The 72,089-nt window shown below is 40.8% G+C and overlaps 4 protein-coding genes across 6 annotated transcripts in view; 1 reads left to right on the forward strand and 3 right to left on the reverse strand.

Moving 5' to 3' along the window:
• Window positions 1-490, forward strand: part of dnajc1 (DnaJ (Hsp40) homolog, subfamily C, member 1) — a 13,404-nt gene extending 12,914 nt beyond the window's left edge. Inside the window, exon 13 of the mRNA XM_080778454.1 lies at window positions 1-490. This exon is cut by the window's left edge and continues 1,592 nt beyond it. The gene's annotated coding sequence lies outside the window, so the exon portion shown is untranslated.
• Window positions 491-10,375: 9,885 nt separating this feature from the next.
• Window positions 10,376-16,655, reverse strand: LOC308325801 (M1-specific T cell receptor alpha chain-like). The gene is made up of 5 exons (XM_080778496.1): window positions 16,597-16,655; window positions 12,762-12,953; window positions 12,113-12,148; window positions 11,181-11,288; window positions 10,376-11,059 (listed from the first exon to the last, which is right to left on the reverse strand). Exons 1-4 carry the CDS (start codon window positions 16,634-16,636, stop codon window positions 11,182-11,184), a joined length of 375 nt encoding a protein of 124 aa, XP_080634622.1. The 5' UTR covers window positions 16,637-16,655; the 3' UTR covers window positions 10,376-11,059; window position 11,181.
• An 8,391-nt stretch (window positions 16,656-25,046) lies between these two features.
• Window positions 25,047-58,086, reverse strand: smg7 (SMG7 nonsense mediated mRNA decay factor). 3 transcript variants are annotated; one of them, XM_080777899.1, is made up of 25 exons: window positions 57,968-58,086; window positions 54,743-54,774; window positions 52,272-52,389; window positions 51,464-51,596; window positions 50,846-51,017; window positions 49,631-49,702; window positions 49,076-49,226; window positions 48,652-48,787; window positions 48,286-48,448; window positions 47,045-47,204; window positions 45,658-45,725; window positions 44,220-44,280; window positions 43,202-43,321; window positions 42,269-42,522; window positions 41,875-42,083; window positions 41,220-41,361; window positions 40,124-40,551; window positions 39,152-39,318; window positions 37,352-37,511; window positions 34,117-34,248; window positions 32,104-32,187; window positions 30,901-31,054; window positions 30,268-30,438; window positions 28,085-28,233; window positions 25,047-27,400 (listed from the first exon to the last, which is right to left on the reverse strand). In XM_080777899.1, the coding sequence occupies exons 1-25, from the start codon at window positions 57,991-57,993 to the stop codon at window positions 27,287-27,289; spliced, it is 3,576 nt and encodes a 1,191-aa protein (XP_080634025.1). In that variant the 5' UTR covers window positions 57,994-58,086; the 3' UTR covers window positions 25,047-27,286. The 3 variants fall into 3 exon arrangements, with proteins under 3 accessions (XP_080634025.1, XP_080634024.1, XP_080634026.1); XM_080777898.1 differs by having other exon boundaries at window positions 28,085-28,239; XM_080777900.1 differs by lacking the exon at window positions 34,117-34,248 and having other exon boundaries at window positions 28,085-28,239.
• Window positions 58,087-59,752: 1,666 nt separating this feature from the next.
• The window catches only part of LOC308325719 (CYFIP-related Rac1 interactor B-like), a 15,248-nt gene continuing 2,911 nt past the window's right edge, over window positions 59,753-72,089 (reverse strand). The window contains exons 2-11 of the mRNA XM_080778368.1: window positions 67,542-67,618; window positions 66,528-66,649; window positions 65,994-66,099; window positions 65,492-65,628; window positions 64,647-64,724; window positions 63,125-63,241; window positions 62,766-62,845; window positions 61,780-61,906; window positions 61,060-61,130; window positions 59,753-60,687 (exon numbers count right to left, since the gene is read on the reverse strand). Coding sequence (XP_080634494.1) covers window positions 60,618-60,687; window positions 61,060-61,130; window positions 61,780-61,906; window positions 62,766-62,845; window positions 63,125-63,241; window positions 64,647-64,724; window positions 65,492-65,628; window positions 65,994-66,099; window positions 66,528-66,649; window positions 67,542-67,617 — 984 coding nt within the window. The 5' untranslated portion in view covers window position 67,618 and the 3' untranslated portion in view covers window positions 59,753-60,617. The remainder of the gene's footprint in view (window positions 60,688-61,059; window positions 61,131-61,779; window positions 61,907-62,765; window positions 62,846-63,124; window positions 63,242-64,646; window positions 64,725-65,491; window positions 65,629-65,993; window positions 66,100-66,527; window positions 66,650-67,541; window positions 67,619-72,089) is intronic.

The following is a 72,089-nucleotide window of genomic DNA, read 5'->3' on the forward strand; positions in this document are numbered from 1 at the left end:
ACATTGTGAAAAATACATTCTAACACTGAGAGGGACAAGACTAATATCCACGCAGTGATATTAGTATCGCTATGCGAGGCTAGTGCATATACCTGATTAATTTGACCACCAGTGGGCCCCCGCCCCACAGGTTGGGAATCGCTGACATACAGGCTCATCTTTTACTGGTCATAGTCTCAAGCCTCTACAGAATACAGACTGAATTCTGCAAGGAGCAAATATTCAGTATATTACGTGTTAAAAAAGCCTCTGATTGAGTTGAACTTTTTATTTTTTATTGAACTTGTTTGTTACACATTCTGTTGTGTTTGGAGTGTTTGATGTCAGTTTGGGTCAAAATGTGGGCTTTCTCAAATCCCACAATGTGCTTTTTCTGACCGTTAGAACTCTGTTTTATGAGTTGAATCCACTGTGTTTTCAACATCTGGTTGACAATCTGTCGGTCACTCATTTAATAATAAAATGAAAACAAATAAAGTATTTAATTTATCTCCCCGTTCTTGTGTATTTATTGAAAGTCCAAAATATGTAATGTAAAACTGGGGAGCCCCCACCCTTATAAGCATTTGTAATTGTAGGAGTTGAGGCATGAATTTTAGTTTCTCAGATAAATTGTGAAAATAACAGATCTATAAGCTCACAACGGCTCGCAGCACCGTTTTCGTATATTATCTGACAGGGCCATGTTTGACCACTTTTTACATTTTGTTATTTGGATGCAGCAATGGTATTTTTCTTTGCTTTAGGTATTAAAAAGGTCTTTAAAAATTGTCACTTCACTGTCATCTGGGGGTTTAGAGCTAAATGTAAAACAGACCAAGGGTTGTTTATAATGAGAGAGCCGGCATTTACTAAGAGGACAATTTATGTTTAAACAAAGGAAAGGATAAGTCAAGTTGTGGAATAAATGTGATAATGAATTAAAATAATGTAGAGAGGTAGAGTGGAGTAAAGGATCCCCTGTATAAAAAGTGCCTCAGCTGTATTTGTCTACAGAACCACAAGGTAGCGACAGCGACCCATTTGATTTCAGCACATTCCTGGCATCCTTGGACCTTCAGCGTAATGCTACACTATCAGTGTGAAGAAGTTTGTGATTTAACAATCAACAAGCTCCTCCTTCAAATGGATCCAGTCAGTGAGCTCCATTCAAGTAGAACAGTGACACTAGTCTAGTTAGACTTGTTCTCACTCACCTACCAGTACAACTAGGATGTTTCTGCTCATTTCACTGATGATGGCTGCTATGTGCTTTGGTATGAAACTACTGATTTATTTTACTGCATCTCATCTCAACAGTCACAATATGCTCACAATATGACAGTAAAAATAGTTCAAGGTTTGTTTATCCATACTTTGTTAATTGTTATTCTACAGAATGCTGTGCACAGAAAGACAGTGTGCTTCAACTTGGAGGAGATGTGACAGCTGCTAAAGGAGAGGCTGTAACACTCCGCTGTGAATATAACTCCAGTTCTAAAAATGTGTATCTCTACTGGTACAAGCAGGATGCAAATGGCAGCCCGAAATTCGTATTGAGCCGCTTTTCCTTTTCTTTTTCTAATGGATCAGGAGTCACAGCACCTGGATTTGAGAATAGATTCGTCTGCAATCTGGACTCCAGCAAAAGATCAGTTCCTCTCAGGATTCAGAAAGTGCAGCTGTCAGATTCTGCTGTGTACTACTGTGCTCTGGTGCCCACAGTGACAGGAAACACAGACACACTGTACAAAAACGTAAGTTGACATAGGCCTACCACCAAGTGAGTGCACTGCTGGAAGCAAATATATTAAAAAAAATTAAAAACGATGGTGAAAAAAACGATGGTGAAAAAAACGATGGTGGAATAAAACGAACGTGAAAAAACCGATGGTGGAAAAAACGAACATGAAAAAAACCGATGGCGTTTTTTTTTATGCAGGGTTTTTTTTAAAGGGACACTTCACCCTTTTTGCAAAAAGATATGTGTTAATGACGTTTAGAAGCTTTAGATCACTTTCCTGGCGGTATTTATGTGTGTAATATGTGGTTTTAGATATTTTAGATTGTAGCAGTGAGCCTCTTGTCTCTGATGTCATGGACACTGGTCTCACTACCTTCCTGGACTACAATTCCCATAATTTTTTCGTGCACTGCTCCTCCTTGTGGATAGGGGGGAGAGCTGTCTTACTGAGACAACATGTAGTCCAGGAAGGAAGTGAGCCCAGTGTCCATGACATCAGAGACAACAGGCTCACTGCTACAATCTAAAATATCTAAAACCACATATTACACACATAAATACCCCCAGGAAAGTGATCTAAAGCTTCTAAACGGCATTAACATATATTTTTTGTGTCCCTTTAAGCTGTTGTAGATATATATGGACCGTACATTTATTACCTGCCCAAAGCCTTTTTACCAGTTTGTATCCATACATGGCCTATATTTGGGCAGGGTCGTACCATTTGTAATGACCCTTATGTCTGGAAAAACCACCGACATGTACCGCGCTGTCCTCACTGTATGTCACTGCAACTGTAATAGAGATATTTTGTGGAAACTAGAATAATATCTTTTTCTCATCTATCATCCATCTGTCTATGTACAGATGGAGCCCTACCAGAGTCCTCACAGACTTTGAAATAGGAATGTGTTCCGGGAGGAGCTACCTGCAACACGCACCACTGGCTGCTACTTCCACCTCTGTCAGGAGGTTGGGTTAGCAGGTTAGTGATGGTTTTTTTTAAGCGGTTAAGTGCTTTTTTTTTTTTAACCGTTTTTTTTAAGCAGGTTTTTTTAAAGCATTTTTTAAGCGTTTTTTTTTATCATTATCATCATTCATCATCATTCATCTTTTTATTTATCAATTTATAAATTGCATCCATATATTTTCATCCATGTATTTCCACAGCTTGGAGCGAGCCGTCTTCACTTTTCGAAATTCCGGGGCGAGCCGTCTTCAATTTTAACAGGGGCGAGTTGGCAAAGGGGCGAGATGACCTGTTACCGTTGCGAAACATTCCTTAAAACTCCCACTAGAGGGCAACCTTATAATGTAGAAATTTTAGTAGACATTCATTGCTGTACTGTAATTTAAAACTAATGGCATGAAGAGAACAACTCTCACAGACTGAATGTTGTTGGCTCGATCTGTCCATTTAAACCTTGTTGTAGAGATGGAACATTGGCTGTGGATGATTCTTATAGCTTTTGTTTATAAAGGAAGCTGTGATGAATATATCTCTCCATTGTCTGATTCAGTCCTGGCTTTGGAAGGAGACAGCGTTACTCTCTCCTGTAAATACTCTGACATAGAAACAAGACTCTTCTGGTATCGACAGCACCCCAGATCGTCTCCACGGCTTCTAATGGCGGCTTTCTCTGAAAATTCATCACGTCTCTCCGTAAATAATGATGAAGACATGAAAAGATTTCACCTGAAGATCTCCTCTGCAGCACTGACAGACTCTGCTTTGTACTTCTGTGCACTGCCCACAGTGACAGGAAACACACGCACACTGTACAAAAACGTGAGGAGAGCTTTATGAAAGCACCAGTGGAGTTTGAAGAGGAGGAACCTTGAACATCTTTAGTTGACACTTTGTCCTTATTGTTTCATCCAATTATGTTTTCATTCTACTATTTACTGTTTCTCGTGTTTATCTGTATGGGTAAGTCAAGTTATTCGTTTTTTTTTTTTTAAGTAAACTTTCAACTATAGATACTTAATCTGACAAGTTCATTAAAGTCGTTTCATTATATCCATGAAAATAAGTTAAATCTCCCACACTTTTTATTAACAGATGTGCATTGCCAAGATCTCACTCTGGTCAAAACTGAAGAGTTCACTTTAAAGGACAGCAATGTCACACTGTCCTACAACATCTCCAAGCCTGTTGCTGGTTCGGATACTTTCAACTGGTACCGTCAGTATACTGGACAATCACCAGAATTCCTCATGTTCATAACAGGATCGAGTCTTATTAACAAAGCAGATGCTTTGCGTTCAGACACAAGGTTCTCTACTAAACTGTCTGATGGAAACAAACGTGTGGATCTGGAGATCTCCTCTGCTGCACTGACAGACTCTGCCCTGTACTACTGTGCTGTGAGGACCACAGTGATGAGGATCTCACACACACTGTACAAAAACCTGCACACTAAGCTCAGCTGACATACCAATGAATGCATGTCTTCTGGATATCTTTTCCTAAACATTTCCACCAGAGGGAAGCATTATCAAGCAGACATTGAACATTGAAGCACTGTTCTTGATCATTGTGCCATTACAAACTATACTGTCATGACGAGAACAGCTCTCACACTGAATGTTGATCATCACTTAGTTTCTCTGTTATTTTAAACCTCGTTGTAAAGATGGAACATTATTGGCTCTGCATGATTATGTGTTTTCTTAATAAAGGAAGATGTGAGGAATCCATTACTCGAGTAAGGAGACAAGACTTACATGAGACCTGTTCATGCATGGAAACCCCAGTCTGACTCCCAGAGTCACAATAGGGTCACAGCCTTGATAGCTTTTACTCCCACAACAGCCAACCCCCAACATAGCCTCAAGACTTGAGCCAGTTCAACAAATGGGATGGATTTGTATGAGATAGTAACATTGTAAAACAAACAGCACCACAGGGGTGTGACAGATGAGATAATCTCAGGGTGTAATTTAGAGGAGAGACTCTTTAAAAAGGGGTATTGTATAATGTTTACATCTAAAGTGACTTTTTGACGTGCCTATAGAGCTGCCATTGAGCCCCATGTTAAATGTCTCAAATTTGAAAGCCTTATATTTAGGCAAACATGTCTAGTAGGACTAGTAGTAGTATGTAGCATATTATGCTTAGTTATATAAGAGTATATTTGGACCAGTACTGCTGTCAGAAGTAGGCGTTATGGTGAAAGGAGTTTGCATTGAAAACATAAAGAACCCAATAGACTTAAAGTTATGCTTAATATATTATTATTGAAGAAAACAAAAGTAAAATAAACAATTCAGATATAAAACAAAGTAAATTCAACCCAAAAGTTGCAGTCAGAGTCAATTGTTCAATTGTCCAAAGTCATTTCAAGGTCAGAGGGGTAATGTGAGGCAGTTTCTGAGAGTGTATGGAGTAGTTAGGGGGCGGGAGTGTGTGTTTGAGTGAATCAGAGATCCTACCGTTCAGGTAGGACAGAAAACAGGTTGTCGTTCTGGGACTTAACTCGCCATCGTGTTCATCATCATCATTCATGGGGTTTCATGAACTAAAGGGAAAAACCTGGCCTGAACACAAAAAGGCCAAATTAAATATCTTATCAAAATAATAATCAAAGTAGCTGATCTACAACAGCATACAAATCAAACAAGCATTTACAAATGTCAAATCAAATAATCTTTTAAGTTTCAAACTTCAAATGAAAATAACCACAAAACAGTTCAAACACTTCAAACATTTCAAACAATAAACTCACCAATTCAGTTCAAGTTCTACAGCTAATCCAGCTCATCAGTTCGGTTCATCAGTGTGTATTTGGAGGTCCAAAACCAATCATCAGTATCGGTGTTAATATATTGTATTGTAATGAAGAGTAAAAATGGTAAAATGTTTGTAGAAGAAGGGATAGGCTACAGACCTGCCACAGCCAGTGATGGGTGTGGTGATGATTGCTGATTGAAACTGGTGTGACTGAGTGAGTGAGTGAGTGATCGGTGTGATGAGCTGTGAACTGATGCAGATGGTACAGTGACCATACAAATGCATGCGTACTGATGCAGATGGTATCGTGACCATACAAACAGGTACAAATACAGACATACAATTATAAACCTTGGTTACAAGTAGCATGCCAAAGTTTGTTCTATTGCCATAGAGAATGCATTTTTATTTTTTATTTTATTTAACCTTTATTTAACCAGTAAAATCACATTGAGACTGTGTCTCTTTTACAAGTGGGAACTGGCCAAGAGGCAGAACAAGTCACCTGTCCTACCTTTTTTAGTAGCAGGGCAAAATACACCATATACACAATCTCCACGATCTGAGCCAATATAATAAATATATAGGCATGAACATGGGCTAGTATACATATCCAAACATGTGCAAGTGTTGGATTGTACATCAAAGATGATCCTTTTGAAAGTTCTCAAGGGAACTTTCAAAGCCAATTTTAGTCTGGACTGTAGATCAGGGATACTCAAATAGATTTACCTGTGGGCCACATTACAAAAATGGCAAGGGGCCAGGGGCCAGTAGATAAAATTACGACATTAATGGTACTTGATAACTTCTCTCTTTCAATTGCTTTATTTTCGCAAAATGTATCAAAGTACAATGTGCATGCACACAATATGTAAATAAATAAATGTGTTACATTTTCTTGCATAAACACAAAGAGCTGTTTCCATAACTGCACAAATTATTGCACATAACATGAGTAGCTGTTATAATAACATAATAATAACATAACATGAGTAGCTCTTTGCCTGCCTGCCTGCCTGCCTGCCTGCCTGTCTGTCTGTCTGTCTGTCCATGAGTAGTTTTTTGTCTGTCTGTCAATGAGTAGCTGTCTTACTGTCTGCCTGTCTATGAGTAGCTGTCTGCCTGCCTGTCTATGAGTAGCTGTCTGTCTGCCTGCCTGCCTGTCCAATTGTCCATGAGTAGCTGTCTGTCTGCCTGTCCATGAGTAGCTGTCTGTCTGCCTGTCTATGAGTAGCTGTCTGCCTGCCTGCCTAATTGTCCATGAGTAGCTGTCTGTCTGCCTGTCTATGAGTAGCTGTCTGCCTTCCTGCCTGTCCAATTGTCCATGAGTAGCTGTCTGTCTGTCTATGAGTAGCTGTCTGCCTGCCTGCCCAATTGTCTATGAGTAGCTGTCTGTCTGTCTATGAGTAGCTGTCTGCCTTCCTGCCTGTCCAATTGTCCATGAGTAGCTGTCTGTCTGTCTATGAGTAGCTGTCTGCCTTCCTGCCTGTCCAATTGTCCATGAGTAGCTGTCTGCCTGCCTGTCCAATTCTCCATGAGTAGCTGTCTGTCTGCCTGTCTATGAGTAGCTGTCTGACTGCCTGCCTGTCCAATTCTCCATGAGTAGCTGTCTGTCTGTCTGCCTGTCTATGAGTAGCTGTCTGCCTGCCTGCCAGCCAGCAAGTTGGTTAACAGAAAATAAATTGTTATGGCTGAGTAAAATAAAATACAATAAACACAATTTGCCTGAAAATAGATTACCCATCTATGACCTTTTTCATGAAAAAAAATGAGTAGTGATATGGCTGACTGAGTAAAATAAAACAATCTACCTGAAAATAGATAGCTATAAGTGAAGAGCGATTTCCGCAATTTCCGCAATTTCCATTTCCACCATTTCCGCAATTTCCGCAATTTCTAATTCCACCATTTCCGCAATTTCCATTTCCATTTCCAACTATTAATGGCTTTGGGGAGCCTGGGTTCAAACTGGCAACCTGCGGTTACCATCCAGCTACTCTACCCCTGAGCCACAGCTGCCGCTGACCTATGCTTTAAGTCCAAATCTGAACTAACCCTTTAACACCCTACTAGGCTACTACATCATACAAGAGTGTCGCATAAAAGTATAGTGAAAATACAGTAGCCATCCTACAAGCTCACACAAATCTACAGCATTTATGTTTTAAAAAGAATAATACAAACCAAATGGTTTTGGACACAGGCCTACAAGTTTGTATTGTTATATAACTATGTCTTAAATAAAGATCACAATATATATTGTGTGTTTAAAATACAGTGCTCCATGTTTTTGGTCTAGTTTCTCACACTTCCGCACAGAGAACTTGTGACACCACTTCTATTCTGCACCTTGCAACACACACACACACACACACACACACACACACACACACACACACACACACACACACACACACACACACACACAAACACACACACACACACACACACACACATCCTGTTCGAGATGGAAAGATTCGACATGGAAACATCAGCGGTCTTCGTCTGTGACGCAGGCAGCCTTGTCGTCGAGTTCTTTCAACCAGAAACCACATCCTATGGAAATCATACATTCAACCCTGTTCCACGTGACCTACATGCTAACACACACACACACAGCAGCTACTACACTTGTAAATTATGTATCTCTTCATGACAATGAGCCATGCCGTGACATTTATGACAATAAAGCCGATGAAAGATTGCAAGAGGTATAAATGATGCTGTTAAATCCTGACTATTTTTCAATCGTGTCTTCTTGACATAATCCCGAATATATGTTCGTCTTCGGTACTGGTTTAGAATGATAATAAATTATGTATTTTTTCTTTGTTTTGACAAAATAACAATCCTTATAAAATATTTAGCTCATACTGTATATACTGTATACATAGATACACCCCAACACCATCGACCCATATAGCACTCAGATGAGGTGTGTAACAGGTGTGTGTCCATGACATGTCAGTGGATTCATGTCAGTCAGATGTTCATCTGTGTGGTTTAGACTTTGTTCCATTCACACATCACTGCTGTTCAATACAAACCTGACACACATACTCGTATACTGTAAAAACCATGCAGTGGCTCCCAAAACAGTGAAAATAGCAGATCTACAAGCTCACAGCACATCGCTTCGAAGTGTTGTGGCCTTGTATAGCCAGCTTATAGATCGGCTATTCTCCCTACTTATTGTTTTCTAATTTTGGAAAGAAATTGCTTATTTTGAGTACGCTTTTTGAAAATGTTTTGAAATGAATTAAAAACAAACTGTAGGAAACCAAAACTGAAGGGACCCATAAAGATGTGTCTGCCCCACTGTCCTGACCCAGTGCTGTAAGACCACTGCACCTCAAACTGGGGTCCATGGACCCCCAGGCATCGTTGAGGTCCTCCATTTGAAAACTCGCATACTTTTGTACGTTAAATATATTTTAATACCAATATTTTGAATTCCAGACTTTTACTTGTGGAGTATTTCTGCATTGCAGTATTCTCCTCTGACTACCTTTTACTGTTGTTTTTTACTGTCAAAATTGCTGTTTATGATTAATGCCACGTGCATTTCTAGTATGATAAACAATTAATTCCATCATTCATATAAGCATTAGATCACTTTTCATCCATCTCAATCGGTCTCACTCACACATCGACCAGTTCCCATTTTCTGAATCTGGTCCTCTGAACTGGTCCATTGTCACTGCTGCACAACAGCCCCATTTACATCTCTCAAGCCGAGTACAATTCAAACACATGATTAGACATAATACATTATGGTTATAAAAGTGATACAAGGTATTCCTCATGCTTCTGGAAACACTGGAGGCAATGCAAAAATTGTTTAACTTTTTTTATATTTCAATTATATTTTCTTATGTCATGTGGTCTACCTGAACTGCCTTGGTGATCGTTGGTAGATCACGATCTACCTTTTGGGCACCCCTGGTCTATACTATAGAGTGGTTAAGTACATTTTTTACTGGTGACACCGTGGTTCCAGTACCTGTGGTGGTAGACGTCTGGCTCTATGTAGAGGTCGTCCCACAGGAGGCTGTTCCACACCACAGATCTCACAACTCCGATCCTGTTTCTGATCTCTAAACAGGAGTGGTTCCTCCGAGGCCTCCTGGTCCTGACATTAATAGGCTGACGTACTGTTCTGGAAGGTCCCAAAATTGATGACCCCCAGAAAGCGGGTGGGGGGTCTGGAAAATTTGAACCCCATCATTTTCTCATAGTAAACTCTATAGAACCAATTAGATCTGCAAAAAAATATTGAATATCACCAAGACCATTATAGTTTGCTGTTTATTTGAAGGCTGCACTCCACATACAGTATAGCATAAGCTTTACAAACATGCAATGCTGCTTTGAAAAGGAAGCAAAGACTCCATTTACAACAATGCATGTTACAATAACACAACAGATCGTGGTTAATGACTTGAAATTTGTACAAAAAAATATAAGAAGTTACTGGCCTACTGAAAAAACATTCAGGTGACAAATTATGTTTACAGACAGCTCGTGGTTACTATGGAAACTCCGGACCTGTTGTTCAGTGATGTTTGGTGTTCTTAGGTTGGGTTTGGGGACCACCAGGGGTCCCAATGGAATCTTACCGGTCTGTAACTCTGAGAGTGTACAACGGGAACCAAATGGACCCTTACAAGTCTGTAACTCTGAGAGTGTGCAACGGGAACCAAATGGACCCTTACAGGTCTGTAACTCTGAGAGTGTACAAATGGAACCAAAATGTAGCCGTACAGGTAACTCTGAGTGTACAAATGGAACCTTGGTTCCATTTGTAGATGGTCAGAGTTAAATTAACTCTTAAATTCACAGAATCACATTTGTTACCATAGGAATAACACTGAAAACACACTGCATGTAAGACCATTGGAAACATCGGAGGAACAACAAGAACTCATCATCTGCTGTCTGTAAAGATCTACTGTAAATACATCCATGATTATACATGATCATACATGATATACACATCAATCATTATTCCATTATTAACATATTCACCTCAGTCCCATAAATATTTTTGTGATGTGGACAAAAATACCTTATTATATATCTCTGCTAAACAAAAGTGAGCAGTTGGGTGTAGGATAAAAAAAATGCTGGTAAAATGCTGGCCTACAATTAAGTTTAGTAAAATATTGTTCTAATACATTGTTTCACGGACCAATTTGTATGGGTCACGGATCAACCCATTATTTGATTTTAAATAATAAAATAAAAAATTATATTAATACTTGTATAGATTTTAAAATAAACAAATCAAATAAATGTAGTGAAAATGGCCGATCTACAAGCTTGCAACTTGCGCTTGTAGATCGGCTATTTTCACTAGTTTTTGGTCTCGACCTGAAAAGTTGGTTAACCAAAAAAACCTGATGGCTTATTCCCACACCGAATGATGAATATAATATTAGACTCTAATATGATATTCATTGATGTGGGAATAAGCCATTGTGTTTTGTTTTATATTGTGGGTTACTTGGAAGGATTGGATCATCTCGCCAACCAGATAGATCTGGTTTCATGCTTGCACTATGAAGAGCCGAAGATGAATTTGTGGTGCTGCTGTTCACCTGAAAAATACAACACATTCATACTGTTAATACACTGGTCTGTCTGTCTGTATGTCCGTCAGTGTGCGTGCGTGCGTGCGTGTGTGCGTGCGTGCGTGTGTGCGTGCGTGCATGCACTCACTCTAGCTCATCCACACTCTCAGAGTCATGAGTCCATTGAAGATGATGGTCTTGATGAAGAGCAGTCTCAGCCACAGCACAGTCACAGACAGGAATCTTATCTTCGCGTCTGAAAACAGCAAATTATGCGTATGATATTAAATGGAATTGGAACAACAGATGTTCAGGAGGCGGAGAAACACACATTGACCCTGCCCTTCAGGCCACTCTCCACCCTCCACGCCAATCTACCTGTCCCCATTTATACCTGCCCAGTACCACCCAAAATCCTTCATGTTTCGCTGCCTCCCTGCGTCGCACACTAGCCGCCTTCCTACAGGCTTCTCACATCCCACCCCCACCCCCTTCATCTCCGTAGTAGCTCCAACTCCCCTCAAAGGAGCTTATCTGCATTAGGAATACTGCATTCACTTTGCCAAAGTGGAACAAACGATTAAAACAAAACTCTCTCTCCTCCTCAGGTTCCTGCAGGTTATAGTCCATGCGCACCGTAAGACGAACGCCTTACGACGAACGCCATACGACGAGCGCCATACGACCTCCTCCCCAAAGACTCCAGGGTTGGCGACCCCCACTGGAACCTACACACCATCCTTCATTCATCCCTCCATTTCCTTACTGTCATAAATTCTTAAACCTCCCCAATGGTGTGTTTTCTCCAACTAGTGAAATACATATACAGGTATGTCTGTGTAGATTATGTGTACACATTTCAGGTAGGTTACACATTTCACCCAATCAGGAAAGATAATTTATCCAGGATAAATACAGTAAGTGAAATTGGAAGTGATGAATTAGTAGACAAAATTGGAATTGGAACAGAGAATTTCTGTCCAATCGACATTGCACAGACATTGTTGCCTGTCCTGTAAATGTATTTTCTGTTTATTAAAGAGCTAGAGGGAGATACATTACATACATTACATTACATACCTCCTTCGTCGTCACCACATTTCTTCCGCACAGGTACTAAATGAGAACGTGAGAAATAAATCATTAGGAATTGTTGCTTGGAAATGTGTTCTGTTGACAATATGGACATATGGACTGAATGTAATCTAATTAAATAATCAGTGGTGGACAATATAGGGCCCTATCTTGCACAACTCTTATCCCTTATCCCTTATCCCTAAAAACATTTGAAAATAGTTCAACTACCCGATCTACATCAACACGTTGTGAGTTTGTAGATCGGCTATTTGAACTATTTTAAAAGGTTTTTTAAATTTGTAAAAAATGGCAAATTTAGGGGTAAGTACTCAACCCTAGTATTTGATTCCAAGATAGGCCTATAGATACTCCAAATACTCAAATATTAAGGCATCCAAAACATTGGTTCTCAAAGTGGGGTATGTCCAGAGTTTGTGCATCTGCTATTTTTGAAAATATTTGAACATTTTCAAAAAAGAAAGAATATATATTGGATTTCTTTTCTTTTCTGGGAGTCCCTGGCACAAAACATTTTCAGATGGGGTCTATACGTGCCAAATACATAATACATTTGGGGGCCCTTGACTTGAAAAGGTTTCTACTGGAATAAAATAAGTGTATAGTTATCTTCATTTGCATAATAGATTATCACCTGTCACTGGGCATCTTCCCAGAATCACTCGGCTGTATTCAGGATCACCAGATTCTCTGACGGCCTCAACTGTCTGCTTGAACCCGTCAATTTCGTCGGTGGCGTTGTGCTGGGTGAAGCCAGTGGCCAGGCATGCTGCAGTCTCATCGTCGTTGCTTTTCAGCTCGTAGAATGCCGGATCTTCCACATCCTCTGAAATAACACAAGATAAATACTCATAAATCATCATAAGATTCTTTAACATTAACATTAACTGAAACAGTTTTTCAAATTTGGAAAAACGATTTGGTTGATCTATGTATTATGCTCACAGCACAGCATGTAGAGATGCATTGTGAGCTTACAGATCGGCTATTGTTGCTATGACAAGTTAATTATATAGGGTATAAGTAGTTAAGTAGCATAAGTAGCATTTCAGGAATATTATTTTCTTTACTCGTATATAGCACAGATTCATGAACATAAAATAAAATGATTCTTACTGGATTTTATGAAAAGTTTGATTCCTCTACCAAAGATCAAATTCCATGTTGAATACTTCACACAATGCATATGCCAAGATCAAAAACTACAACAAATATTAATATTTAATATGTTATAGTATTGTAGTACTACACCAACAAAAACTATAACATTACTACTATTTTACTTGTTATAATATAATTTACGATAACCTAAATCAGTGGTTTTCAAACATTTTCATTTTCGGACCGCCCCATCTGAAATATTTTGTGCCAGGGTCCCCCGCATGGAGAAGAGAAAATTATTCAAACATTTTCCCAATTTTATCAAGATTAGAAAAAGAATAAAGCTGGGATAAAATATACAAGAACCACACTATTGCTGGGATAAAATATACAACAACCACACTATTGTCTTAATAGACAAATCAACTCACTGGGTTGAATATTGAGTGTTATTCCTGTTGCAAAGATGAGTTTGTATCCGTCATTCACACAGCACTAACTACCTTCACAAAAACATCCACATTGCTCCAAAGCTTCTTTTGAATAAATGCTGCATGAAGACATTATATTGCTAACATTTAAACATAAATTATTTAATTTGGTTTCTTTGAATATCGTTGCCGTCAGGCAGAAACCTCTCCATATTTTGGTAAATGAATGCCTTATTTACTATAGCTTGACAACTACTTACTTGAGCTACAACTACAACTAATCTCAAAACGCGGCACGAAGCGTCACGTTTTGAGCTTGTTGATTTGCTAATTTTGCTATTTTTGAATTTGAATTAAAAGTAACAGTCAAATGGACAGATGATTTTGTTGGATGCCGTGTTAGTCACAAAGTACGAACCAAGATCACACAAACCTCTGACTAGGCCTGTACTGTAATCTACACAATGGTAATCTATAGCCTGCTACACCATAATCTACACAACACAAATCTATATATAACAATAATCTATGCAACGATAATTTACCCAACCATAATATATACGATAATTCACACAGCAACAATCCAATAATATTCACCACAATAGCCATAATCTACACTAGGGGTTCTCAACCCCCCGGTGTATGCATTATGGACCCCTGTAACTCCGAGAGTATACCAAAGAAACCAAATGGACCCATATGGGTTAAATTGGTTCCATTTGTACACTCAGAGTTATACCATCCATTTAGCAGGGGACCCCCTGGTACCCCCTCAAGGACCCCACTCTTGTCCAACACCTCAGAACTCTTCATTATAAGCAGACCAACCACATATAAGCACATCCCTCTTCAGTGCAATTTACACTGGACTGAATGGAATCTACCTGATCTACTACACGACTATACTAAATTACTAATCACACTCTGAAAGCTGAGATCAGTATCTGTTCAATGGATACTAATACACCACATTGAGTTCCAACCATTTCAATTCATACTGCAGAGAAAAACATCACCACAACCTTTAATCCAGATCGATCAGTCAGTCAGTCAGTCAGTCAGTCAATCAGTGAGAGTCATAGCAATTGTAACAATCGTATCAGCATGGCAATTTGTAGCCATTACTGTCAGTAATTCACATTATGTTCTATAATGTACAGTATGTGTTTATAATAGGCTACTATAAAGACAATTGATGGACAAAATTAACAGAATAGTACTGGAAATGTATTATTCCTGAAATAAATCTTACTTGATGTAACTGTGAGCATTATGCCGGTCCCAAAGATGATTTTGTTTCCAGAGTGAGTCACACATCCAGAACCTTGTTTACATTAACCTCCTGACTGATTAATCTCCTACAAACTTGTAGATTGGATATTTTGGGGAATACATTGTTGCAATGGACCAAGTACAGGCTCCTGGGGGACCACGGTCAACTAAGTACAGTATATTGATTGTAAGTTCTTAACTCTTAATCCCAACAACCACATCCAAAAACATGTAAATAATGTATAAACTGAATTAAAAAGATGATCAAAAAAAGTCAACTAACTGAACTTTGTGACGATGTTATTAGTTATTTTTGTAAGCTTATGTTTTATCATCATTAAGGTTGTATTTTGTAATTTAGCTTGTTTTTTTGGATATTGGTTGGCATCTGTGTGTGCATGAACCTGTAGGATGCATAATTCTGTCAATATGAATGTGAATTTCCTGTATGTAGTTGTGTACCCAGATAAAGCTACATGATCTTGATTATTCGGTATGCATCACCATGTGTTTTTGTCCTTCATTGAAACATAAAAAACCTCAACACAGTATTATATTTTTTATTCTATCAGTTTTTTGGGTCAATATTACAATAAATGTCTTCAATAAGTTGAATGTTTCTACTTACGGGTATTAATAATCAGTTTGTTCCGGAATAAAATAACAAATAACAATTATTAAAGTTGCATTTTGGTTCAGTGTCATAATGCAATTTGAATGAACCGGTTGACCAGCATCCCTAGGGCTCTATATTTGGTGCACTCCTTGTGCACCAAATATATAGAGGGAATTCCCTCTATCTCTTCGCAGAAAATAGCCAATCTACAAGCTCACAATGTGTCACAAAAAGCAGAATATGCTCCTTTTCCCAACTAAAATATCTGATATAAGCTCACAATTTGACGTATTGTGAGCTTGTAGAGCGGCTATCTTTTGCCAAATATTCTCCCTCATAATAGGAAAGCTAAGGTTCAAGTGGTTAAACATGTTCATAAGAGAAAAAATTAAAATAAAACAAATGAACTTACTGGTCTCAATGATCAGTTTAATTCCTCGACCAAATATAATCTTCTTGTTAGAAGTCACACAGTGGGAACTGTCCTCACAAAAACTGATCACAACATGGTTTTAACACGACAGCTGATTGCAGTCTGTATGTTTCTGTAATTGTATTACAGTTGACAGTCATGTTTTTTTAATGAATGGCATTCATAGATTTGAATTGTTTTGTTATTATTTATAATGCTGGAGGTTTTCTTACAGTAGTATGGTTGTGCTTTGTCATCTTGCTGTAAATGATGTAAATGGGTGAGACCTGTATGGTCTTTGCACTACTTTGCTTTTGTTTATGAATGAGAAATTACAAATACATTTAGCAACAACATTATATATTATGCAACGAAATATCTTTTGATATTGTGATGACAAGTCAATGGATACTTACTGTCTAAAATGTTTAGTTTTGTTCCTTCTGCAAAAACATATTGTGCTGTGATGTAGAACCCTTGTAGCCTATGTCCAAAACAGTTCCTTGTATATTAGTTTAAATGTTTTTGTGAATATAGTCGATATACAGACAATCTAACAGACTATTTGAAGACAAATGGGTTTGTTTGTCTACATTCAACACATGTGACAGAATCGGACATGATATCATGTACTTACTGGCTTCTACATGTAAGCGTGTACCTCTGCCAAAGAACATCTTTGTGGATCCAATACCGCCAGTCACACTGTGCGAACACACACTACAAAAACTATGGAATGTTTCCAATTTGAGTGTCGCAAAAGTGAAAAGTGTCTTTCATTTCAACCACCCATACAGGTACAAATTATTAAAAAATAAATAGAACCCAAAATAATAGCAGGTAATAAATTACATGAGTAGATGTTTAAAAATAATGTTTTCCCAATGTTTTGTTTCTATTCTAGTATTAGCAATGTGTCACTGCTGTACAATTGTGCTATTGTAATCATTTTAATGACCTGATTTCATAATTTAACTCGACATATACACTGTCTGTTCAAAATATAAATAAATATAAATTCTGAAAAATATTTAGAATCTAAACCTCAATTTCTAACAAAAATCTTACTTGATCCACAAGTAGCTTTGTTCCCTCTCCAAATATGATCTTCTGGGTTCCAAGATTCACACAACACAATGCAACTCTTTCATTTCATTTAATATTTAAATTTTACATTTTACAATGCTTTAATCAGCTGTTTGTTCGTGTTCTGTTTTTTTGTTTACAATTTGTTGAATTTTTCATAATTCTATTGTAATTGATTTGTTTGACATCCTCCGTGTTCATTTGTAAGGGTCCATTTGTAGGCCTACTGTAAACTCTGTTACAAAATGACAAATTAACATTGAGGAGTGTATTGTGTTACAATGTAAACATGCAGTAATCTGTAAACTCACATTGTGTAGTAGTGTATAATTATAACTTACTAGGGTAGACGTGTAACCTGGTTCCTGCACCAAACACCAGCTTGTCATCAGAGTTCACACAATGTTAATCCACATGACATAAACCCTACTTCAAAAACTCATAACTACATCAACAGACTCCAATAACTCATTCATGACATAACCTAACAGTATATTAATAGCCCATAACTACACAATTAATGAACATACTGGAATAAATGATGTAATTGAAAACAGCTAAACAATGTTCTGTCAATCATGTTTGTTCGAACAGATTTCATGACTGTCCACTGCTGTTCAATATTGCTTTTCAATGCTTTGTATTAATTGTAAGGGCCTAATTTCGTAATTTAACTTGTTTCTAACAAGTGAAATTAGGAGTCCAGGAGTCCAGGGACCCTAGCCAGGTTCCTCTAGTCTAGGGCTTCCAAATGGACCCTTACACAGGTCTCTGAGAGTATTCAAATGTAACCAAACGGACCCTTATTATGGGTCCATTTGAATACTGATAAGAGTTATAGGGGTCATTGGAATTTAAAAGTAGAACTACGTCCTAGACCTTATGAAGACATAAACAACAGATCAGTTCAGTGTTCCAGTCATCTGCTTCATCACAGTTCAACAAAACAAAGACTCAAGTCAGAAACAGGTTGACAAACACCGTTTCCATGTCATTAGGCATAAAGCTCTTTCACTTCCTATATAATAGGAGCGACAATAATAAATAAGATAACATTAACATTCAACATGGCTATATGTTCAAAAGATTATTGATTATGATGTTCCTACCTTGAAATGAAATGTTTGCAGGTATCTAATGTTGGCTCCTTTATGTTCCATAGTGATCAGTGATGAATGACGTACACCTGCTAACCTACTGTACATTCAGTTTCACCTGCACAATACTGCCACCTATGTATGAAACACAGAAGTGTTTGTTGTTTGCATCACTTGGTCTGATTTCAGACTTTAGTAATTGAGACTGTAGGTTACAGATTAAATGGGCCCACTGTGCAATGCAAACTAATAGGCCAGTGCGCTCCGGTGCGGTCTTTAATTCCGAACGCGCCCTATAAAACAAAACCGTTAATATAATCGAATAATTTTATAGTTTCACTAATAAAAGCTGTGCAGTAAATTCATCACTTAAGTTTGTACAACAATAAAATTGTTAATTTATGGTCAATCATACTGCAGTGATATAACAACTCAATTATAAGACCAATAAAATACCAAAGCAAAAATACACCATATGAAATACCAAAACAAGTTACAATTAATTCGATCCCAAAGTAAATCAAATTAAACTCCAAAACAAACAAACATTTACCTCACTCCGCTAAGGCGCTAATCGAGGGATTTAAGGGCTGGATAGAAAGCCACCTTCAACTTCTACCAAACAATCCTGGGATAACCGGTACTTGGCAGTAGGCACAGCAAAACAGGCACTGTGAACAATATAAACGCCTTCACATTTTATACTGAAGCTACAAAACGTTTCAACAATATCAAATCAACTGGGTAAACAGTTGCAAACAAACAAATATACCATGTGGCTCTGCTGCTTCAAACATGCTGTGTGTGTTTGTGTGTGTGTGTAGTTAGCAGGCCACATCTAAGTACTGTCTGTGCAGTGAGCCAGTGACAGGAAGTTTCAAAGTAAAGTAAACCAAATGTAAACAAATTCACTTCAAACTAGATTAGTATAGTTGAAGTTAAAATACCAAGTGTCATGGACACTTACACTATGAAAACCTGCAAAACCTGTCAGTCAGTCCGTCCGTCTGTCTGTCCGTCACGCCTTGTGACATGCTCCATATATGGCCGTCAGTCTGTCACGACACTGACCTCATCAAACCCTGGATAGCCATACATGGAGAAGACTGGATCATCACCTAGATCTGCATATGGAGCCGGCCAGCAAAGCTATCCTGTTTAGCTATCTTTTTTTCCTCATCAGTGCTGCACCCTTACGTCTGTGTCTTGGCTAAAAACCACAACTGTGTGAAGTGAGGGGTGCTCTTATTATCATACATCATCTCATTCCGGCCAATCACAATTTGCATCCTCACATTTGTCTTCAATATTTGTGTTTACACAAACACTCAAAACTGGGCATTCATTGTCAATGGAATTCAATGTTCGTGTTTGCAAAAACACTCAAAACTGGAGGGCTGGCCATTCATTGCAATGGAATTCAATGTTTGTGTTTAGGGAGCGTATCCAAGTTCCCTCAGCCTTACAGTACTAGTTTTCTGTATGGGGACTACGGATGGAAACTAGCATTCTTGCTAAATCCGGTGTATTTACACAGCATTGTATGTGTGGTCTTCATCTGTTCATTCATATGCACTGTCCCCAAATAAACAAACAAATGAAAGTAAAGTCCTTCATAACAGCTATTTTATATAGAATGTTAATACAAAAGAGCCACAACACCATTAGAATGTTTTGATAGTGATGAGTGATCACCTCACCTCCTTGATATTTATTGAAGTAGAAGAGAAACATTGTCATGGACATTATACAGTAAATCAATTCATGACAGACTACATTGTGTGAGTAATGTAGAGTGCGTAGGTTTTTGTACAGTGTGTGAGTGTTTCCTGTCACTGTGGGCCTGACAGCACAGTAGTACAGAGCAGAGTCTGCCAGTTCAGCAGAGGAGATCTCCAGATCCACATGTGTTTTAGCTTCAGACAGTTTAGTAGAGAACCTCGGTTGAATCTGTGATGTTGTGTTGGTCTCTGATCCTGCTATGACCACAAGGAATTCTGGTGATTTTCCATTATATTGGCGAAACCAGTAGAAGTAATCTGCACCATAAACAGTACCAGACCTGGAGATATTGTAGGACATTGTGACGGTGCTGTCTTCTAAACTGAACTCTTCAGTCTTGACTCGGATTAGATCTTGACAATGAACATCTGTAAATGGAATTGACTTATTCATGATAATGATAGTCAGTTAGCTTAAACAACTATAATGAAATCAGTTGAATCATGTTTGATTCGTATCTATAAATATTAATGTTACTACTTACCCGGCATAGAGATAAACATGAGAAACAGTAAATAGAATGAAAGCATGTTGGATGAAACAAGGACAAAGTGTCAACTAAAGACGTTCAAGCTTCCTCTTCTTCATGTACACTGCTTTACACTGCACTCTATTCAACCTCTTACAGTATGTTTCTGCTGTTGGTTCCTCCTCTTCAAACACCACTGGTGCTTTCTGTGGTGTGTGTGTGTGTGTGTGTGTGTGTGTGTGTGTGTGTGTGTGTGTGTGTGTGTGTGTGTGTGTGTGTGTGTGTGTGTGTGTGTGTGTGTGTGTGCGTGCGTGCGTGCGTGCGTGCGTGCGTGCGTGCGTGCGTGCGTGCGTGCGTGCGTGCGTGTGTGTGTGTGTGTGTGTGTGTGTGTGTGTGTGTGTGTGCGTGCGTGCGTGCGTGCGTGCGTGCGTGCGTGTGTGTGTGTGTGTGCTTGCGTGTGTGCACGTGCAAGATAGTGTGTCCTGTCACTGTGGTCTGTGGACCTCACAGCACAGTAGTACAGAGCAGAGTCTGTCAGTGCACTAAGTGCAAGATCTCCAGATCCTCAAGTTTGTTTCCATAAATAAAAGCCACGAGAATCATCCACAGCCAATGTTCCATCTCTACAACAAGGTTTAAATCAACAGAGAAACTATAAGTGATGATCAAATTCAGTCTGAGAGTTGTTCTCTTCATCCCAGTATTTTGACAAGGATCAAGCATAGTGCTTTAACATACTATTTCTATTTTTGCCCTTGATGTTTTAAGAAATGGCTTCCAGCACTAGCAGTGCCCTGGTATGTCAGCTTAGAAAGGTTTTTGTACAGGGTGTGTGTGTTTCCTGTCACTGTGGGCTGCAGGGCACAGTAGTACAGACCAGAGTCTGCCAGTGCAGCAGAGGAGATCTCCAGATCCACACGTGTTTTCTCTTTATTGAAGCTAATGTTCAATCTAAGATCTTCAGGCTGTGCTCTCATGACTAAATGCTCAGTGTTGGGGGCAGAAAGTAGGAGGAATCGAGGTGTTGACCCGGGGCACTGACGGTACCACTGGAGGGTGTACGGAAACCTGGAATATGTACAAGAAAGGATAACTCGGGATCCATCCACACTTTGAACTGAGGTTGTTGTGGGCTGGATGTCCAGTGTCCTGTTTGAATTGACACCTGGAAAAGATTTAAAAAAGACACATTATTTGTAAAAATAAAAATAAAATAAAAAAGTGTTCTCTACGTGATGTTCTTTGATTTTACAGACTCACCCGTTAGAGCAGAAAGGAACAACATCAGCACGAGGAACATGGTGCTGTTAGCCCAATATGATTATAGGCTCTCAGTTTGACTATGCAGATGGTGACACTGGTTGATGATAACATCCTCCTTTCATATTGTGTTGAACTCCTCCTCTTATGTTGCTGTCAAAATTGCATGCACTATGAACATATTGAACAACAAAACAAATAAATTGAAAGAACTATCAAAAAGTATTAATCTATATCATTATGATATTATTATGGAGGTTAAAATGTTCATGTTCAGCTGGACAGTAATTACAGAGACTTTATGAATAAAAAGGAACATTAATGACATCAGGATGAGAATAGGGGATGAGAATAGCTCATACTATATTATCTTGAATTAACCATCATGTTTGCTCTCTGATGACAAACAATCATACACCTGGTGACATTTTTTATTCATTTTTGGGGTCCAAAAACAACCTTAGGAAGTCTACAGACTTTACGATCGGAGTTTGTGACAATGCAATGCCAAGTAGAGAAGAGGTTATACCCATTGGTTTGGATAACAAACTTTCCGATGGATAAAAATAAAAAAACATTTTTGTGCAGGGTTTCCTCTTTTATCAAAAAGAGTGCACTAATAAGGCTACTAAAAGACCTCACCGCCATGACTCTTTCTCGTGTGGATTGGCTAAGGTGTGACCCGTCACCCGGGGTACTGCATGGTGTGCCCACTGCCTGTGAAACTACTTCTCTAGATTGAGTGATGCCCGTGGGCATAAAACCAGAGGGAGCTCATCTGGCTCAAACATTCTATTATGCTGCCACCAGCCCGCCACCACACAGTGGAATGCATTACCAAAAGATATTGATGCTACCCATTCTAACAATCTATAACCTAAAAGAATGGCTGACCTCAAAATACAATTGATTTTAGTTTTCTCAAGCGGCTCCTGAGCGACTGAAACCAGTTCTCTTCATCTCTACATTCAGTTTATAATGACATGATGATCATAAAGTGCATCATTGTACTATAATTAGCATCTTTGGTGATTTGGTGAAGTTTAATTCAGTGATGGTTTTAAGAAAACCCTTCCAGCAGTGCACTGGTATGTCAGCTTATGTTTTTGTACAGTGTGTGTGTATGGTTCCTGTCACTGTGTGGGCCTCAGAGCACAGTAGTACACAGCAGAGTCAGACAGCTGCAATTTCTGAATCCTCAGAGGAACCGATCTTTTGGTGGAATCCAGATTGGAGTTGAATCTTTCCTTGAACTGGTCTGCTATTTTTCCTGATTCATTATAAAAACTTAAAGAAAAGCGAATTAATACGAATTCAGGGCTGCCTTTTGCCTCCTGCTTGTACCAAAATAGATATGCAAGACTAGAGTAGCTATATTCACAGCCGAGTGTCACAGCCTCTCCTTCAGCAGCTGTCACATCTCCTCCAGGTTTCTGTGCACCGCATTCTGTAGAATGACAACAAATGAATCAATATACTTTTTTTGTTGTAGTTTTGTCTTTTATATTGTTCTGTCTGTTGAGATCTATTGATATTCAGTAGAATAGACCAGTAGTTTCATACCAAAGCACATAGCAGTCATCATTAGTGAAATGAGCAGAAACATCCTAGTTGTACTGGTACTGTAGGTGTTGTACTGGTACTGTAGATCCTAGTTGTACTGGTACTGTAGGTGACTGTGAAGTGTGAACTACATAGTGTCACTGTTCTACTTGAGTGTAGCTCACAGACTGGATCCATTTGAAGGAGGAGCTTGTTGATTACCGGTAAGCTAAATCACAAACCTCACTCTGTTAAACACTAAGAACATTTACTTTATGTGTGTGAAGAAGTTTGAAAGCATTTGACACAATGTATTGACATTGAGTTAAGATTACGATGATAGAATAATAATGAGAGCATGTCAATGCAACACTCAATGTGTTGTTAAAACACAAACAAAATGTCTTAAGAGCAAAAGACAGTTTTCAAATTGACGTGAAAGTATTTTAAGTATTGGGAATGGGACACTCTTTATATTTATTTTGGATGTGCAGCAACTAACATATTTTGAATAAAAGTGATACAAGAAGAGATTGATGAAATCATTTATTAGTCAGAAATATAAACATGGTGGTACAGTAAGATATTAAAACTAAGGGGTGAGGTGGAGTATGTGTGAAGAGGTGAGTGCTAGGACATGAGAGGGACTGAAGAGATGAGTGTTAAGCCCAAACCACACCAGTAGCCTACTCCCGTTTTAATGTCATCCACAAACTGAAACAGTTTGAGAATCACTGTAAGTCTAAATGGAACCAGAATCTTCACTGTAAAATCCTCAGAGCATTTTTAACAGTGCACAAATGGAACCCTTACAGGTTTTGCACACTTTCAGATTTACGGGTAACTTCCCGGCCCTGCAACTGTGTACATCATCCTCATGACATGCACTGATTGATGATTAAAAGTGTTCCATGATCCACATACTCAAAACGTAACCCTGATTTGTATCCAACCTGTGAAAAGAGTAAAAGACACATTACATGAACAAAATATTTAAACAATAATAATATCAGTCCTGCACATGTAATGGCTATTTATCACCCAATTAATCCAGGATATTTAATGAATACTCACCTCATTATAAAGCATTGTATTCAGGGTGGTAACAAATGTAATCCACAACTGTTGTATGAACGAGGAATCATTTGGTGACCTCTAGTGGTGCCCATAATAAATGCACCTTCCAGTCTGTGTAAACTCTACAGTCTACACACACTGTTGTAATGAGAGTACACCTATCGGTGTCCTGAGAACAAATCCTAGTTATCCTACTCTGCATCACCCTGCTTGAAGTTTGTAATTATGGTCACTTACAGGCCAGGGTACATATATGGGCCCTTCCTACTGTAATGTATCCAGCTCTATATCCAGTATATTGCTGTTCTATGGTCCCAGTAATATTACTTGTAGGAACTCAAAGGGGTTTTCTCCACATCCATCCATTCGCTTCAATGGAAACAATCTCAGAAAATGCACTGAGTTCCTGTTTATTGGGGGGAGGGGGCACTTCTATTTTCTAAACTCAAGTTGGGTCAACTTGGCAGCCACTCGTCTGGCGAAAGGTTACCAATGTTGAAAGCGCCCCAAAACACCAGTCACCACCAAGTACCATACAGTAACACTGCTTCATAACATCCTGTCGTGGTAGAGCAGTGGTCCTAACGTTTTTAGCTCAAGACCCAAAAAAGAAATGTTTGCAAACTTTGCATACATTGTGAGCTTGTAGATCTGCTATTTTAATTAGATTTCATTCATGAAATGTTGGGAAACAGGAAACACACACTGCATACTGTACATCCCAGATACTGCATTTTACTCACTCACACACACACACACACACACACACACACACACAGTGTACATCCCATCTTTATTTCCAGTGTGAGCAGATACAGGAACTCAGTTCACAGTAACGGTCCACCTGTCCCGACATTCAGCATGACGATGTACAATTCTTTTTTATTTTTCAAAGAAGACAGTTCTAAATGCAACGAGAAAAAGCACAGAATCACACGGAAAATACAGACATGTCATTGTTGAAGTTGGCTTTTAATAAAATGGTCTCCTACGGGAAAATAAAAACATCCTCGTTTTGGACCCCCCTCAAGAACCATGAGTTTAAACGGCTCTCTGCTACGTAGCTTTACATGGACAATATCCTTCCTATGGAGCACCCTGCTTATCACACCGAGTCTCTGTTGCTGGGCTTAACAGACTACATTACCCATGAGTCTTTGTGGTTGGGTTGTATGCTTATCAGACTACAATACCCATTGAGTCGCTGATGCGGGTCTATGCTTATGAAACTACAAAACCCATGAGTCTTGGTTGCTGGGTATTAAGGCCAGCACTCTGCAGACTGGTTACCATGGTTACAATCCCCCACCCCCCCCCCCCCCCCCCCCCCCCCTCTCGTTTAGCAGGTTAGTAGTAAACAGTGAGCTAATTGAGGGTCTATACAGAATAATATTAATAAAATAACGGCTTACGGGAGGACTAACATGTGTGTTTGCGCGAAATGTAGTTTTACAGGAGTACAAATGTGTGGGTTTGAGGGAATTGTAGTTTTAGTGGTTATCAATAAACATTCTCTGAACCAATTCCAAACCAGTTCAGCTCAGTCCAGGCCAACGCAAACGAGCACTATCCGTCTTTCTGTTCGTCCAACTGTCTGTCCTTCCGTCTGACTGTCCGTCTAACTGTTTTATATCACTGAACCAGCAGTTCCTGGACCAGTCTAACTATGATTACTGTTGTACTGGTTCCTACTGTACGACAACCATGAGAGTACTGTAACAGTACTGTTAATAAAACACTGAGCAAGCAGAGAGAGAGAGAGAGAGAGAGAGAGAGAGAGAGAGAGAGAGAGAGAGAGAGAGAGAGAGAGAGAGAGAGAGAGAGAGAGAGAGAGAGAGAGAGAGAGAGAGAGAGAGAGAGAGAGAGAGGCTGTTTAAAACTATTTAAAAAGGCAGGACATTTTAAACAGAACCAAACAGTAACTGCAGGTTAAGCTAGCAGGGATACGTTCACGCATTTTTTTCTCCTTTACTCAAAGTCAAGGATGAGAGTAGAAGCCCTACTTTTATCAAGCTAAAACTGCTACCAACAAATCACAAAATACAGTATTTGTTTTTTATTATTAATATTAATGATAATACTACCCCTCTATGTTTTCTAACACCCGCCCCTCGACCAGTTCAAACCGGTCTTCCTCCAGGTTGCTGCTGGGATGCGCCCCTCTGATCGACCAATAGGAAGTTAGGATTCCTCTCTGATCGACCAATTGGAAGTTATGTCCCTCTGATCGGACCAATAGGAAGTCGTCATCTTTCCGCTTTTGACCAATAGGAAGTCGTCATATACGTCCGATCGGACAGATAGGAAGTTGATTTCCCTCTGATCGGCAGGAGGTAACAGCAGCTCTTCTCTCGCGTCCCGTGCACGGCTAATGGATAGGCACACGTTAAAAATAAAAAAAAATAAACTCCTTAACTTACGTCCTTTCTCCTTCAGCCAATCAGAGTGGTCCTACACATTTCCAGATAAAAACAAACATTGGCTAAGATCAGTGTGTGTTCGTGTGGACGTCGTTCGTGACGACCTCACGGTCGAACGAAAGCGCTGCAACACTTCAAAACACGACGAGCAGTTTGTCACGACTCAGTTCCCCAAAAGTTCCTCCAATATGGGAGAGAGAGAGAGAGGGGTAGAGAGAGAGAGAGAGAGAGAGGACTTATAAGGGTGTCTAGAGTATCTGTGTGTAAAGAGGCGTGGCCGTAGAAGCCAGTGGGCGTGTCTAATGACACCCAGTGGGTGGAGCTGGCAGAGCGTCAGCGGCATCTCCTAGTCGCCATGGAGGAAGAGGAGTCTGGAGAAGACGGTGGAAGGAGAAGGTCGCTTCGCCTTCACCGGAACCCCACCGTACGTACGTGCGTGGGCACGTTTCGTTCGTTCGCGCAGCGATTCGATTTCCCGGCTGTCTCGCGTGTTGGAGCCGGTCTGTCGTCAAACGTTTGGTTTGTCTTCCCGCCCGTCACCTGTGGGGGGGTAAGGTTGTGGTTGTCATGACGATGGACATCCCTCCCCCCTCCTCAGTGGGGGGGGTTCATGTTGCCGTGACCTCGTTGCTGCTTCTGCTTCTGTTGCATCAGCAGCTGCTCCAGCGCAGACGGACCGGGCTGCATCATGGAACTGGACCAGATGGACTGGAAGGATAACATGCAATAAATACACAACTATCTCATCATGGAACTGGACCAGATGGACTGGAAGGATAACATGCAATAAATACACAACTATCTCTTCATGGAACTGGACCAGATGGACTGGAAGGATAACATGCAATAAATACACAACTATTTCATCATGGAACTGGACCAGATGGACTGGAAGGATAACATGCAATAAATACACAACTATCTCTTCATGGAACTGGACCAGATGGACTGGAAGGATAACATGCAATAAATACACAACTATCTCTTCATGGAACTGGACCAGATGGACTGGAAGGATAACATGCAATAAATACACAACTATCTCTTCATGGAACTGGACCAGATGGACTGGAAGGATAACATGCAATAAATACACAACTATCTCTTCATGGAACTGGACCAGATGGACTGGAAGGATAACATGCAATAAATACACAACTATCTCATCGTGGAACTGGACCAGATGGACTGGAAGGATAACATGCAATAAATACACAACTATCTCATCATGGAACTGGACCAGATGGACTGGAAGGATAACATGCAATAAATACACAACTATCTCTTCATGGAACTGGACCAGCAAAATAGTATGAATAATTGGGCCACCGGCTGTTTAGACTAGAGGGGCCACCCTAAAAACATCATTGTGTGTTGTGTTGTGTAGCTTACCTTCAGGCTATCCAACAGGACAGTAGAGGATGAGTCGTCCATCGGTGTGTCCTGATTGGTCCAGGAGGTGGAGGCGGGGCCAGTCTGATGCCAGCTGGGTTCAGAGGTCGCCGAGGACGCTGGCAGGTAGTCCAACCCAAAACCACTCACTGCTCCTAGCACACACAGTCAGTCAGTCTATATTTCCCAAAAGGAAATACATGTGTTGTTGCGACCAAAGGTCGCATTTAAAATGAAAACGAGCAGTAACACTGTAATGCGTTACGCAAAACCGCATCACGCTCAAAACATCACGCTCTTCACACACACGTGTTTTAACACACACACACACACACACACACACACACACACACACACACACACACACACACACACACACACTGCTGCAGTGCATTACAGCAGGAAACGTCGCATCACGATTTTGCACGATTTTGCTTATTCCTTCTAAAATGCTGTATATAAAATATAGCTAACTCGTCGAATCTCTTAGTTACAATATTAAGAGTATAAAGATCGCTTTGGTCACTTTTGAAACTGAAAGGGAAAGTTACGCTCCTGCTGTCAAAGTGCTAGTCTAAACCACGCGACCATATTTACAATAAAACCATGCATCCGTCACTTGAACAACATTGGAATTACTTAAACATGGAAACTGCAGCAGTAGGTGAGTAATTCATTTTTATCTGTGTTGGTTTGTTTGTTTTGGTTTCAGTGGTTGAGCTGCTAACAAACGTCTTCCTGCTGCTTAACGACCACAAATACAGTGTCTATGACTGTGTAGCTTAGCACCTTTTGCATCTGCCCCTGTGGGCAGCATAACATTGTGGCAGAGTAGAAATCCATATCCCCCCCCCCAAATATTAATGTGCACCCCTGCTTATATGAGACAATTTAAAATGAAACTTCTATGACAGTGCAGACATAGTGAAGTGACATTATTCTGGTAGAGTGTGTCAGCCCTTCGGTCGCCCGTCTCTTATATTAAGGCGTCTTACTGGTATATGCCCGCCATCAAACTATGCCCCAGGGTTAAAGTGGCCTAGCCCATTTTATACACCCAGGAAAAGACAGATCTGATTGTATTAAATTGCATTAAACTCATCAACATTGCAGCTGTACGGAAAGCTTGAACTATCCTCTTTCTTTTCATACAGTTTTTGTTTCATAAAAATCCACCATAGACATGTTATCAGCTACTTTCTGTCAAGAAATTACATGCAGTGGCACCCGCTGGCTAAGTGGTCCAGGCGCATGCTAACCTCGCCTCACCAGGCTTTCCACCGCCTCGGAGGAAAGCCTAGTCTCTGTTTCAAAAGTCCGTATGATCCCGCCTGGGGCCGGATGATGTGGTTACGTCATGTTGTAGTATTGTTTTGTAGTCGCCAGACAGGATGAACAGGCGGCGACAACTTCCTTTTCCCTCTCAATAAAAGCTCTCGCTTACGAGAGCTTTTATTGCTTTTAATCAAACAGGAAGCAACAAACAGCTTCCTTTTTGTTGTAGGCAAACCATTGCCTACAACATGACGTAAGCATATCATCCGGCTCCAGCACGGATCATATACCGAAATGAAATGGTGCCCAGGCTAGGCGCATGCCACATATAGGCTCTGGCTTGACGAGTTCGAGTTCCGTTCATGACAACCTTTGCTGCATGTCTCTACCCTTCTCTCCCTCCCACTCTCCTGTCAGTCTTCAGTAATAACTGTCAATATAGGCAAAAAGCCAAATACAAATCTTATATATATTTAAAAAATATATATCTGGATCTGGGTTCACATCTCGAAAGCGTTTGCTTGTCAAGTGGTCAGAGGGGTGAGCCGTGTGCATTTTCACAATATGTTTATTTGTGTTCCGGCTTGGATCAATGGAACGAACACTAGTTCCCATTTACTGGTATGACAATGAAAACTCATTTTTCAAAATACTAAAGAAAAAATACCATGATATTTCTTAACATTTTTTATATTGTCACTAAAATTGCAGTTTTTTTTCCAATAGTTGGGGGCCCACTTAGGCCCACTACAGTATCCTCAAGGCCCGCCAGTGGGCCCGAGCCACAAATTCAGAATCACTGTTTAAGGCAATGATAAGCAATGATCAGAGGGGGAGATATCAAAAGCAGAGGCTTGGATTTAACCCCTGATTAATGTGGTTTTCAATAAGGTTCTAAAGTGCCTCACCCGTCTTGTCATTCTTCCATCGGTCCAGCAGGCGGCGCTCTCTGCTGTCCGGCGTGCCGATGGGACCAAAGTTGGAGAAGGGCAGGGAGGCGTGGCTGTGAGTGGGCGGGGACGAGGGCAGGCTGCTGGGGTTGGAGGAGTGAGGTGATTGGCTGGCTGGGGTGGAGTGGTCTGAGAGACAGACAGACAGAACCAAAAATTTGACAATAATATACACTACAGCCCCATACACATACACTTGGACACAGAATTCTAACCCATTTATACCCGAGGCTGATTATACAAATTTCTTTTGTTTTCTGAAAGATACGTATGTTTGTGGGTACAGAGAACGGACGGGACGGAACTAAATGAAACGAAAATGTCGTTGTCGGTGCTCCATTTTAGTACATAATGGCTGCCTGAGCTGTTCATTTGCCCCATGCTGCTCCAAAATGGACAGTATGTGGCATTCCCCGCCAACACCACCCATTTGTTGGCTGAATTGTGTATTGGAAGACCGCCAAGCGTTCAGCTCTATGGAGAACCGACTTATTTTGAAAGGCGGTTCACCCGGTAACGGTGAATAATCGCTATGTAACAGGTCCCGTGAATGTAATTTAATTCACCCAAACAGGACGTGATGTAAATTACCAGAGGAAGCAGGAAGTGAAGGAGACCAGGGCGTTCCTTCAAACAGCGAGTAGAGTGAGGGCTCCTGGTGCATCATGGGAGCGTCGGGTTTGGAGGGGGGGGGCAGGTTCTTGCCGTAGGCCTGGCTGAAGATGCTGTTGTTCTGGTAGTTCTCCTGCGCACAAGCACGCACATGCACATACATGCAACAATTAGTCAGTGAACAGTACTATTAACAAAGGTGCTAAATTTGGTACGATAGCCCATGCCACTCTTTGCCAATAGGTGTGAAATGGTACACAAATTGTCTCCCGAGTGGGTTGCTGGGACAGAGAGAGGTTGACAATGTAGATTTTCTAATACATATTAGTGTCAGAATGTTAGTAAGATTGTGTGGCTTGTGAAGAATGGGTCCACTATTTAGTTCAGTAACCATAGAGCTAAATAATCGTTAGACGCCGTGTTCACTTCTCCCATTGGAATTAATACTCATAATATAAATAATAATAATTAATGTGTTAGAAGCTGTGTTCACATTCTTTAATATGCTCACCACCTACTTCTGGTCACCTAAAATATTAATAAATTCCAATTGTGTAATTTCGTGTAAACTGTGAGGTTCTACTTCTCGTATGAGCCGCTCTAGGGTTTCTTACCTCACCAGTCATCTTTAAATCAAATCAAAGGACACCCAACTACATCACACAGATACAGGAAGTATAAGCAAGATGCCGTGTCTTGCTTTTCCATTGTTTGTCTTGGGTACCAACCATAGACATATAAACATAGACGCCTCTTCCGGGGCGTCTGATGGCGATGCGCATTTGGATTGCATTGGCAACCTTCTCCGAGATTCCTTGCGAAGCATACAAGGAAGCTTAGCGGAAGCCAAAGACAGAGTTACGACATTGAGGGGCAGAAAACCGCCTGGTCACTTGGTTCATGTACTCACGCGAGCCCATAGACTCCAATGTATTCCGTAAACTTCTGGTTCAATATAGGAGTCTATGCTGGAGAGCCTGTCCCCATGAAGTGAACGGTGTTGTCGTAACTCTGTCTTACTCTATGGCTCTGGTGGAAGCAAAACGGAAGAACGGAAGGGGACGTTCGGTAGGCCAATCAACAGCACTTGCCTTCCGAGATTCCGCTTGACTTCCTCCTCCAGTTGGAGACAGGTCTCTCCAACGAAAGTGCAGCAACCAATTTTGTCTCTATGGTACCAACCTGTATAGGGAAGCCAGATAGGGGCAGCAGAGATGATTGGCCGATGCCCTCAGGAACGCCCTCCATCCTGCTCTGATTGGACAGCTGTAGAGACAAGACATGAACAGAGACATTATGAGACTGATAGATGGACAAAACAAAATAGACAAACAGAGACGATTGAAAGTCATTTCAAACAATGAGATTGATTTAGATGCAACAGATGTTATTTAATCCCATCTGGAGAAGACATGCTTATGTGAGGGAAACTATTCCACATCCTTTATTAAAAATGGATAAAGATGTGGATGACAAGCTGATGCTCCAGAAGGTTTCCCTCCTAATAGAGCGGGGCAGTCTTCTTTGTAATTATTTGTTTGGTCCAAAATATTGTGTGTGTTGTCATGATTTGTCACGACAAGAGTTGGCTTCGTACGACGCTTAAAAGGTCTTTAAATAAATTAAATAAAAACTGCCTATGGGGAAATGCATTGCGTTTTCATTTCCTGGGCCATTCGTTGTTCTGAAAGGGGGAGGGACTGCGCCGCTCTATAAAACCACCCACAACACATAATCAATATGGTAATTGATTAGCTCATTGACAGCACTTTCCTACGCACCTGTTCTTAGGTGTGCGACAGGTTTTTCTAAATGGGCTATAATAAAATACTGATATCACGAACAAGCTGTCTTTAAGCTGTCATTCACTAGTCTAGTAAATAAACACTGTTCAATGTTTTCATTACAGAAGTTACTACCATGTATAATAAAAAAGCTTCTTTAAAACAAACTTCTTTATTAATGTTCAAGGACCCATATAACTCAGTGGGTGTGTACAAATGGAACCAAATTAACCCGTAAGGGTCTATTTGGTACACTGTACACTCTCAGAGCACTGCAGCTCTGCACAGTCCAAACGACTTTTTAGGTCTTTAAGACCATTTAACACACACACACACACACACACACACACACACACACAGTCCTGGGAGAACGTCTTCTCTCTTTTGGGTCGCGACCTGAAAAGTTTGGGAAACACTGAGCTAGAGGAGCTACTGTGTTGTCCATCCACTATGCCATTTGAACATCCAATTTTCTTCACTTTTAATAAAACTACCGACAATCAAAATCGCTGCATTTCAGGAACAGTTACAAAGCTAAACATGACGGCTTGCAAAAATAGAGACACTGCGAGCAAATATAACCGGGCTGGACGGTGTTGCTGTCGCTCGCAGTGTTTCAGGACAGTCTGGTTGAAACACGTCTTTCAATGGCTTCATCACTCTACCTCTCGTTGTCTCTGTATGAATGCTTGTCTCTCCATATGTAGGTCAATCCGCACACGGTGGGCAAATCACTAGAAACGTAGCATTTAACTGACACATGTCAGTGACACATAACAAGCACCCGGTGCAACATTAAACTTACGATTCGGGATATTATCCACTGAAGCCAAGGGGTAAAGAAGAGAAAGGTCCTGCAGCTTCACTCCATAGTGAGACGAAGAACAGAACTACAACGCTATTACCATGTCACAATGCAACATGTTGATAGCTTGTACATCGGTTCCTTATGCAAGCAACACTGTTGCACGATGAGAGTATAAATTAAGCAAATGCCAAACATCCGATACACATCTGGAAGTAGGCCTGTCACTATTACATCGTTGTCTAATTGTCTAATCACAATTATTTAAGTCGTGGCCTGTTGGAATTATTACATAATCGTCTAATCACAATTATTTTGTCATAATCGTCATGAAACATTGTCATACAGTAAAAGAGCAGCTATTTCAGCTTTTGTGTCAGAAATGTCTTTGTATTTCTCAGTTATTTGTCATATCTGCCCTGTGCATTTTGTTGATAACCAGGCAAACAGAAATGTATTCTGTATTAATATGCTCAATGCCAAAAACAGTTAAATCGTTAATCACAATTATTTGTGTGACCATTAATCGTCAACTTAAATTTGTAATCGTGACAGCCCTAGTTGGGGGGGGTGTTCATGGGGTGAAAGGTCATACTGGCTACATACAAAGATGTTGTGTCCAGGAGCCAGAGCCTGATAGAAGGAGTCAGGAGGCTTAAAGAGAAGCTGCTCCTCGTCCTCAAAGTCTGCTAGAGTTTTGAACAGGTCAGGAGGGAGCAGAGGAGAGCTCTTGTTGTCCTGAGAGACACATGAAGAAGAAGAAAAACAGAGGAAGAGAAACACACAGGCATGAAGAAGAACAACAACAAAAAACAGGAAGAGAAAACACAAGATGGAAAGACGAGGTCAAGCGGGAGGACAGATCAGAAACAAGACGGAAGCCGAATTCCACTACCCCAACTTTAACACTCGCTCACTCCCCTCGTGTCCTCCAACCACACCTTAGCCCAGCCCACAGCGAGGAGGAGAGGATTCAAGGATGGAATGGTCGACTGAATGCACTACGCTCACCCAGTCATTTCACAGCGACAGCAAATTCTGTGATCACTTATGACTTGTCACACAGCTGGATCACTGGAACCAGAGCCACGGTGGAACATAACCAACAGATGAAAATGTGCATGCATAGAATAATATGCAGGTATGGAATAGTACAGGATAACAGAATAGACAATTCATCAATGTGGATGGCCACATTGTTATCTTTATAGTTGACATTGTGCAAAGCCATTTATTCCTGAAATAGTGAATGAAGCGCCAGGAAGTGCAAATGTACATGTTTGAATGGAATCATGACCACGTCCCTCTTTTTGCTCGTACATGTACATGATGTCTTCCGCAAGAAGATATGAAACTCTGGCACTTTGTGTACTGTACACTTGGTGCAAGCCGCCCCAAGCACGCTCAAAGAGCCCACTCGGCTTCTCCAAAAAGCTAATTACCAATAGGGATAAAACTATTTCCGGGTCAAGCTGGAGTGACCGAGTTTGAGTGAGCGAGATTTGGGTTACTGGAATTTGGCATATGGTCCAGTTCTAATGTATGTTTATCTGAATTACTGAATTAAGATGCACGTTCACATCAAGTCTGTGAAGGCTTGAGGGCTGTCCCATTCGAGAGCCCTATATGAACACTTTCCCAAAGTCTGCATTGTTTTTTTTTTTAAGTGAACACTGTGCAGCAGCATTTCTGTCTGGGCTGCATGAGTTGCATGAGAGCTGTCATCGTGAGAAATGGCTGACAGGCTGTCAGAAATGTAATCTCTTTAGATAATACAATACAGCAGGAAACAATGGATTATATGTCTTCTTTTACGTTACATAACTAATTATTTTGCAAACGTCACAATTAAAACATAATGCGCGCGCGCGCGCACACACACACACACACACACACACACACACACACACACACACACACACACACACACACACACACACACACACACAAAGGGGAAACTCAAAATGAAACTTTTTGAATCGACAAAAACAAGTATCACTGAAGAAAGTCCGATCCTAAACTATTATGGTCAGGGAGTGACTGTAGTACTGTACCCTGCGGGGACCCAAGCAGTTTTCAAACTGCAATTCATCACATAAGGTGGAAGTCAAGTCACCCAGTGGAATCCAGTTGAGCATTTGACAAAAAACGTGAGATTATACATTTAGATTGGACAATAGTGTAACTCACTCAGGGTCCCAAATCAACACCCGCCAGAACAGCATTTGCCGTCGTGAAACTGTTACAGAACAGGAACGCAGTACATGTAAATGTAGTCTTTGAGTAAATGATTGATGCCATGATTACAAATTTAAGTTGACGATTAATTGTCACACAAATAATTGCGATTAACGATTTTTTGCATTGAACATTGGAACGTTAGAATTTGTATTTCTGTTTGCCTTTTAGGCTTCGTGATCACAACTTGCACAGGGCAGATATGACAAATGGAAAGAAATCACTGCTAGCACATTTCATATTTTTTTCCTCCCAAACATCTTAAACAAAATAGCAAAATAGTTGATCTACAACGTCTACAACACGTCACTTCGAATTTCTGCTATTTTTGAAAAATGTTTGAAAATGAATGGACATTTTTCAACGTGGAAACGATTGACGATCACGCAAAAATCATTGCAATTATCTTAAATGATTGCGATTAGGCGATTATGTAATTATCGTGACAGGCCTGACCTACCGACTACGCTAGCCAGACACTGAGCTACCGTCACTTTGGCCGGTAAGAAACATGTATTCTGGAGTGGTTTGCTGCAGGGATGCTCCGATCAGGTATTTTGGGACCAATACAGATTGTTTTTCTCATGATCGACCGATCTTGTGAAATGTTGCAAATTTTAATATTTCCAAAATTATTGTTCCTGTGTGTGTGCGGAGGGGGAGAATGTTTAGGCCCGTCACAAAAATGCAAAATTATATTATACTCTATCTCTATCTGATTGACATTTATACCACTTAAATAGTGTAAAAGATCAGTTTCTCCAGATAGGGTAAATGCCGATTACCGATCAGAGTGAATATCGGCCGATATGGCCGATTATCGGATCTCTAGTTTGCTGTCACAATCTACTATTCTAGATCCGCCATGCTGTGTCTCATACGTGTTATATAATTGCCTCATCCATCAACCTTTTGTGATCCATGCAAAATATTGATACAGAAGTATTGATATACAAGTGTTATTCTGCAAAGACATTGAAAGCGAAATCCCACAGCTGATGGGGATGTCGTAGCTTGTCAACTTCCTGAAGTTCAGAAAGTAACTTTATTTCCCACAAAACTTACGGGTATATAACTCTGAGTGTACAAATGGAACCAACAGGATCCTTAGCAGTCTACAACTTAAGGGTCATAAAAACAAATAAAACAAATAAAAACATGGGGGTCCGTGGTCTATTGCAGTGGTTCCCAGACATTTTAGCTCGAGACCCAAAAGACGTTTGCCTGGGACCCAAGCTACTGCAAACAGCAGGTCTACAAGCTCAGATCGGCTATTTTAACTACTTCTTAAACATTTGTTCTCTAATGTATAGAATTTATTTGATTCTTCTTTGATTTCTTCATGGAATTACTGCTTTGCTTTGAATTCATAAAAAAAAAAAACTAATTAAAAATGTGGTTAACGGAAAATAAAGGGACCCATACAAAATGTGTCCGCGACCCACAAATGGGTCCCGACCCAGTGTTTGGGAACCAGTTCTGGTCTCATGCATATCAAACTGTCCTTGAAATTGCAAAAGGTTGAGAGACCCTACACAACATCCCGAACTACAGCACCTACTAAGTAACCCCACCCATTCTCCCCCCCCCCAAACCCCCTCACCTCAGTGGGTGGTCCTCTGGGTGCGGCAGGGTCCTGTTCGTTGCAGAAGTTTCCAGGAGGGGGCACTGGTGGTCTCTTGTTCATACGGTAGGAGGCTTCCCAGTAGAAGTCCTGCATGTTGACATCTGGATACTTCATCTTCTTGTCCAGGTTGGAGGACCTGTCAGCAGCATGGGACATTTCACTTGATGATTAATTAATTGCCACACAAATAATTGCGATCATACAATAGTGTGGTACGAGGCGTCAAAAAAACAGCCACGTTCTGCGTGCCCAAAGTGAGAAGTTGCAATACCTTTATTCCCTGCAGTGTCAACAATAATGGTAGAATACTAAAACTATCAAAGTACTTTACATAAACACAAGATATTCTAATAATATGGGTGCAAGAATAGGGGCAAAACTAGTCCCAGACCCCCTGTGGAAGACCCCTGGTATTAACTACTACTCATTTTTGTAATCAGTGCCCAGCTACAAAAACTTTTAATGCTTAAATTATTATCTAATTTGACATTGTTCTGGAAAAGGAGCAGAGCGAGGAATGTAATGAGTACTGAGATGAGTCCGGGGGGGCCCGGGTGAAGAAAGACCCCAACCAAAAGTCAGAAAAGATTATTCTGGCTACTTTCAAAGTGTAAGAAATCAACTCAGAATATTTAAAAACCTATAAAACAACCCTAATATCATGAAAATCGGACATTAAATGTCTGGCATACTATTATGGGAGGTCCCAAAAGATATGACCCCCCAAATAAGGGGTGGGGGTCTGGAAAATTTGAACCCCATCATTTTCTGACAGTTTGGTCCCTATGAAAGCCAAAAAAGCAAAAAAATCCTACGGAAATACACCTCGTACCACACTACAACGGGTCATTTCGAGGAAGCAATACGATTGGTTGAAATATCAATCTACCTTACCGTGCTTCAAACGAACGGGACTGCACACCTAATCAAAATGAATGAGACGGGAGACTTGCAGAGAACAGAGCAGGCCGAGTAAATGGCAAATGGTGCATTTATATAGCGCCTTTATTCAAGGCGCTTTACATAGATTGTGCATCAATTCACCCAATTCACACACACATTCATACACCGATGGCGGCGGAAACCATGCAAGGCACCAACCAGCACATCAGGAGCAATTAGGGGTTCAGTGTCTTGCTCAAGGACACTTCGACACTAACTCTGGGGGAGCCCGGGTTTGAACTGGCAACCTTGCGGTTACCATCCAGCCACTCTACCCCTGAGCCACCGCCGCCAGAGTAGCTAGGCTAGCAGTTTGCATGGGACATTTGTGATCGTATTGGCTATCTGGCATTCAAAAATATTGAACTTCTACCAAATATCTTAGTTACAAAGACATTTAGTTGATGTGTGTTTTTTAAACTGTTGTATAATCGCAATACTACACTCAAGGGTGTGCTTTACCTAGATTTTTGGCACTTCAGCGCTGCTTACGGAACTCTGCTAAAGTCTCGTTCCTGCAGCAACGCTGTCGTGCCAATAGATGGTATGTGTGTGACATCATCAAAACCGAAGTTATGCCTACTGGCAAAAAACTACTGTCTGGCCTTGACAGCCCATACATCCAAACAGAAAAGTTCTATGTGATTGCACTAAACAACGTTAAACTCACATTTCCACTCAATTTGCAACTCACTTTATGCATGCACAATTGCGCATACCATCTATAATCACGCTAAAGCACACCCTTTCGTGTAATATTGCTTAATTGTGCAACAATTATGCAAAACAATTGCGACTAGGTTGCGGTGGTGTTAATACTTATGACAGGCTTACATGCTGTTCTGGTTGGACTGGGCGGCGTGCTGCTCGTACAGCTGGGGGGGCGGGGCCATGTAGTAGGCGGGGTTCTGGGGCTGCTTGACGGACAGCTGCAGCTTCTGCTGCAGAGCGGCCTGGTTCTGGTTCCACATCTGACCCGACTGGTCCTGCACCTGCATGTACTGGTGGTGAAAACCAGCAGCACACGTTTGTTGTCATCATCATCATCATCATTATAAATAATAACAGTCTTTATTGTCCCCTCAGGGTGCAGCTCTGTACTTTTTGCAAATTGTTAAAAAGGATCCCTGGCTAATAAGACAAATATGCCTTAACATTATACTTGCCCTCTACAACAAAAATAAAAACACCTTAAATATTGTATTTATTTTATAAATAAAGAAACTTTCCTGTCGCAAGTTGATGATGTCATATGTCCATATGGTCTAGCCCTATGGAATGTATGGAATGCATATGCTAATAAAAAACAACAAAGCAATATTTTAAATACTTTTTATTAGCCTGTGCAAGTGTGCATTCCATATATTCATCCATAGGGCTGGACCACACATGGACATATGACATCAACTTGCGACAGGAGCAGTTCCTATTGAGTGAAAGTCAAGATTCTCCATTTATGAAAGAAATAATTTTATTTTAGTTATAGAGGGCAATTATAATGTTTTAAGGCATATTTGTCTTATTAGCCAGGGATCCTTTTAAAGTATTCAATCAATCAAGCCATAGGAGTTAAGAAAGTGGTGGTCTCAGAGCATGTTTAATTTAATTATCAATTCATCAGATAGTGATCTGGCTTGGATCAATGGAACCAAAGTACTTTTATACTTCTTCTTATTAATTGTATCACTAGTGTTATATTCTCATTAAAATCTTATTGTTTTTGCCAATTATTTGGGGGCCAAACTTGCATTATCCTTGCCGTCCACAGGGTTAGGGCCTGATTTATCCTTGGGTTGTGAAACCAACCTGTTGTAAGGCGGGGTGATGCGGAGGACTCTTCCTCACTGGACCCTGCTGCTGCATAGGCTTAGTGGGCGACGCCCCTTGCACCTGTAGCTGCAAAGCCTGCTGGGATGGCACCGAGGGCGGAGCCTGGCTCTGGGGGAGCTGCGGCTGCTGCTGGGGCCCCCCTTGCTGCTGCTGGTTGAGGGGCCCCTGGCCGTTGGGCCCCTGTGATGCCCCGGGGCCTCCCTGTCCAGGGCCCGGTGGCCCCGAGGGTCTCTGCTGGCTGTAGGGGATGTGGGACTGTTTAGCGCCGCTGGGCTGGTTGTGGGAGGGGCCAGGCTGCAGGAAGGAGCCGGCCACGCCCCCAGGGGAGAAGGTGAACGCCGGGTTTACCTGCAGGCCGGGAAACGCCACGGGAGGAGGAAGTACATACGCTGGAGGAGGGAACCCTAGAGAGGAGAGAACCAATCACAATGAGGTATACTGCATTGGAGGAGGAAGTACATGTGTATAGAGCAGTGGTTTTCAACCCGTTTCATGTCACGGACCACCCTTTGATGAGATTTAGCCTCTCAGACCCAAACTAAAAAATATCTTGATATCGTTGGACACGATTTTGTCCACAATTCTATAGTTTATTGATGTGGCACTGGTACCATAGGAGAGATAACAGGCAAATGTTCAAAATAACAATTCTTCTACTTTCTCTAGTTGTGTAGACTAGGTTACAAACTCTCCATCATTTAGCTGGGGACCACCTGGACCCCCCTCAACGACCACTGGTTGAAAACCACTGCTATATAGGCAAGGAAGGAACATTAAGAAAGGGACTCCAACGTCATTTTCTCTTTCCAGCAGGGAGATACGTCGCACTGCGGTGGCAAACTGGGAGTTCAATGGAATTTATTGCAGTCACTGACATCCAGTAAAATACTAATAAGGAAAATTAAAGCAAACATATCACACCGTGATTTCTGTAATGCAATGTATTTAATTGAGCTTCGAGTTTGTCACCCATGAACGCCATAGCGCATGCCCGGCGTCCAGCACGTCCCTTCCTTAATTTACCTTCCTTGGCTGGAGGAGGGAAACCTAGAAAGAAGAGAACCATCTGTACCAGGTCTGCTGGGTAAAGGTGGAAAAGCTCCAGTATGGTGTATGGGGATGAACTGGGAGGTGCAGGTCGTCTGACTCTGACTGACTGGAGTCTTCCTCGCCTCCGACACGGGAGTCTTCCTCATCTCCACCTGTGCTTTCACCTGAGCATGCATGCGCACACGCGCACAGGCACACACACAATACATTGATCAGACTATACTGTAGACTAGAGTAGTAGACTACAGTGTGGCAGAATAGCGTCAATTAAAAATAAGTCAAAAAGTAATTACAAAAATAAAAAATATACATCATAATGTGCCTCATTACGTCATATTGTCTTTTTTATTGTTAATGGCGTTTAATGTTAGTGTTGGCACCGTTTTACATCACATCACCTAATCAACATGAGTTAGACTTTAATATATTCTATATCACTTCTGAGGGACTGATTTTTTAATTAAAGATACTTATACAAATAATTATAGTCTCTCTATTTTTATATGTCGATTGTTTATTCTATTTAATCATTTAGCTCATCTTGATCTGTCCTTAGATTATGATCAATGTATCAATGGTTAATATATTAACTACCAAAAACATGTATACTGTACATCAGTGCACATCAAATAGACATGTAGATTGATTGACAAAGTTTGATCAACTGCATTGTTTACCTGTTTCCCCGCCTCAGTGGTTTTGTCGTGTCCTGTCTTCTTCACTTCACTCTTCCTCTTTCCTTCCCTCTTCATGTCTCCTTTCCCTGCAGCGGTGTTGTTTCCTTTCCTCTCGTACTCTCTGCTGCTGCGCTCACGCTCGTTCAGCTGAACGTTGTTGTTGCCTCGACTCTGCTGTTGTTGCTGCTGCTCACGAGGTTTGATGTTCTCTGTAACATACACACGTTTTCAACATTAAACTTCAATTCATCAAACATCAAAGTCATGCGTTTCCTTTATTTCGTTTCATTGCGTTCTCTTTTAATGTTCATCTTCGCCATCGACAATTTTTGTCAAAGAAATATGTTTATTTGATTGATGAATGGCCCAACCTACACGTTACCACTGCCAGTACCTTTGAATGTGACAACGGGTCTCTCTCCGGTCTCTATGCCAGTGTTCTGGGTCTTCCCAGCAGACAGGACTGACTTGAGAGCGCTGCTGGTGTTGTTGTCAAGGTGTTGGGTGTTATTGTGTCCCGTCTGCTCGCCGTTGCTGGACTCCTGGAGGACAGGGGAGTCCTTCTCCTGAGGCTCCTCGATGGCCTGTTCTGGAATGTCACTGAGGAAGAGGAGGACGCCATCCTCACTGGACTTACACTGGATCAACCTGAGAGAGAGAGAGAGAGAGAGAGAGTCAGAGGGAGTCAGAGGGAGTGAATTTGGGCTGTACTTGACTAAATTGAATGTTAATGTGAGAATAGCTGTCAAGGAGTTCAGGTGATAGCTAGGAGCTCCAAGTTAACACCCCAATCGCCCAGGACGAAGTTCACTGTTCTTTCAATTAGTAACACCCAGCGCCCAGGACGAGGTTTTATCCAAAAGACGAAGATTATTGATATCACAACCGATCGCATCGTTCCACAGCCTAGGAGCGCCTGTTGCGCAATACTCGATGTTGCATAATAGTGGGATGTCATTGAAAATGTTCCCCCCCCGTTTAGCTGACGAGACCAAAAATCTTAAAACGTTAATAACTCTTGATCTAAATCATCCCGTCCAATTCTAAGAAAAGACCAGGTGTTAGACGGCCCACCGCGGTCCCGTCGCTAGTCGCGTTAAATGTAACCATACCTCCCGTTGTTGTCGATCAGGCTCTAGAGTATTTTGGCTACATTTAGCCGCTACATCCAATCCGGGATAACATCCGGTCCGTCGGTAAAAGTGCTCCGCTGCTATAAATCGCTGGGCGCTATGATTTAATGGATTAAATAACCCCGGGAAATCGGAGTGTTAAGCTATGCGTTCACATAGAAGTTTGTTATTGATTAGTATTGATCAGTACTCACCCCGGCTGGGTGTCTGCCACCCATCTTCCCAGACTGATGAGTCTCTGGTGTCTGGTATGAACTGGAACCTTCTCTCTGTCCACCATGATGTCCTGGTGTCCTTTAGTGAAGTCCAGAGTCCTATACAGTAACACAACAATACTATGTAACACAATGTAACACAACATGATGTCCTTTAGTAAAGTCCATAGTCCTATACAGTAACACGATACTATGTAACACAACAACATGATGTCCTGAGTGGTAGAAAATGAGGCGGCTGTTCGTAGCTACAGTGGAGTTGGTACTGCTGTATGGGGCAGAGACATGGACACTCACAGCACAACAGGAAAGAGCCCTGGATGGAGTCTACACAAGAATGCCACAAATGGCACTAGACGGACAGACCACATCAGAAATGTGGACCTCTACGGGGACCTACCACATATCACAGACAAAGCAAACAGACACTGTGGCAGCCAACCCAGGAGGGGCAAGAAGCACAACACCTACGTAGATACACTACGGCACGACAGCTTAGCTAACAACACTGTAGAGCTCAAGACCCTGATGTTAGATAGGAGAGTGTGGAGGGCAGCCATCCAGGAGTCTGGAGTTGGTGTTGGCTAGACCTAACTCTCACATCACATTGGAGCACTCTGTTCTTTCTTTTTTGCAGAGCACCATGGGCCCTTCAAGCTGAAAATAGTTCAACTCTTGAAGAAGAGCTCTGCTCATCAATGTTACGTTTGATCCTCGTGGCTGTGTGACACAACCCGGTCCTTTACCACCTTTAAATCGTCACTATAACTATGAGAGGTCTTTGTTTGTACACATTGTATAACGCTTGAGCACAACGGTTGATAGGGTCAAACATTGCAGGCATCAATATAACGTTCAGTGCAAGAAATAAGCGCAGAGTCTAGACATGATATCCAAAAGCGCTCCTCTGCTCATAGCCATGCCCCCTTACACAACACAACACAAGACAAGTTACACAATTGTGTGTGTGTGTGTGTGTGTGTGTGTGTGTGTGTACCGTAGAGCTGGTCTGAGAGCCAGGAAGCCTTGTAGTTCAAACTCCTCAGGCAGTGGGGTCACTGAGGAAGAAACAGACCACAGGTCAGTGTTTCAACAGTGACAATAACATTATGTACAAAATAGTACATAACTAGAACTGCACTCTGCCGAGTGCATACTTGCTTGTTGCACACTAGTAGGCCATAAATGGCCTACTAGTGTACAGAGCGTGCAAGTACTTTCGACCGCTGGAAACTATCACATCTCAGTATCTCTGTGAAGGAACGTTTGAAATGTATAATCATTACGTGTAACTATTTGCTAGTATTGCTACCTAACTACTTTTTTACAGAAAAATGAATCATTGATATGTGATGAAAAAAAAGTATATAAACTAAAATATATTATACAGTATAATTATTTTATTACTTATTGTAAATTGTCAATTGTTTTAAATGTATTTCATTTTGTACTATAGTGATATTAATACTAAATCATGATCAGAGTAATATGTGTCTCTAACTTCAATTTCTGTAATAATACTTTCAAATTTGTTGAAATATACATATACAGATCTAAAATACTTCCGAAATCTGTAGTTGGATTTGTATCTCAGTGATGACGTAAGAGAAATGGTCATCTGTGTAATCTGGTCCCACCAGATACCACATTACGTCATCGTTGAGAGCTGGGACCACAGCACACGGTGTGTATATGTATGAGATATGTAAGAGAAATGGTCATCTGTGTAATCTGGTCCCACCAGATACCACATTACGTCATCGTTGAGAGCTGGGACCACAGTACACGGTGTGTATATGTATGACTAGCTCTCAGTGATGACGTAAGAGATATGGTCATCTGTGTAGTCTGGTCCCAGCAGACCAGGCACAGATTTACAAATTACAAATCACATTACAACTACATACAGAGTATGTAGTTGTAATTTGATTAGCAGTATACTGTGGTTACTTGGTTCCAAAAAGTGAAGCCAAGTTTTTTTCAACCGTAAGTCTGTGCCTGGTTTGCTGGGACCAGTTACAACATTACGTCATCGTTGAGAACTGGGACCAGAGTACATGGTGTGTATATGACGTAATGTTGTAACTAGTCCCAGCAAACCAGGCACAGACTTATGGTTGAAGAAAACTTGGCTTCACTTCGAAGAGACCAAGCGAAATGATTACTTGCGCGCTCTGCTTGCGCAAGTAATGTAGTATAAAATAGGGCTTACAGGAGACTCCTTCTCCAGTGACACATGGTATATAGTATATACAGTATACGCATAAGGCTCAACGTTGATGACCTTTGTCCTTTTTCAACAGGAATTCAAAGGTTAAGGCTTTCCAACTAATCTAAGTTTGATCCAAATCAAGTCCTGTGCGTACACATACAACGTGGTGTTGTTGAGGGGGACCAGCATGAGAACTCCTCAGAAGAACTGGCAGGTCGTTTACCTGAAGAGCTTCCATCGTTGTGTTTCGGCTGGAAACTGTTGAGTACAGACACCAACCAGGGCCAGATGCTGGAGAGAAGCACAGACAGACACACCACACATCAGAACAGTCATTGTAATAAAACACAGCTCAACAGTCCGACAGCGAAATGCATATTAACAATATTTAAACAAAGATCGTGTCAATGTTATCAGGAGGTGATATGGGCCACGGTCGTACAATGGAAGTGGTTCAGTGTTTATACCAGGGATAGTGCAATCTCTATAACTGTTATGAGCACCAACATGTCTGCCTTTGAGCAAAGACATAATAAAGTCTGTTTGGATGGGATAATTTGATGTTAATACCTCTTGTCAACCAGTAGGTGTCCTACCAGACCACAAGATATAAATGTCTCAATAGTGGAGCAGGTAGACCAACTACAATCACTACTAGTGGTTAGTGATATAACAGACTGGTCAAAATAACATGGTATCCACACCAAAAGGTTATGGAGTACAGCTTTATTACCAGGCTAATCTGGATTAAACAGTTTAAATCAAAATAGAATTTTAGTAGAGGTTGGGGTTGTGATTGTGAAGTTACCTTCTCATATCTTCAGTTGTTGCTCAGAACATTGATATTCAAAAACTATATTGCACAGTGAAACATTTCAGCACTGCATTGTTATTTGATTTATGTTTTTTATGTCAACTTCGTTGATTTTTTAGTTTAGTTTTGTAATGTTATACATTTGCAGAATCTGCTTTCTTTGTGCTAAAATAGTAACTTTGAGAGCTGTTTCACTGTGCAATGCAAGTCAATAAGGAGAATATTTGGGAATATCAATGTTCTAACCAATCGAACAATAAGACTAATAGCCTATTTGAAGTTACATCATTACAAGGTACCTACACAACCCAAACCTCGAACAAAGAGCCATTGTTCTTTAACATCGGGCTGGGCAGTGGTTCTCAACATGTGGGTCAGAACCCTCACTTGATTTTGGGGGGGTCCCCAGATGACGGTGAAGTGACAATTTAAGGACATTTAAGACCTTTTTTAATTAAAAAAAAATCAACAAAATATCATATAAAAACAGCCAATTTGTCAAATAATAATAAAGAAAGAGGCAAACATTGTGAAAATAGCAGATCTACTTATCTGTCGAACCATGTCAAACAAAATGAAATGCCTCAACTCTACAATTCTAAGTGCTCATCAGGGTGGGGGATCGCCCAAAGCAAATGACATTATTTTGGGGGTTCACGGCCTGAAAAGGTTGAAAACCAGTGAAGTAGGGGACAGAGAGGGACACTCACTACTGTGAAACCAGTGAAGTAGGGGACAGAGAGGGACACTCACTACTGTGAAACCAGTGAAGTAGGGGACAGAGAGGGACACTCACTACTGGCGTTTGTCCACCACGCTCTCATGAAAGACGCTGGGTCTGAGTCTGATCCAGTCCAGAGACACCTTGATGGCAGGAAGGGGACATTCTACCGTCACCTCCTCTGCTCTCTGCTTGTTGAGCAGGACACGACTGCACATCACACCCATGAAAGACACTGTAGAGACAGCAGGACAGTCAAACAACAGACAGACGCAATGAGTAATTATAAATAAACGTGCGCGCACATGAGCGTGCGTGCGTGAGCACACACTAAGCGTTTTATTTATTAGATGCAAGGTTACTCCGTGGTGGGAAATAAATAAATAATACAAGTACGATATAATACAGGAGAATGACAGCTTGGCACAAGCGACAGTAACTTTGATGCTTTGTAGAGGAGGAAAACTAATAGGCTATATTGTTTGTAAAAAGGTATCTTTTCCCTTGATCTTTATCTTTTTTTAGAACAATAGTATTAGTTTACTATAATTAGATTAATACAAGATAATCAACACTTAATTCAGAACACACCCAAATCAAATCATACAAATACGTGTTCAATCAAACATTGTTTGCCTCTTCTAAAAAAATAAAAGTTAGAAGTTACTGTCGCGCATGCCAAGCTGTCATTCTCTTGTAGGCCTACTTGTATTAGCCCATTTAGACCTGAGGCCTTCTAAAGCCTAATATCACATACATTTTCTGAAGAAAAACAAAATAATAATAAATATGTTGCTACATGTATAGCACTATGCAGTGCACCAAAGTCCTTGCAGCGGTGCCGGTCCACAGGAGAATAAACTGAAGAGGGAATCTTGAAAAAACAAGAAAGTGGCCACACACGCTGATAATGAAACCAATGTTTTGTTCCGTTACGCCCTGATGAACGGCCGAAACGTTGGTTTCATGTCTTAATCTGCACTACATGTACAGCAACAACTAATGAGACACTGAGGTAGCTCCCGGATTGAAAGGTATAACACTGTATAGTATATAATCAATCCAAAGGCTACATCCAGTCTGCATGTGGAATGCATTGAAGTCATTGAGAGAAGCTTTTGAATAAACCCTATGTTTGAATGATTACTCTTGATCATTTATATATAATATTTGTACGCGGGCAACGTGCCTCTGTAAGTGTATATATGGGGGCCTCATATTTGGTCTTGAAACAGGCCTCCAGATCCCTAAGGCTGCCCCTGCTTATAGGGGCTGATGTGTGTGTGTGTGTGTGTGTGTGTGTGTGTGTCTCTTACTGAACAGTCCCAGTAGCTGGCTCCAGCAGGTCTGCTGGTCTACAGTGTAGTTGTTGTGCTCTACGTCAGTGTTCAGGTCTCTGAGGTGATGCAGCTCAAACAGGTTGATGACGGTGATGTGAACCAGCTGCTGCGAGCTGAACGCCGAACGCACCACAAGCCTCTGAAACCCAAAGCGAAACACAATGCTGAACGCAGCACCACCAACCTACCACTGTGTCTAGGTGAGACATGACCTTTGACACAATCTAAAAAATGTCTCACTCTCAATGGTAGTATGTAAAACCAGCAGTACTAGAGGTCCTGGTAGGAGATAAAACCAGCAGTGCTAGAGGTCCTGGCAGGAGATAAACATTTATTTTTTACCTGAAACTGTTCCTCCAGTTTCTCTCTCAGGAAGCCCAGCTTGTCCAGACTCTTGCTCAGGTAAACGTGTCCGTGGAACTTAATGAAAGCCTTGATGAAATCTGAAACACTCCACTTAGTCTTCACCTCATCACGACTGCACACACACACACACACACACACACAAAAATGAACTTGTTTTATTTTGAGCAAAAACACAGTCAGTCTACCTAGAGAATCAGCCTTCATCAGCGTTTCAAACTTTCTTGAGTGAAATGCTGAGGAAGACTGCGGATATTCCTTTCACTGTGTAGCTTCAATTATCTGCCATTCTAAGAGACTACTCCTTAGTTGAGTGAGCCTTCTCCTAATGGTTCTTGAGCCAATGGGAGTAGTCAATAGTCATGCCCATGGATCTCCCAGCGGATATTGTGCGTGCATGTACCTCTCCAGAGCTTTAGATAGAGCTTTCTGCAGGTTGGTGGATGCAGCAGGGAAGGGGAATTTGACAGCGATGCTGCGACAGTAATAGAAGATAGTGGTCAGGTGATCTCCTTTAGATGACGCCAGGATGGCCAGCTGGTTGTATGGTTGTCCTGTTAAAACACACACACACACACACACACACACACACACACACACACACACAATAAATAAAAAATACATAGATATTAATGATAACATACAACACAAGGCTTGATTCTTAGTAGCACTTCGTTTTTATTTGCACTTTATTTTGCACTCCATTTACCCTGTTTTTGACTAGAGTTCCTCACATTTTCTCATATCTTGTAAGTCACTCTGTATAAGAGCTTCTCATAAATGACTATAGTGTATCCAGTATTATATCCATCACTGTCCAGCTACCAACATGAATAACTTCGATATTAGTGATCGGATAGACAATATCAAGATGATTGATGAGGCATGTAGAAACATTGATCCTGCTGAGAGATTATTGATGAGTATGGATCTACAGTATGGATGATGACAGACTGACCATTTGATGGAACTAATTGAGCAGCATGTCTGTAGTAGGACTCTGCCTGGCTGGTCTGGTTACGATAACGAGCTGCAAAGACACAAAAACATTACAATTATGTATCTATAACATACAGAGCTGCAATGACAAAAACAATACTACAATCATGTATCTAGTCAACACAAAACATTACAATCATTTATCTAGCCAATCTTGGTAGGACATTTATAAATTCATAATACATTTTTTTATTTTGGACCACTGACATACAGTAGTGAGAAAGTGGCTTTGAACCAACATACATAATATAAAAGGCTGGAAGCATTTATTTTAAAGTCGCAATCCGTTTTTAAAGATACATTAAAGGACTTCCAGGTCCTCCACACGAGCACCTAAATGTATACTGCTCTGCTGAGACAGAACACTTCATGAGAGCGCTTTGTGCAGTAGCTAGTAGTACTACTTGTTAGCCAGTAGGTGTCCTACCAGACCACAAGATGAAAATGTGTCAATAGAACTCTCTATTATAGAAGAGACATTCTTGTATTGACAAAAAATACTGCAGTTTGGTTTATTATAATGGAAATTAGAAAATTAGTTTAATTCACAAAAGAAAAGTTGTGGAATTCAGCGTTAAATGGCTTCCCACTTTTGTATATATTTGAAATGAGACTCGACAGAATACTACAGTATATACAGTACATATTTGGCCATGGTCCCCTAGGGCTCCTTTTTTCCCCCTCGACACAAATCATCTTCACCAGAAAATATAAATAGCTGATCTACAAGCTCAAACCAATGAGAGCTTGTAGATTGGGCTGCACAATGAATCCAATTTCAACCGTGATGAAATTGCATGATTGTCCGATTGATATGTATTGATGTAAACTGCTGTTTTTATTTAGTGTTACGTTTTAGTACTCATTCTGATATGCAAATAATTTACAGTAGGTGAATTATTTTATTCTATATATTAGCAGTAATGTACAATAACACAACATGAATGTTTTTGATGAATGTTTAAGAGATATAGTGCAATCAAAAATAAATAACCCCAACCCAAATCCATTTATACACTCAAGAGTTAAATTAATTAGGATTTCACAGTGTAGATTTGGGTCCCAGAGATAAAACATATGCATCAAATGGGGCCTGTAGCCTAATGCATATCAAACCTGGCGTACTTGAAATTGAAAGGTAGACATTACTTATGTCTCTTATAGGTGATGTTACCTATGTCTCCTAGATGCACCAGACAGTGCTGGCAGATGTAGGAGCAGGAGCTGGGTTGAGGGGTAACGATGGCAGAGCCGCTGTTCTGTTTGTTACTGATGATCCCCAGTTGAGAGGACTTGACTCGACACGGTAGATCCACGTTGAACACCATGCATAGCTCCTGCAATAACTATAACACACAACATCACATTACATATCATTGGGCATGGGCATTAAACAAACTGCCCCGCCAATAGGATGGTTCTGTATACAGTGGGGACCTCATGTTTTGTATTGTCTTGGTGATATATGTTTTTCTGTGTTATGTGCCGTTTTGTTGTGAGGTGTTGATCAGACCGTGAAGATGGATATCCTTTGGGACAATACATATTATTATTTTTTATTGAACAATGAAACGTTACGATTTTGTATTTCTGTTTGCCTTTTAGACTTCGTAATCACAAATTGCACAGGCCAGATATGACAAATAACTTTAATATAAGAAATCACTGACCCATTTATTCGTTTTTATTTTTCAAAGATATTTGAATTTTTCAACATGGAAACGATTGATGATTCAAATCGATCTCAAATAATTACGATTAGGCGATTATGTAATAATTGTGACAGGCCTACCTGTGTGTAGAATCCACTGGCAGCCTCCAGGAACAGTGACAGGTTAGCTTGGACCTCACTGCGGTTGGGGTTGGCTCGGTTCTTCGCTTGACTCTGTAGAGTTGTGATCTGGTTCTTGAAGGCGTGGTTCCACCTTTGGGATTAAATAACCACAAATGTTAGTTATTCTGCATGGTTCCATCTGGGTTAAAGAAATCCAAACATAACCGTTTTACATTTTAGATGCATTGGTTTGGCCATTCAAAAATAGCAGATGTACAAGCTTGAGCTTTTTGAGTGGTGCAACCACTCCCTTACGGAGCTATGTGTGTGGCTGGGTATGAGCACGAAAACAGCATGGTTGTTTTTCACCACAGGTGCGCAACCTAACACACACACAAACACACACGCACGTATTAACTGTATATATATATATATATGATGTTTTCGGGTGTGCCAGTACAGTACAGTAGAGGGACCGCCACACAGTAACTCTGGGCCGGCCCCCTGGACGCGTTTCTGGGGGTCTGAAACTTATTTTGATAGGATACAAAAAGGTAGGAATGTGAACATCCCCTCAGAGGGAGAGATCTAGTGTGAGAGTAGAAGTTGGATCGTAATAAACCTCTAATCCTCCGGTGCTGTTGGCTATATTTTCACATAAATTAACAAGTAACATCAAATGTCAGTAACTGTAACAGCGTTATCAATACCGATTTGGAAAGAGCAACTAGTTATCGCAAAAAGTAGTTGCATTATAGTAATGCACCACTTTGTTTCTTTGTAACGTGTCAGTTCCAACATTGATAATAAGTTGCATGATACTTACAGGTCTTGTTCTACTTTCTTGTCCAGGGCGTACTCCAGATCAGTGACCAGCATCTTCTGGTAGAGATCCTGCAGAGCCTGTCGAGATGTCCACACCTCTGCTGCCCCTAATTTAGAATCTAACACACAGATATGCACTACATTCAACTGCCGTGTGTATTGATGCCGTTTCATTATCATAGTCATATAGTTAGGAGCTTCCCAGTACTACAGTCTGCTATAGTTTCATTATCATAGTCATATAGTTAGGAGCTTCCCAGTACTACAGTCTGCTATAGTTTCATTATCATAGTCATATAGTTAGGAGCTTCCCAGTACTACAGTCTGCTATAGTTTCATTATCATAGTCGTATAGTTAGGAGCTTCCCAGTACTACAGTCTGCTATAGTTTCATTATCATAGTCATATAGTTAGGAGCTTCCCAGTAGGCCAGTACTACAGTCTGCTATAGTTTCATTATCATAGTCATATAGTTAGGAGCTTCCCAGTACTACAGTCTGCTATAGTTTCATTATCATAGTCATATAGTTAGGAGCTTCCCAGTACTACAGTCTGCTATAGTTGGCCACTGAGCAGCCTCAATGTGCCTTGCTCAAGTGCTATTTGACTTGAGTAAGTAAGTAGTAAGACTGTCACGATTACAAATTTAAGTTGATGATTAATTGTCACACAAATAATTTATCTAATTGTGTTTTTGGCATTGGAAATTGGATCATCATGAATATAAATCATAATTCTGTTTACATTTAGTCTTTGTGATTGCGGAAATAGATGATTTACCTTAAATAATTGTGACAACCCTAGTAAGTACTAGGCGGGGTGAAACCCACAGCAGTGCCTCAGCCCTACAAAACTACACTACAACCTATTCTACAGGTTGGAAGATGCAGATGGCATATAAACAATGGCAAAAGCAAGGGAAGAATCATTTAAAAAAAAGAAAAATGTAACTGTAACTGCCATAGACAAATCAATTTCCCCTGTGAAAGCAGGTCATGTTTGACACATTGCTGGCAAGGGCTGGAATCGAACCAGGGGCAACTACAGACTATTGCTCTACAGGCTGGCTTAATCGTTCTGCTTAAAACTGGTGGAAAAGCAACCTGGTTTGTAGCCCGTTCTGTGAAAGAAACAAGGTTCCAAGAATCTAGAACAGAACAGTTCTAGAACCAAAGTTCTTTCATTGGAAAAAGGGCCACCGTGTCTCAGAGGAGGGCTGTGGACAGTTCCTAGACCTGCCTATGAGTCAGTGACATCATTGATGGGGAATGGGGATTTACAATGATGGCCTACGCTGTTATTTCACAAAACACTGATTCAAAAGATGCACTGTACTTGTTGTTTTAAATCTGTTGCTGCCACTCGCATCTCACCCACTTTCTCATGGAAAACAAAACCCTGACAGACAAGAGAGAAAGAGTGAAGAAGAGAGCAAGAAGGCCAAAATGCTTGCCACGTAATCTCATTAAAACAAAATGTGTTAAGCGAAACATAGCTATAAGAAAGACAAGAGAGCAGGTATGGGTGGAGAATGCATGTGCGTAATCTACGTACAGTATATGCATGTGCATGAAGTCGTGTTTTACCCAGTGCGGCCCGCTCCCTAATATGCGTTTGACAACCTTGACCTAGACCAGGGGTGACCACTCTTTTTTGACTGTAGAGCCACTTTCAAAACAATATTATGCCATTGCTGAAAATAGTTTAAATATGTAACCGAGTGGGCTTTGGAATAGCGGAGCTGGCGTTGCATATTAGACAAATGCACTTTGAATGGGAAATTGGAGGGGGAGAAATGGAATAGGTAGGATTTTTTTGTATTTAATTTGTAATGCTATACTACAGAGTACAGACAGCAACACTCTTGAAAACTAAATACTTGCATTGTGGGTTTGAGCTGACAGGCCCTTTATTTGATGTCAATCAATCAAGTCACCTTAATTCAAGTGGCAGATATCAACATATATTTTTTACATTTAAATTAAATATTCTTTAGAGGTCGTGTGATCTACCTGCACAGCCTTTGTGATCTACTGGTAGATCGCGATCTACATTTTGGGCACACCTGACCTAGACTCTCCTCTCTCCCAGCTGTGCTGCTGTGGACTGCCCTCACACCCAAACCACCCCAGTCAGGAGTCAGGACTGCAGACTCATTCCATCTGGGCCGTAGTGTGGAAGTTTGGGGCTCAATGACAATGTGGAATCAATCAACAATGACGCTGACCTTGATGTTCTACACGCGAATGCTGAGCAGGAGTTTCAACAAAGAAAGACCACCACAGAATAAAGAGCTGGGTACCGCTCACTGTACCAATAGAATACTCATACAGAGTTGGACACAAACAGCTATACCACTAGAATAAACATGGCATCAGGGTTGAAATGTTCATATTTGTACTGGGTTCACAGAGGGAACAAAATGCTTATGAAATCAGTAAACCAAAAAAAAGGATATTATCGAACACATACCCGTCATGTCTGCCTTCAGGGCCTCTGCCTGCCTGCTCACATGTAAACATAAGAGATAGAGAGAGACAGATTAGTACACACAAACAGAGAAAACTACTGCAGGTTCATCAATCTGTGTAAAAGTGGAAATAATTTCATCAGCTGTATTCTCTTTATAAAGAATCCATCAGAAGTTCAGTAGCTGACACACACACACACACACAGCTCTCACTGTCAACAAGTGTGATTCACTAATATGGTTTCTACTAGTGACGTAACTAAAACCAGACCGATTTAACAGTTAGGTCGATATAACATTATTTTGATGAACTCAGTATCTGAATGCAATTATGCATCCGATGCATACTTTTAACCGCTTTCAACCTGGCATCCATGTTTTTGGCATGTGGTTCAATTTCCAGAACGCCACGGCTGTCACGATCACAAATTGAAGTTGACGATTAATTGTCACACAAATATAATTGCGATTAACAATTTAATTGCGTTTTTTGCATTGAACATTGGAACTTTACATTGAATTTGTATTTCTGTTTCCCTTTTAGGCTTTGTAATCACAAATTGCACAGGGCAGATATGACAAATACCGGTAACTTACATATAGAAAGAAATCACTGACGCATTTAATAATAAAGATGTTTGAATACTTAACGTAGACATTTTTATGGAAACAATTGACGATTATGCAAAAATAATAGAGATTATCTCAAATAATTGTGATTAGTTATGTAATAATTGTGACAGGCCTACAGAACGCTTGTGAGTTTGCAGATCGGCTATGTTCACCTAAAATGACATGGCCAAAATACGGACACCAGGTTGAAATTGGTTAAAAATCATTACACATACACACATAACAGAAATATCGGTCTGGCTCTATATGACTCAACCAACCTCTTAAACAAACACTCTAACCTCAAGGCCACTGAGCATCATGTAATGACACCAGCTCTAAACCAGTAACCATCAACAACAACCCAGTAACTATCAAAAACACTAAGCATCAACAAGCTCCTGAATTTGGAACATAAACCGTCCCCCTTCCCCTTCAAAATAAAACAGAATGCTATTATTTGCTATTGCTAATCATTTTTGACCTATCTTCAACTGAACAAACACAACATTTATTATTAAGATTTATTACCTTCTAACCTAGCTTTTGTAAATATGTGCTTATTATGAATTAGTAAAATGTATTTGTAAAATTTCACAGGTAAACTATTTAAACAAGTTAGTATCATGATTCAGGGTAAAAGGGGTGTTTTAGAAAGGATCAGTCATTCACAAGCAAGGATGGGGAGAGATTCACTGTGTGAAATCTCTGCACATAATTGTAAGGGGCAAGAATGGTGAAAACCAATACTTTCAAAAGCTGGTTCATTATGGGCAAAGCTTTTCAGAAATGTTAAAAGATAGCAAACATAGCCGATCTACAAGCTCACATCGCATTACGCGAGCTGTCGAGCTTGCAGATCGGCTATTTTCAGTATTCAACACAATGACGTATATACTAGGGCTTTAGTGGTTAAAACCCCACACAATTCTGTCCATTATGCATACTAGTAATATCATGGGCAGACGAACACTTCAGAAAATCATCCAGACTAAAATGCCAGTTCAGACTATCAAGCCAAGGGAAATCAATAAATACAACATCCACTAACACAGTACACTTCTCTGAGTTTGTGCCTGAGCAAACTCAAACTGACACAAAGAGGACAAGTATTGGGCTGCATGACAAGTCAACATTTATAAGTTTTTTGGAAATTAGGGACATTGTGTCCTCCTGGTTCCACAGGAAAAGGATGATCCAGATTTGGGGTGCCGAAGACAGAGTGGTTAATGTGCGTACCACATAGGCTCTGATGCCAGACAGAGAGTCCCAGGTTAAATTCCCGAGACTGGTAGACTTAAGTTGCTGCATGTCTCTCTGACTCTGTTTCCTGTCTCTCTGTATACAGTGTACTATTAATAAAGGGGAAAAAGCCTTAAAAATGACTTTTAAAAAAAGACGATCCAGTTTAATAATGCAGATCAAACACCAGCATCTGTGGTGGGGCATGGGGGGTATCACTGCCTATGGCATCACGGCTAACTGTATGTTGAACTAATGCCAAAGACACTGGCAGTCTAGCTCAGATGTTTAAAATAATAATAAAGTTATAACCTAAACATGACACGCATTGACAGCTTTTTTAGATCATCTATTTGTCGCCGTGCAACATGCTTTCATAGAAGACAAGAAGTGCTGCCTTCTATAGACTCCAAATTACTGAAATCAGTCTGAAATCACTCAAATCAGTTGTGGCAAAAGATAATTTATTCTGTACTGTGGAGTGGACAGCTTGCATAGAGAAGACATCAGTAAATTGGCAAGCAGTCTATAATAGTCAAAAATGCCCCCATGATCACCATCATCACCACGAACAGCACAACCCCTTCCCAGGTGTGTGTGTGGGTGGAGGGGATGATGAGGGGAGTTTCCCCTCCACCCTCACACACACACCAAATAGCAAATCTAAAAGCTCACAAGACATCTGATCACTAGTACTACGTGATGCGTTGTGAGCTTGTAGATCAGCTATTTTTGGCGTTGATGTACAGTGTAGAAATAATACAGGGACCGACCTGGGTTATTTAATGGTGATGATTGGCCACTACTAGTCAGATTAAGAACCCACTGTTTAACAGAATACTAAATAAACCCACTGTTTATCAGATTCAAATAATTAATGAACACATTCATTGATTATCAGATAATCACATCGCCACGATTTTAGAGTAATAAACACAGCCACTCTTAACAGATTGATGAATATCCGATTAACAATCGGTAAATCATGTCAACACAATGCCAGATTAATAATCTACTGTTTGATGATAAACAGTTTATCTGCGTAGAGATGCTGATAGCTAGATGCTTAGCATGCTAACGTTAGCCAACACAATCCAACACACATTAAATAAAAACTGAATCCAACATTAAAAACACACAAAATGAACCGAAAAGCCGTTGCAAGCAGAAATTATATGACTGATATTATTTAATGACGTTTTGCTCATTATTACGAGCGCTGGGACTTTGTTGTTTACGTGATGTCAGCTAGCAGGATGCTGCTAGCTGGCCACCAACAAAACAACACGACTCGTTAATTAACACACATGCGGACTCATTAAAAGCTTCAAACGGGCCGCATAACGAGGCAAAAGCATTTAAATTAAACGTACCGTAAATAGGACGCGCAGAGGTTCATCCTGGCGGATGTTGTTGTGTTTCACACAACGAGCGACCCGCAAGCTAATGCTAATGCTAATGCTAACCCCGCCGCCATGTTGTTCCTCTGTCTGTCACTCTGCGGGAACTTTAATGCCTTTTAAGTTTTAAACACGTATTATTTGTATTATTATTATAATTAATTGAGGTTATAACATGGGCAGCTGTGAAAAAATACCAGGAAAAACAAATAATTGTGAAGTTGAAAAATGTTTTATAATAAAAGTGTTACAGGAGGAATAGCTTCCTTTAAATAATAAACTTAACAGGGGCAAAACAGGCACCCTATGCTAGGGCCTCTCCAGTCCGGAATCAGAGGGAAGCCGAGAAATGCCGAGTGACGCCGAGTGACGGTCAAGTGACGCTCTACATCTGTAGCGCGAAGCGGGCGAGCTCCAGTCCACTCCACCACTTCTGCGTTAAAGCCTCGGAAACCCTGCATAGGTCTGCATAGGTCTCGTGACATCATGTGACATCATCAGGGATGGAGATGTTATTAGTGCATTTCACCCGCCAGCCGGTGGGTGAAATGGCCCACCTGTCCATTCAAACTCTAGACGGGTCACGGGCCTGCCCCAAAGCCGGGCGCCAGTTTTCGCCAGTTCTCAAAAGGCCCGAAATGTAAGGTCCGGCCCAACCTGGGCCCTCATCAAACCCTGTACAGTGTACACTCAAGAGAATGTCCCCACTACCACCCTTAGATCTCCATATACTGTATGGAGCTGACCTGTTCTGAGACATTCCATATGTTGATCTGACCTCATCAAACCCTGTACACAAGCATGCTCCTTATATGGCCAGTACAGAATTCATTCCATGTTGATCTGACCCCCCATGCTAAAGCGCCAGCGCTCGAGAAGCGAGGGCGAGAAGGCATGCCATCAGGCGTCTTACTGGTTATTACCATATCTGGTCAGACATGACGTCATGTGGCAGCCAAGTCTATGGACTCGTCTTATTCATGCACCCCCAAAAATCAGCAAGCCCCCAAAAATCAACAGGCCCCCACTCGTGATGTCATGTCGCAGCCAAATCTATGGACTTTTGCTTTAAGCAGTGACATCATTAGGCAGCCAAGTCTATGGATTTTAAACAAACATTACCATGCAGGCACCCCTCACCCGACACAAGTGTGATTTTTATTTTAGTCAAGTAGGCGAGTTGTGGTATCTATACTTTTACTTAACTAAAAAGAGTATTTCTTCCACTACTGGGAATTACACATGCAAAAATGTGATACATTTAGTGTCATTCCAAATACTGCAGTGTATAGAATTTATATTAAGGAACAATCACAATAAATACAATAAAATATGTTTATAATCATGATTTCTGTTGACTAAAACAACTCTCCCACGTGTGTGTGTGTGTGTGTAAAGGTCATACACAAAGTGTAACCTCAATGCGCTACATATTAAAATCACACACACACACACACACACACACACACACACACACACACACACACACACACACACACAATATGATTCACTCAGTATTTTTTGGAATTAATTGGAAATGGGTTGGAACAGCAGGTTTTTCTTCTGTGTTTCTATTTCTAACAAAAGGGATCTGCGGCTTGTCCCACCCTGGCAGGGGAGGATTACCCGACAGGCCTAGTGGACCCAGGACCCCTGAGCTAGCGGGGTCCCTGATCTTTATCATTGTAAGTATATTGTTTGTATTAACAGTTATACTGTATATAGTTCTCGTGATGTTTTACAACAAATCAAACATCATTTAACAAAAATGCGTAAAACTTTATTTGGCCAATGACACATCTCAAAGTAAAGCAAAATATCACATTTCTTATAATGAGGATGTACATGCATGTAGCTCATATACCACATTGAAATGTATGTATCAAATAGTAAAAGAAAATGTATATTTTAGAAATGTACTATGACATGTTAAGTACCGTTGTTCAACTAAATATTTCCAGTGGTCTGACATCAAACAAGAAAACAAGGTGACAGTTTCAAACTAGCATCCTCCACTCATTCAGTAGCATCATATGACCTGAGACTTGTGTTAATACAACTCATATCAATTAATAGCATGTATTCATTTGTACATACTGTATATGCCACTGTGCAGAAAGATTAACATCAGCTACTACAGTATATTTTGTTAAAGGTGCTGTATACAGTATGATAGTTTTGGTTTAAAGGTTTTTTGTTAAAATCTTAAAGCTCTTTTTTGAGGGGCGCTAGTCCCTCCTACAGTATGTCCAGCTTTTAGTGTGTGTTCAAATACAAACGTTGTCCTAACACAAACATTAAATTCCATTGACAATAAATGGACAATTTTGAGTGTTTGTGTAAACACAAACATTGCTGATACTGTATGTTATAGAAACTGGTTATACTTCTCATTACTGGGAAAAGTAATAGTATGTGATACTAGTAATGCTAGAAACTGGCAATACGTTGCTGCCCAACACTGGTTATCACAAACAAAAATCACATCCATGTTTGTCTTTTGTTGTTGCAAAATTCATAACAAAAAATTAAAGCCCCTCCCTTCCCCGCAGACGTACACGTGCGCACATGTAGTACCAGTAGACAGGTACAGTCAAACAAATATGTAATGCTAGTATACAGGTTAATTGGATTGCAACAGGTTCTTGATTTGTTTGGAGGTAGACTCGTCGTTTAGATGTTTGGTCGTGTACCTGAGAAGAAAACACAATCTACATTTGATTTGATGACACATGAATATTGTTCACAGTGAAATAATAATGACTCTGTATTCCACTGTAACAAAGACAACAGAGCTGTGCATAGAAATGCCTAATGTTTATGTCAGTTTTATACTCATTTAAGAATCTTCATGAAGGGCAAATAAATGGTTTCAAATGAAAATATGATTGATTATTGTGTTTTGCTATGTGTTATGTTAATTGATCTTACTGACCATCATATTTTAAACATGAAGTTTGCTGACCTTTCTGTTGTGATTTGACGATAATACAGTGTACTGAGTCATTACACACACCAATAGTTTTATAACAGTTTATAATAATCATAAAGATCTGTGTTTGAACCTGAGAGCGTTGAGCAGAATCTCCACACTGTTTGGAGGTTGTTCCTTCAGGACCTTGATGCAACCTTTCATCTGAAAGAAACACATCGCACCTCACATCAAAACACACCTCACAGCAGTGAACATTTTGTAGATACTGTATTTGATCTTCATTTTGATCAGATACGGCCCCATCCTACGTATATAAATCCATTCCACTTCAAACTCCATTTTAATTTTTACTGGGTATTTTTTTATTTATGTTATTGTGTAAATATGTCTTTATAGTAATGTTGCAAGTCCATGTTGATACATGCATGAAATCCATGCATGAAATAACTATGTGAAAATGTTACATCTTCACTGGATGTAACATAAATTTCTCCATAGCACCCAGACTGGCTAGACAACAAATTATGACAATGACATCCATGTTCAGGTTATGAGTATTTGGTTATTGATTACTGTATCCTAGTTGTTTCAAGGATTTACAAACTCTTTTAGGGTTAGTTTTTTTAGGGTTGATACAGACCGCTGCTACGAAGAACAGACCATTGTTTGGACACCTCAATCAATCAATGTTGCTTGTGTTTTTGGTGCTTGCGTGAAAACAAACACGCAATATAATTTTACAGCCAAACAGTACACTCAAGAATGTTTGTTTGTCAAGACTGGGGGCTAAGGGTCAGGCTAGGGTTTCACGGTCAGATGGAGGTGAAAGGTCATGGCGTGACATACGTACATCTATATTGGACGTTCTGACGAAGGCTCCAGCAGGATGGACGTAGTCGTACAGAATGATGACTCCAACCATGACCCTGAGACAGAACAACACCGTCTCCTCACTGGTGAAACGACTCTTGTACTCCCTGTCGACACATCATCATCATCATTCAACGCAATCAGCATTTTGTAATAATATTTAATATTGCATTAAATCAAGCCAACTGAATTGAAGAGAGAGAGTGAAATGTCTTTCACCCATGCACTGTAACGCATTTAACACATAATCCAAGACCTGACATACAACAGACATTACACTGCCAGCTCCTTTTGAGTAGTCTGTGTAATAATGTCTGATTCAACCCAAACAGCTCAATGTGTGAATGGACCAGGCGATATTACGGTAAATTTACATTGATTGAGTGTCCGCTTTTATTGTCAAGGAGAGAGGAATCTCCCCGATGTGTTTAGAGAAAACAGTTCATTCATTCGGCTATTTTTTTAAATTAGTGTTAGAGTTAACGTTGACATTGGAATGATTCAAACTTCAGTGACAACACAAACAATGCCTCTTTGCTGTCATAGGAATGCAACAAAATAAGCCCTAGACAGTGATTTTGTACAGTATTTGACCAGTTCTCCCAGTCAATTTCTCTATTGACCACCATTTGATTGTAGTTATGTAGCTGCATGTTTAGGATGAACGCTCTTCATGTTTTTTTCCATGATGAAATAAAATCATGTATGTGCATTACCCCCAATGCAAGTAACAGCTGTTTGTTATGCATGGGTGCGTCAAATTTGCAGAACATTTCACACTGTGAAGTAGGACTAGCTAACATATCTACCCAGACACTGGCCCTCGCCTAATAAAAAACGTACAGTTACTGTATATGAGAACGCATTTGAAATGTCTCCTGTTGCGTGCTACCTTGAGAGTGCGTGCGTGTGTGTGTGTCCGTGCATAAAGGAAGTGAGACAAACAGAAGAAGGTATTGAACTCACGGTGTCTCCAGCATCACCTTACACACACACGCCATGGTGCTCAAACAGTCTGTGGTGTTTTCTACCGGAACATCTGGATTCTGAAACACACCATACAGTACAACCATAGTCTGTTTAGTTTAGTTTAGTTTAGTTTAGTTTTTTTAGTTTAGTTTAGTTTAGTTTATTTGATCTTCCTTCAGTTTCAGATACAAATGGTAAAGACAATGAACGTAAGCTGGTATGAAAACAAAACCAAGAAACATGAAGAGAGCTGTACGGAGAGCTGACCAGTACAACCACAGTCTAACGCTGTTGTACTGGGAGCTGACCAGACAGACAGACAGACAGACAGACAGACAGACAGACAGACAGCTTACATCGGCGACAAACTTGGTCGTTGCATCGCTGAGTGTTTTCAACATGGGCGTGGCACTGGCGTAGAATAGAGACATCCGATTGGCTAGCTCATTGTTGACATCAAAATTTGCCTCTGACTGAAAAAACAACAACAATATAGCTGTCAAGAAACTGATAACGCACGTGTGTGTGTGTGTGTGTGTGTGTGTGTGTGTGTGTGGGTTTTGTTGATTTGCCAGATTTCAATGACCTCTCCCACCAGACAGGAGTCCAGTTAAAATAGGCCTCTCTAATGGATTAATTACAGACTGCTGTGTGGCTGTAGAGGCTACTCTCACCCAGCAGGGGGAGACATTACACTACAGAAAGGTTCTTTCTTGCTCAATATGACACAGACCCAAACAACATTGGTGTGGACTTCCATTACAGGGAAAATTGGCCTGTGTTGATTTTGCTGATCACTCTCGTTCACAATGCATGTCTAAAAACTCATTTACATCCAAAAATCTGTCATTTCCTGCATTTATCATTCCAGCGTGACTTTGAACTTTGACGTACGCCACGCCAAATCTCACGTTTGGTCGGGAGCTGTCGTATGCTTCGGTCATAGACCAGCGGAGCAGCATTGTCTGACCAACTTTAGATGCTATAAACAAGCGCATATGTGCGATTTTGACCATGGGAGCGCATCAGACGCTCCCATGGTCAAAATCAGACGCCTATAAATAATCCCTGTGATAATAGGCTATAACATTTAGATTTTGGCATAAATGGACATGCATGCCTATTTTATTTCCAAGTTACTATTTGCAATGGTATGGCGTTAGGGGCTTAATCATATCATCCATTTAAATAAGTGTTTTAACAGTCATTCAGATAAATTGCAGATCTGGATCAGATAGGCTGAGTGCTTATGCGGGATCATTTTTGGGAGTCGGGACTGTTGGCGCCGCTGTTTAAATCTTTTCATGGACATCCACCCAGCACACACCAGCCTTCATCCATATGTTTATGCATTCATTTATCAATCACTCCATAATCGTTGATTATGACTGTTACTGCCTTGCCAGGCCATCTCTCATTAACGTGGCATCACTCACAGGCTGTCACAGCAGTCCCACTCACGGAGATCGCCTACATGACTGCTTTAACGTGCACTAGCACTGTGTGGTGCACTGTGCGTGTGACATGGTAGGCAGCAAGGGGGAAACTCCTTTCTTATTGGATTTCCACATATTTGTTTGGTCGTATTCCAGTTGTTTATGTAGTAAAATCGGGGTGTTCTCTAGAATATTTAAGGCTGTGTTATTTAAATGACGTGACGTTGATGTGAGCATATGCCAAAACCCACGCTCGAATTATAGTAATTGCAATCCATTGATAAATGAGGGCTCTAGAATCCGTTACAAATTAAATTACTATAATACATAATACATACTGAACATTGCTTGAACGTATTTTGACTTGTGTGTGTGTGTGTGTGTGTGTGTGTGTGTGTGTGTGCGCACGTGCATGCGTGATTGCGTGTGTTGAATTTCTTACATTGATATTATTGATCCTCATGCGGCTGATGGTTCGTCTGTAGTAACTGAAGTCGTTTTGGATGGCTGGATTAGTCATCTGACACACGCACGCACACACGCATAAACACACACACACACACACACACACACACACACACACACACACACACACACACACACACACACACACACACATTATACACAGTATACAATTATTTTTAATGACATAACCATGTATTACATATCACTGCTGTTGGGCAGAAACTTCATCTCAAATCTCAATATTTCAATGCTTTTTCTTAAAAAAATTATAATCCCCTGCTTTGTCTCTCACACGTTAGTGATCTGCAAGCTCACAACCCCTCGCATGCAAGCTCACAACACCTCGCATCGCGATGCAATGTGATACGCTAGGCTATTCTTGCTTTTCTTAACATTTTGAAAGTGAAAGACTCCAGGAAATACAAATAAAAGTTGAAATGTGGTTATCACTCGTATTGTACTGAACTTGTTATATGTTGTGTTATATCTGTCCCCAAAAATTGCAAATGTTTTTAGGTATTTGTAGTAATATTTTTTTCCTGGAAAACAAAAACAAGGGACAGGAGAGGAGGGGAGAGTAGCAGACTGGAGCAGAGACGCGAACAGAGGAGAGGCGGGGAGGGGAGAGGAGAGGAGAGGAGAGGAGAGGAGAGGAGAGGAGAGGAGAGGAGAGGAGAGGAGAGGAGAGGAGAGGAGAGGAGAGGAGAGGAGAGGAGAGGAGAGGAGAGGAGAGGAGAGGAGAGGAGAGGAGAGGAGAGGAGAGGAGAGGAGAGGAGAGGAGAGGAGAGGAGAGGGCAGGAGCGAGGAGGTCAGAAGAGGTACCTTCAGCTCATCGAATCTCAGGGTGAAATGGAGGATCTCAGCAAATTGCCTGGCCAGGGCTTGTTCCTGCTCCAGATGCTGAGTGGGAGAACTGCGAGAACTTGTGAGAGCGGCCAGCAGAGCACGAAGACTACACTCTGGAAACAATATTAGACATGAATTTATATTATGATATAGTCACATATCTACCATAGCCACTCTTATCCAGAATGGCCTACAAAGTATAAGAGCTAAATAAATGTCATGCACTCTAGTCCAGTGTTTCCCAAACAGTGGGTCGAGACTCGGAACCCATTTGTGGGTCACAGACCAATTGTTATGGGTCACGACTCGAGTAAAAAGCCTCCTTCTTAAATATGCCTCCTTCCAATAAAAGCCAGGCACACGCTACAGTTTAAACAAATACAGGCCCGGGTCACTATTTAAGGATTTACGGTATTATTGCTGATAATAATTTGTGTTGTGTTATTGTTCTTATTAAAGCGCTTCAGTGTTGTCTTACCGAGGTTCTGACTGAACTCATAGAATCTCTTGAGTTTCCCGACCAGAGGAACCACAGCCGCCCATGCTCTGTCCTGAACACCCTGCTGACTGGGATTCTGAATAGCCTGATACACACACACACACACACACACACACACACACACACACACACACACAGTTAAAACACTAAGAATCATTAGCTGGATAGATATAAAGAGGACCTCTCCTCTTTAAACAATATTAGACATGTGGTCAGAGAGGTCAGCCTGATGGAGGGGAAAGGAACTGCTTGGAATAACGTGCTACGTCCTACCGGGGAACCCCCCCATCAGGTGATAAGAAGCGGCCTGCTTACTCCTCATGCATTGAAGGAAGCATGAGCTCTGTTCGGGGCTCTCCCCAGGTTGGCAGAGGGAGGAGTAGCACCCAGAATTAGAGTTTAGGCAATCGGCACCGGGTGAAAAAAAAATGAGTTTCAAAATTGTGGGATAAAATAAAAATTAAATCCCAAATAACCACTCCCACAATAACCATTGGAACCAGTATTGCTTACCTGTCGTATCTCATCTCCTGCACCAGTATAGGACTGCAGTTCTTCAATTATAACCATGGCCTCCATTAGCACCTTGCTCACCATGTCCCACACCTCCCGCTCTGCATCGGTGGGCTGGGCATCTGAGGAGGGAACGAGAACGCATTTATGATGAAGAATTATAAAACATATCACATCCATTATGTTCTTTTCAGGTGTACATTAACCACTTAAAACCTGTCTACGTAGTTCGTGCAGAATTTGGCCGAAATTGATTCACATTTTGGACTTTGTATCTCACAAATTAGGCTATTTGTAGAGTTGAATTATCGAGTAGATTGGCCGTTACATTTTCAAAACAATAGGAGTCAAGAAAAAATCTGCCAAAACGGCACTCAATAAAAACAACCAATCCAATCACTGATTGCCAATTATATTCGTCCAATCAGTGAAGCATCATAATCAGTGTGGTTGTGACAAAATGTACACCTGGCCTTGAGGCAAAATGTGTCTCCACACATAGTTTGAGAACCACATATCGTTGCTGTCGGGAGGAAACCACCTAACTCCATTTTTGAAGTTTTAGATTTTTTTGCATAAATCAGTGCTATTGAACACCCTTTACGTCTGTGTGTTGGTTAAAACAATTTGAACCAATGCAAGGTAGTAAAAAGTGCTTCAGGCAAAACCTCATCTCCATTGGACCCTCAAACTGTCTGCTAAAGCGGCTAACTCCACCACCTCTCATGCAAGTAATTGACAATGTACAGTCACAATACCAACTTTGATTAAGCAGTATTGCTTTGTTTTAAAAAATAAGGTTCTTTATTTCCTGAAAAGTTTTCATTTTCTGAAAAATGAACATTTTGGAGTTAGGTTTCTTTCTGACAGCAGAGATATGTAGTATGCACATACATGGGTGCACATGGGTATAACCATGCATTCTGTCATTATGACCCCACACCAATATAATAGTAATAATTTGATATTTTGTAATGAAAACACCGTACACTGTGTGTTGTGTGTGTGTCTTACTCTCAAAGTCGAGGAAGAATTTTCCAGCAGTGTTGTTGTCAATGTCCTTGGTCAACACCTTGATCAGGTTCCCCATACTGTAACAACAGGGTTTGATGAGGTCAGTGTCGTGATCTTTATATATGGAGACGGCCATATATGGAGCTTCGACCATATATGGTGGCATGACATATAACAAGTATATGGACTGAAGCCCATATACTGTATGGTGGCATGACAGACGGATCGACTGACTGACAGGTTTTGCAGGTTTTCATAGTAATTTGTGATCTATGGTCACAATAAGTGTTAAATATTCGGATCATTGTTCTTTGTTCTTTAGTGAATGAACAATGCATTTTCAGGTCGGGATACAGATTTCATAAACAAGTGGAATTGGAAGTGATGAAAAAACAAGCAGATAAAATGCTGTCTGTCTGTCTGTCGGTCCTAGAGAGGCTTCGTACACACATAAAGAACAACTGTGCTGTGCTCTGCCTGTGTTTTATGGCCGCCCCAATGCTTTTCCAATGGAAGTCACGTGGTTTCACCAAACACTTGTGTTTGATTGCCCCCCCCTCCCCCCATCACACACAACTGTTTGGTCAAACCACGTGACTTCCATTGGAAAAGCATTGAGGCGGCCATAAAACACGGACAGCACAGAGCATGTTCGTCTGATATGTGTGTACGAAGCCAGAGAAAACAACACTGTTCCAAGGTGGCCTGGGCCGTGGCTCAGCGGTCCAGGCACCTTGGCTGGTAATCCAGTCTGGCAGTGTGCCACGGTTTCGACTCCTGATCCCGACAGCCTTTACTGCATGTCATCCCCCCATCTCTCTCCCCATTTCCTGTCTGTCCCTCCATAAAAAATATAAAATAAAGGCGAAAGCCACAAAAAAACATAAAAACACCCACTGTTCCAAGGTGTTTATCAAAGAATCAACATAAAGCTAACCCTAACAACAACATACAGTGGAATTCCTCATCATGTGATTAAGAATAGAAGGCAAATGCAATTAAAATAGATGGATGGATGGATCGACTGCATCAAGGTGTGTTTTTGCAAACTCACGCTCGGCTCACCTTACGCAACTACTATCATTGCACGTACAAACACTATTTACCAATAAATACACACAAACACACGTGCGTGCACAGAGCGCAGACTACGCACACACAGACACACATGCGCGTGCCTACACAAGTACACAGCCTACTGATTGGCCAGGATATGAAATCTCAGCGGTGTGATCTGTGACTGAGGACCTGTTAGAACTCGCTGGTTGAAACAGGCCTCTGCATGCACATTGCACACACACACACACACACACACACACACACACACACACACACACACACACACACACACACACACACACACACAGTGTTGCAACGGCTCACTCATTCAGTTAGGTCTGCTATGCCTCTTGTGAGTGGTATCCTCCACGTGTTTGCAATCATTCCGTATCCGTGTCACCGTGTGTCGTAGCAACGGTACGGCGGACTAACGCGTGCCCCCCCCGTGTTGAACACATCATGGATGAATGCACAACCATCAAATCACCACATGGAGTCAGCGGCGGCCTCATTGAACTGGATGATTATACCACTCCCTGGCTGACGTCCCATTTGCCTGTGTAGTCCTACACAAACAAACGAACAATGTGTTTAAACTGTATATTTTCAGTACAGTATATGCATTTGTTGTTTACCTTGTTTGTCACGCTGTTGTTTTGTCCAGTTATTTTTAGTGTTGAATGTTTAATGGACCATTGGACCTTGTTGTTGTTGTGTCTCATAAAAGGCATATTAAACTCATACTGCTGGAGGGCATACTATATATTCAATCAATACAAACACACACACACGCGCGCACACACACACACACACACACACACACACACACACACACACACACACACACACACACACACACACACACACACACACACACACACACACACACACACACACACACACACACACACACACACACACACACACACACACACACACACACACACACAGCCTCTGAGTCATATATTAGTTGTGTATTTCCAGTGAACCAGGTTCGAACTTCCTGTTCATTCAGTATGTGATGAATTAAGAAAAGCACATTTATTTTAACAGCCTGCTACTACTGTCAGGGACGGTAAACAACATTATCCTCAACTCCCACCAGGCTGAATAAAACGTAACTGAACACCACTAATCCCGTTATATTTTGATGGGTTTTATGATTATGTTGGTTTAGTTTTACATGAGACATTTTGTGCCACCGTCTTGGTCAGCAGTGTCTTGTAAGTTAGGTTTTGGGACTACTCCTGGTAATAAACAAACACACAAACTAAATATACTGTATACTATAAAATAAATATATTATACTGCAATGACATCTTGCACAAGTATGCCATTTCTGTCGGGCTGGAAACCTTGTATCTCCATATTTCAAATTATTTTTTCATGAATGAATTGCCTATATTTTTGCCGCAGGATAGTGGTTTGTTTTTTAAATTAAAAATGTTTTACATTTTTGGCCTATAATGAGTATAATATAAAAAAACTGTCTCTGTGGGGTTTTATAAATGTTGACACATAGTTATTAGTAGATATAAACATATTCTATTAATAATCATCTATTTGTGTATGTTTACCGACATGAGCAGAGTATATGGCTGTCATATTGAAAGTGGTTTGAAGCAGACAGCCACACGCAACAGACTGAAAAGCAGAAATGATTCTTACAGCTCTGCACATACACGTCACATGACAGATGACATGACAGTTGTGAACTTGTAGATCTGCAGTTTTTTTTATCTTCTCATTTGTAGCGTCCGGGCTGGTTGCATCACTGTCTGCTATGATGGGAACTCAACTGCAATACCATCAACCTCGGTTTGTTTGTTTGTTTGTTTATTTTCAATTACAACAGAATAAAAAAAATGATAATGACACAAATAATCAGTAAAAATGTGAAGGAGAATGCCTAAAAAGCCTCCAGGGGAATGCCACCCTGCCAAGTGGCAGTCTTTTACGATTGATTTACATAAAAGGTACAATTTAGTTTGGAGATATACTGAAGCGCCTTCCCAACTCTCGCACGGAAATATTGCAAGGTTTGGTTTGTAAACACATAGTCACCATGCTGCCTGTTTGTTCCCCGAGATAGAGACACACCCACGGCAAGCAGCCTACTAAAACCTTAGTAGTTTGTAGATTCTATTATTTTACTACGGATGTGTGCAGTAGTGCACTGTTCCACGTTCTAATTATCATGATTTTTGTGGAGACAAAACTTTATCATTTTCCTTTCGAGAATAAAGAGTTGTGCAAGTTATGGTTGATTGCTCTCAGGCACCCTATGCTCCATCCACTTCCAAAGTTTGCTCAAGGCCGAGGACCTGTTTTACCAAAACATTATACACAAGAATCATGAATGAATGCAGCATCCGGTCTACCCAAGCTCAGTTGGACAACCTAAAAACCCAACAAAACAAGCTAAGAAATATTGTTACTTACATGACCAAATCAGCTAAAAGAAACTTTATCAATGATAAAGCTGAGGAAAACAAAAACAATCCACGGGAGCCCTGGAAGCTACTCAACAACCAACTAGGCTGCGGTCAAAAACTGTAAACCAGGTTTTCAAACATAAACATCAAATCGAACGACACTCTCATCACTGACAAGCTTGATGTGGCCAACTACTTGAACATCTTCTTTACAAACATAGCAACAATGCTGGTTAACAAACTGCCCTCCCAATCTGGGCTCTTTGGTGTAGAGCACATTCACACCTTCTACAGAAACCTAGGTGTTTGTAAAGATGATTTTAAACTAGTTATGGTAACAACTGATGAGGTACTTAAGAAATGAGTGCCCTCCAACCCCACAAGGCCACTTGCCATGACAATATTCCCTCCAAATATCTCAGAAACTCAGCCATCTCTCAGCTCAGCTCCAATCATCACCCACATAGTAAACTTCTCCATCAAACAGGGACAGGTCCCCCAAGATTTTAAACTAGCCAAAGTAACCCCCCTGCACAAGAAAGGGAGTAAATTAGACCCCGGGTACTACCGCCCTATTTCTATTCTAAGCTCCATCTCGAAAGTGATGGAAAAAATAGTCTATGAACATGTTGAAAAGTATCTTGCCACAAATAAATTAATGTACGAGTTCCAATCTGGCTTCAGAACATCCCACTCCACTGACACATGCCTCCTCTATTTGAGCGACCACATCAAACACGAGGTGGATGCTGGCAAATACTGCGGCATGGTCAAGCTGGACCTCCAAAAGGCTTTTGACACAGTGAACCACTCCATACTGGTTAACAAGCTAAAAGCAATTGATTTTGATAGCACATCAGTGAGCTGGATGCAATCCTACCTGGAGGGGAGAGAACAGATGGTGGAGGTACACTGAACACTGTCTGTCGTGTCCCCCCCCGTCCCCCCCCCCCTCTCAGTGAGCTCCTAATATATGTAAACGACATGACATCAGCTTGTGACTGCAACTTGTTCCTATTTGCAGATGACTCAGCACTGCTAGTCTCGGACAGGA

The sequence above is a fragment of the Protomyctophum bolini genome (genome assembly GCF_963924005.1).
Source record: "Protomyctophum bolini genome assembly, chromosome: 12".
Classification (NCBI taxonomy): domain Eukaryota; kingdom Metazoa; phylum Chordata; class Actinopteri; order Myctophiformes; family Myctophidae; genus Protomyctophum; species Protomyctophum bolini.

Bases quoted from the DNA above. Each gene is read 5' to 3' on its own strand.
- LOC308325801 (XM_080778496.1), bottom strand. From the start codon at position 16,636: ATGTTCTTTGGCAGAGGTACACGCTTACATGTAGAAGCCA. The intron at 12,149-12,761 runs GTGATAATCTAT...GTTCTCATTTAG, and splicing joins GGGAAGATGCCCAGTGACAG to TACCTGTGCGGAAGAAATGT. The intron at 11,289-12,112 runs GTATGTAATGTA...TGCTGTTTTCAG, and splicing joins ATGTGGTGACGACGAAGGAG to ACGCGAAGATAAGATTCCTG.
- smg7 (XM_080777898.1), bottom strand. From the start codon at position 57,993: ATGAACCTCTGCGCGTCCTATTTACG. The intron at 45,726-47,044 runs GTGAGTGTCCCT...GCTTCTCTCCAG, and splicing joins GTGGTGGACAAACGCCAGTA to CATCTGGCCCTGGTTGGTGT. The intron at 40,552-41,219 runs GTACAGATGGTT...TCTCCTCTCTAG, and splicing joins ACCTTTACCCAGCAGACCTG to GGTTCCCTCCTCCAGCGTAT.